Source organism: Vigna umbellata, chromosome 1, assembly GCF_029865625.1.
Source record: "Vigna umbellata cultivar VRB3 chromosome 1, Vumbellata_1.0, whole genome shotgun sequence".
Taxonomy (NCBI): domain Eukaryota; kingdom Viridiplantae; phylum Streptophyta; class Magnoliopsida; order Fabales; family Fabaceae; genus Vigna; species Vigna umbellata.
This window is the reverse complement of record NC_142165.1, coordinates 80624813-80685622: the sequence shown is the minus strand read 5'-3', so window position 1 is coordinate 80685622 and position 60810 is coordinate 80624813. Positions and strand designations below refer to the sequence as shown.

General features: G+C 33.2%; 2 protein-coding genes and 1 pseudogene across 4 annotated transcripts; 1 reads left to right on the top strand and 2 right to left on the bottom strand.

Moving 5' to 3' along the window:
• The first annotated feature begins 8539 nt into the window (after window positions 1-8539).
• On the top strand, window positions 8540-10584 carry LOC148206552 (uncharacterized; annotated as a pseudogene).
• Window positions 10585-13413: 2829 nt separating this feature from the next.
• Window positions 13414-18735, bottom strand: LOC124827723 (cold-regulated protein 27-like). Of its 2 annotated transcripts, XM_047300846.2 has the most exons (5): window positions 18418-18735; window positions 17244-17420; window positions 16911-17142; window positions 14102-14205; window positions 13414-14012 (listed from the first exon to the last, which is right to left on the bottom strand). In XM_047300846.2, the coding sequence occupies exons 1-5, from the start codon at window positions 18718-18720 to the stop codon at window positions 13848-13850; spliced, it is 981 nt and encodes a 326-aa protein (XP_047156802.1). In that variant the 5' UTR covers window positions 18721-18735; the 3' UTR covers window positions 13414-13847. The 2 variants fall into 2 exon arrangements, with proteins under 2 accessions (XP_047156802.1, XP_087960495.1); XM_088104369.1 differs by having other exon boundaries at window positions 13846-14205; window positions 17244-17414.
• Window positions 18736-43523: 24788 nt separating this feature from the next.
• On the bottom strand, window positions 43524-48334 carry LOC148206551 (uncharacterized). Of its 2 annotated transcripts, none has more exons than XM_088104367.1 (4): window positions 48017-48334; window positions 46843-47019; window positions 46510-46741; window positions 43524-43804 (listed from the first exon to the last, which is right to left on the bottom strand). In XM_088104367.1, the coding sequence occupies exons 1-4, from the start codon at window positions 48317-48319 to the stop codon at window positions 43656-43658; spliced, it is 861 nt and encodes a 286-aa protein (XP_087960493.1). In that variant the 5' UTR covers window positions 48320-48334; the 3' UTR covers window positions 43524-43655. The 2 variants fall into 2 exon arrangements, with proteins under 2 accessions (XP_087960493.1, XP_087960494.1); XM_088104368.1 differs by having other exon boundaries at window positions 46843-47013.
• Between the last annotated feature and the right edge of the window lie 12476 nt (window positions 48335-60810).

The window sequence follows — 60810 nt, the reverse complement described above, 5'->3', positions numbered from 1 at the left end:
TGTAACTAAGAATTACTGGAAAACGTGGTTTGTCTAGTTATCTTTGCCATTGTGTTGGTCTGTTATGTATGTATTAATATTAAAAACCAGAACTAGAGTAACAGGGTTAGTTGTCTTGGCGGTTGAAGGTTAGATTAAGCATCTTTTATGTAGTCAACTAATATTATGAAAGTAGAAGTCTTTTGTGCATCGTTGTTACTGGGTCTGTGCATGCTTAATGAATGTTGGAAGGTTCCTTTTGGACAAGTTGTAATATATTAGGCTTAGTAGTTAGACAAACGAGTTAAGAAAAGATTGAATAGGTTGCATGTTATAACTGGTACAAGATATGAGTTAAGCCTATTGCCTAGAGTTTGAACAAAATGTGTTTTTAGTCTAATAGAAACAGCCTTAGCATCAAAGACATTCCTTGAGCATGATGTGTCATCTGTATGTCTGATGCTTTTGCTGTAGTGAAATTTTGGTACTTGGTTGTTCATTGACGCTGGGTTATATTTTTAAAAGAAAAAAATAGAGGTTTGATGCTTAATTTAGTACTGTCAGATTATAGGACTTAAGTATATGGGCTGATCAGTATAGTAGTTGCTGGTTTTGAGTGTGATGCAATGATATGCTGCTGTGTGTACTGTGTTGAGTCTGTTTGAGTGATATAGCTTCTTGGAATCATGATTTTATGGTCCGCGTAAATACTGTTAAAATCCTATGCTTTGAGTCTGATTGAGTCATTGTATGTGCATAAGTTGGAAAAGAATAAAGAAATAAGAGAGATAAAATGAGAGTAGGAAAGGAAATTTACGTTTCCGCATAGATTAGGTGAGCATGCAATGAGTATATATATAAAGGTATGAGAGTTTAAAAAGAAAAACCCGTGGTCCCATCGAGTTCTATAATTGGTGTGAGAAGAGTAGTATATTAGATCCATGAAACTATCATTATTTGTTATTACCCTTCTCGTGAGTCTATTTCAATCCATAAATGACTAAGGTTGCAGCTTTTCTTTCATTTAGCATGCAGTGCAAATTGTTTTATGTCATTCACCCTATTTTCATTTAATATGATTTTTGTTTTATAAATATGGTGGAGAGGTTTATTTCAACTAATGACTTATTAATTTTTTATAAAACTTGCATTATTAAATGTGGTACATATTAGTGATTTTAATATTGGGCATTGAAATGGGGCCGCTTTGATAAAAGTTACGTACATATATGTATATATATAAATATATTATATTAGTGTTATATATATATATATATATATATATTATATATATATATATATAATATTATATTAGGAGTTACAGGAAAAGAAGAAAGAGATATATGGAGTTTTTTTTATAAGATAGAAAAGTAAATGGTTAGTATTTTATTTGAATGGGGTGTGGGTCCCTTGTTGGGGTTTAATATTTTATAAATATTGTTTTTAGCGTGTTTATAGTATGATTGAAATAAAATGGTAGTTGATCTTGTACTTACGAAATTGGTGAACAATGCATAATATGTATTAAATTGGGATGTGAATATATCGGTGATTGTTTTGGTTAATATATTGGAATGTGAATACATCGGTGATTGTTTTGATTAATACATATTATTGAGAATATGCATTAGATTGGGATGTGAATATATCAATGATTGTTTGGGTTAATTCATGATATTGAGAATGTTTATCCAACTGTGATGTGAGTGTGAAACTATGTTATTTCCTTGTATTGTCGTCACTCATGTGTGAGCTTTTCGTATTGCGTTACGATAAGGATGTTGAGTCTCGTATAGAGACAGATATTCGAGTGTCACTTCCTTTTGCGCAAGGAGGTGAATGTCTTGCCCGAAAGGCTTCTTTGAGAGGTCAGGGAGATAGGTCTGAAGTTACGATGGAGGACGACTCGAATCGTCCTGTTTTGCATAACAGGTTGGGACGAAAAAGTGCAAGGAAACGATATTGTTTTATAGATGGATTGGTGTGATATTGTTTAAGTGTTGAGATATGATACTATTACTTGGTATAGTCTGTGTTTAATGTTGTTTTACTGTATTATATTTTATGATGTTTTTAGTTGCTCATCCTTGCATGTTTGTGGTTGTGGTTTCCATCTACGATGATCGTACTTGTACAAGAGTAGATGTTTTTGCAGATAAGGCTGGATCGGGGTAGTTGTCGCGAGAGTTGGGATTTTTATCGGGATTGATTATTTATATTGTGTAAAAGTTTTAGACTTTTGTTATTTTTATGAAAAAGATATATTATAATATCTTCAGACAATGTTTATATTTACGATTTGCTTCCGCATTTTAATCGAACAAGGTTGATTATCTGAAATAAATGTTTATAGAAGAGTTTTTTTTAAAAAAAAATTACCTCATAACACCTCAAAAATCGGGATGTTACATAGGAGGTTGATAGAATTGATTAGCAAGCTTACTATATATCCTCCTCTAGGATAACAAGATTAACATCTCTAGAATTACTTCATATTATTTTTTTACTTAAGCGCAAAGTTTCATAATTTAAATAAAAAGTGGTAATGCTTGTCATCTAACAAAAGAGAAATTAGAACTGTGATCATATTTTCATTGGAATAAAGAAAGAAAAGGTTTGAAGAATTTGTGTAAAAATTCGAACAACTATAGGTCATTGGTAGAAACGAGAGAAAAAACAATCAATGAATAATAAAAAATAAGTAAATGAACCATTGAACCCTAAGATGCTATTAGAGAAAATTTATCGTATATAATTCCTGGTGCAACCTAATTGAAACAGTCATTATCTTGGAAGTATTATACACAATGACACATGAATCAAAATCTGAAGATGACAATGCAATGTATTAATCAATTTAGTGACAATGAAGTCAGGGAATTGTGTTCATATGTCTTTTTTTATTATTAACATATTGAAACGCTTAATTAGTAATATCAAGTCAGGGATCAATCAACAACACCAGAAGAACAAGTAAAGGAACACTTGTAGTCAATTAGAGGGTTTTGTTATGAAAATAGGTAGAAATACATCATTTATTACCAGAATAGGCAAATTCAATCCAAATTACGAAAATAGGAAAGTCGTGGGGGGCTCAAATGACTTCAATTGAAGAAGTCGTGCCCCCCCTGCACGACTTCACACTGTTCATGTGTTCAGTGTTGAAGTCGTGCACCCCAAAAATGACTTCTGGGTGCTGTAATCGATTACATTGTAATGGTAATCGATTACAGAGTGTGGTTATCGTGACACCCCTGCACGACTTCTATTGAGTAGGCCAAAGACGTACTGGTAATCGATTACGATACTTCTGTAATCGATTACCAGTGTGTTTTTGGTAGGTATTTGAAAATTTGGAAGTTAATTAAGTGTATTGATATCAATTTGTGTAAGCACACATTGTTGTTGATTACATTGTGATGTATTGTTATGTATTGGAAGAGTTTTATATTTTATGTAAATCATAAGACAAAATGGTAAGACAAAATCATAAGATAAAATCATAAATGAAATTTGTAGTATCTTATTGAATTAAAAATGCATTACAAAAGGAAGAAGCTTAAATTAAAAGAAAAGGACACTACAAATTCAAAGGCATCTAGGAAGATGATCCACCATGTGGACCAAAATGATGACGCAGATAGTCAATGTCGTGCTCCACATGCTCAACTCGAGCATCAATAGTATCGAAGCGGTCACCCATGTTCAGCTCCAATTGTTCAAATCTTGCATTCATGCTTTCATTAAGTGTATTGAAGCTGTCTCCAACAAATGTTCGGAGATCGTTTATCCCCCTCATGACGTCATCAAATGAACTAGTTTGTTGTTGAAGACGTGGTTGTGGTTGTAGTTGAGGAGGTGGTTGATTTTGATGTTGATGCGGAGGAGGAGAATTTCTGTGAACCCATCTGTTGTCAGCATTTTGGGTCAATCCAAATGATTGTATGACTCCTCCTGATATTGTGCAATGCCTACTAGGTGGGACAGATATTTCATCCTCCAGTGGAACTTCAAAATGTTCTAGGATGCGGGTGACCAAAGTTGGATATGGTAAAGGAGCACCTGGCCAAAGCCTTCTTCATCCTATGTCAGATGAGATGGGTCCAGTTTATCTGCTTTGCCGTCATTATTATTCACATTATCAGAAGATCTTCCTCGGTTGCCTGTGCAAAGTTAGAAACACGTGGAAACAAAACACAACATATAGCATAATGTAATACTCTAGCCTCAGCTGTCATATTGCCGGCTAGAATTCTAGTGGTAGGAGGATTGTGTGGCAAACAAATTAATTGTTTGGCAACGTCTATATTGTATTCATCGGCTCAATCCTCAAATAATTTTCCCTCAAACTTCAACCCAACAGAGGGAAGGTTGGCTATGGAAGCAAAAATGCTAGGTTTGATAATAATTTGCACATTGTTCACCTCAGTTTTCATTGTTCCATTTTCAGAAAATTTGAGGTTACTATGAAACACATATACCAAATCAAGATAATAACGCGCAACATCGCAGGAAATTTCATCCAACCCCAAATTTTTGAGCATGCCAAAAAATTCAAAACTATGACTTTCAAAATATTCCTCATCTAGGTATTTTGGCTCAATGATTTGACGGTCTTTATATAGCGAGAAATACCTTTGGACTAGTGCAGGAGTTGAAAATTGAAGATTTTGGTGTGGAGCAGTCGGTGACGGTGGTGGTGAGGGCGAGGGTGAGTTTTCTATGGGTGAAGGTTGACGGCGGCGACGTCCCCCAGCTGTAGAAGATGATCCCCTTAGTATTTGCCTCTTTGAAGATTCCGCCATTTCAAATTCCAATCGGTGCAAATTGAAGAGAATTGAAAGGGGAGTTGAAAAATGGTGTTTTGAAGTGAAAATTGTGGAAGAAAAGTTGATTTTTGAGGTTGGAGAGGAGGGGAAACCGTGGGGAGGCGCTGCTACTGGAGTGAGAGTGGTTTGAGTTCGTGAGGAGAGAGAAAAAGGTGAATATATAGGCTAGGGTTGGGCTGGTAATCGATTACGGGGTTTCTGTAATCCATTACCAGAGTGCACTGGTAATCGATTACACAAACCCTGTAATCGATTACCAGCGTCTCTAGTAATGGATTACAGCAAATCCTGTAATCCCTTACATGGTGTAACTGGTAATCGATTACAGGCTTTCTGTAATCGATTACCAGTGTGTGGAGGATCAAATTTTGATTTATTCTTTGCTTTAGTTTTGATTGAATGCATGATATTTTAAAATTGATTTATGTATAAAGTTGCTTTGACACGATGTGCAATAATAACGGCAAAGGATAACACTTTATAATGAAATAAAAAATCTTATTGATTAATTAAGATATTATAGACAAATTACATAATTATAAATCAAGATCGTAAGCAATCTATCTATGTCCTCCAGTCCCACACGTTGGTCTTCGTTGTTGTCGTTGACCTCGTCTTTGTTGTTGTTGTTGTTGTAGTGTGGGACTCTGCATGTGTTGGTCTTCATCCGTGGGATGACTTTCATTGGACTGTTGAAGGTTTTGGAAATCATATGTCGGTCGATACACGTTATGTGACGATGAAGCATGTTGGCATGAAGATGGTGAAGTCATTCTCGAGGTTCCAAAATAATTGGAAGGACCTCCGATAAAAGATGATGGACCTCCACTGAACGGTGTTGATGGTGGAAATGCGAAATAAGAGGTCTCAACCTCAGGATATGTTGATGTCGGTGGGATGTGTTGTTGGAATCTTGAATTCAGAAGTGGATGTTGATAGTTGACATGGTCAGAGGCAGACCTTTGTGGATCATGATACGGTGGTGATGCGCGGCATGCAGATGGCGTTTGGAACTGTTGTTCGTGGTCCATGTCATACTGCCAAACACAATGTGTGATATGAAGAATGCAACAGAATAAGACTTTCATAATTTAAATGGTGCGGATATTGTAGTACCTCTTCATAGGTTGAATCTTCTATGACAGCAATATAGCGGATTGTATGATTTATATACCATTGCATGTACTCGGATTCATCTCGCAAGTGACCATTTTTTTGGAAAGGAATATCGTTGAATACACGATTATGCCGGTCATTCCATAATGCAATCCACTATTCATGGTGTTCCTGCCAATTCCAATCAGCGCGTCCTCTCATATCTTGTTTATGTTTCTCATCTAGATTCATCGGTGGATAGGGTACATTTTGTCGAAATCCAAATTGACGCATGACACAGTCTGATTGTTGGTATTCTACAACAGAGAAACATATGAGAGGGACAACTGCCCGACAAGTCGGGGCCACTTCGACTGGAATGATTTGAGCAAGGAGATCACGTCTGTACGGTGTCCATATAAATTGAAGTATTGAAGATATTAAAGATAGTAGTAATTAAGCCAAATGTGAACATAATTTGTACAACAATATTAAGTTCAGAGGTGAAAAATACATGTCTAAGTGATAGGTCGTCTAACTTTTGACGGAATTGTTTCACAGTTGTCGTGTCATGGAATATTGACTGTCTTGTGCGACACCATCTTTTCACCAGTGGAAAAACTGCACCAGAAGATATGTCATCTTCTGTGACTTCAAGTAATTGTGGTGAAATACATGTTATTCGTTCCCATGCCCAGCATTGTAACAAGATCATGCACCCTCCGATATTCTCTTGGTCAGCAGCCCTAGTCCCATGATCAAGGGCACGATACAAGCAGGAAAGCACTGCGGATCCCCAGCTATACTGTAAAACAATCTGTAGGTCCACCAAAAGGGGAAGATACATCAAATGCACCATGCTTGCAGATGTATCTGGCATCAGGATGCTGCCAATTATCATCAACATATACGCTTTAGCGTATTGTTGAATAACCTGATCTGTAGCATCATGAGGCAAATGGCGAAACGTGTTATTCAACCAAGACAACTTAATTCTGTTGCCCCTAACATTGTTCTCAGGAGGAACATCTCCTAGTAGTTGATGACAAAAAACTGTCAGAGGACCACTATTGATGCCAGTGACAGCATGTCCTTCAATGGGAAGCCCCAATTGTAATACAACGTCTTCCAACGTTATAGTACTTTCACCAAGAGGCAAGTGGAAAGTATGAGTCTCAACTCTCCACCTCTCAACCAAAGAAGTCACTAACTGGTGATTTATTTCCATATTTGATGCTTTCAAAATATGGATAAACCCTGCTGCCTGTAGAATATTCATGATTCTTTCATCAAGTTCGTTAACATGCTTTGCTATCCAAATTGCATGTCTTCGAGGGCAAATAACTCGTTCATTGCCTTCCCAAATTGACTTGACAATGTGTTTATCTTGTAGACGTAGAAGGGACATATCAACGGGAAGTTGACGGGCATAAGCCATTTAGAATTTTCTGGGTGAAACTGGGATATCAAAGCAATGACAAAGGGTTAAGTGCTTTGGCTATTGGAACTCACAATTGAAAAGGGTATGCAATGGGAGAAATGAAATGACCCTCCACCAATTTAACTACAAGCATTGATGCCTATAGAAGGACAACTTGACGTGGTTTAGGACACATAAATTAGATTTCAAAGGAGGCCATGAGTGGTCTTCATGAAAGAATCTTCAAACCTGCAAAAGGAAGAGAGGCATGTGATTGAATAGGAGAACAATAGGACGAATCTTGAAGGTGAAATCTGCACCAAATTGAGGCATGCAAATGAATAGCAAAGTTGAATAACATTGCTAATGTTGGTGGTCAGAGGCTAAGGTGCAGAGTGCATGTGTAAAAGGTCAATTACACAGTCATCACACCTGCCACCTAATTTTAATGAATTCCAATAAATATTTATTGTTGGCATAAAATAAAATGTATTTAACATGGAGGAAAATATTTTCCATTATTTAAGCATTTTTGTAGACTTCAAATTTTTTTTTTAAATAGTCAAAATTGTTAGAAATAGGATTTAAATAAAAAAAAATTGAAAAAAAGAAAGTTGTGGGGAGGGGGCACGACTTCAATAGGTGAAGTCGTGCACCCCGTACATGACTTAAAGTCATGTACGGGGTGCACGACTTCACCTATTGAAGTCGTGCCCCCTCCCCACAACTTCCCTTTTTTCAATTTTTTTTTTCATTTAAATCCTATTTCTACAATTTTCCCTTTTCAGATTTTAATTATCTTAAAACTATATTATTTTTATACATCTAAATACTACATTATTTATTTCTTAACAAGAATAAAAAACAAATTATTTTGTCAACATCTATAACTAATACACAAAACGTGTCATGAAAAGCTTATGATATCAGACCATAGTGCAAATGACCTTTATACAGAATGAAATAAAACAAATACTATACATATCTTATAATTGTATGGAAGTCTATATACATATATGACAGTGCTATATTGTTCAGTGCTATATTAGACTGTAACACCCAGTTATCAGTTATCACAAGTAACCTTTCACATTTTAAACTTCTATATATATCTATATATCAGTCTTTAACCATTCCATCTTGGCATCCAAACTCCACTGCCAACTGCTCTCCTTCTACTCCAATCTTACATATTCTCCCAAACATCTATAACATTATGGCATCATGGAACTTTCCAGCATCTTCATCATCGCAATTCATCGACGAACAACCTTTGATATTAGATAACGTTGATGACTTCAGCACCGATGATGAATTAGACAACATACTTGAAGATGACAACAACGACGACCACATCACACAATCATCTCCACATGTCCTTCCAGAGTTGAATGAACGTATGTAGTTTCAGTCAAAGGACGAAACTATTGTTGCAATCAAACATTATCACATAACCAACGGTTACAAATACACCGTCATTGAATCGAAGCCCAACATTTATGTTATTCGTTGTGTGGAATATCACAACGGTTGTAAATGGCGTTTGAGGGCAGCTTATAGCAAAGTCCGTAAATATTGGGAAATCAAAAATATAGACGGACAACATTCGTGTTTCTCAACAATACTATCTGAAGATCATACAAATCTTGATAGTACTCACATTGCTGCGATCATATCAAATTCAATCCGGACAAACCCATCCATTCCAATCAAGAGTTTGATTGCAGATATTAAAGGTCGATTCGGATATTCTGTGTCATACAGAAAAGCTTGGATCGCTAAACAAAAGGCTCTTGCTATGGAGTTTGGAGAATGAGAGGACTCTTATAACCACATGCCGAGGTGGTTGCATGCCGTCAAGGAAGCAAACCCAGGTACAATTTTACAATGCACTGGTTCTCCAGTGGAAATTGATGGACAAACCGACAATAATTGCTATATTATGGAAAGAGTTTTCTGGTCTTTCGGTCCTTGCATACAAGGATTCAAATACTGTAAACCCATTCTCCAAGTTGATGGTATATTTCTAACGGGTAAATATCATGGAACATTGCTCACCGTCATAGCTCAAGATGGCAATAGAAATCTTTTCCCATTGGCCTTTGCCATTGTAGAAGGTGAGACAAAGGAGGCCTTGATATGGTTCTTTCAACTACTTCGAGAACATGTTTGCCATCAACAAAATATTTGCATCATCACTGATAGAGGAAAGGGCATCCTATCGGCCTTAAGATCAGAAGAAGTTGGTTGGGAACAAGATGGTTTGAACTCTGTTTATTGCATACGTCGTCTAGCATCCAACTTCAACAACAAATTCAAAAATCATGACCTCAAAAAACAATTCATCAATTTAGGTACTACTACAAACATTCTTAATACACTTTTACTTTTATAATTTTGTTAACATTATTCTTTAATTTATTTATTCATTACATCATTACAGCTTACGAGGTCAAGCAACCAACTGTGACGGCAAAACTTGTTGTACTCAGAAACCAATACCCACAACAAGTTGATTGGATAGATAAAATCCCGTTACAAAAATGGTCTCAGGCTTTTGATGGAGGGAGAAGATACGGATATATGACCACTAATCTTGCTGAGTGCACCAACTCCATTTTAAAGGGAGCACGTTCATTACCAATATGTACTCTCATCATAACAACATTTGAGAGGACACAATAATGGTTTGTTGAACAGGGATTAAAGGCGAACTGTATGCTACAAGCAGGACACCAATATCCTGAACAAATCGCTGACATCATTAGGAAAAACCAACAACAATCCGCATTTTGTCATCTTCATCGCTACAACCGTGAAAATTCTGAATTTGATGTTCAGGAAATTTCAACACCTCACCACTACCGCCCTGTTCCACTTTCCTATAAGGTCAGCCTAAATGAATGGTGGTGTTATTGTGGTCACTTCCAGGCTACTCGTCTCACATGTCATCATGTCATTGCTGTTTGTGCATTTTCGCATATCCCACTAACCCAAGTAATCGATCCAGTGTACAGTCTTAACAACATTTTCAAGGCATACGAAGTACAATTTCACCCAATCCAAAATCAAGATTATTGGTCTGCGTATACAGGTCCAAACTTCATACCAGATCCTAAAATGCGACGCAAGGCATCCGGAAGACCATCTACAAATAGGCTTCATAATGAAATGGATCAATCCAATCCAGATAAGCCAAAAAAATGCTCTTACTGCCGCAACGAAGGTCATCATAGGGGAAATTGTCCATTTCGTCATTAGTTTTTTCTTAATCTTACCCAATTGTAATCAAATCGATTTTTTTTATATTACTATTATTATTTGTTATTAATATTTATTTTCTCTTCTCGTATAACACAACCAATACATAAAATATGTTAATTGCAAAATCATTTTCAAAAACCAACTAAAAACACACTGGTAATCGATTACAACAACCTTGTAATCGCTTACCAGAGTGGTTCTTGAACCAAAAACACACTGGTAATCGATTACATAAGTGTCGTAATCGATTACCAGTACGTTTTCTACCTACTCATTTGAAGTCGTGTAGGGGGGTCACGATTTCAACAATCTGTAATCTATTACCAGTTCATTGTAATCGATTACAGCACTCAAAAGTCGTTTTTGGGGTGCACGACTTCAACACTGAACAAATGAACAGTGTGAAGTCGTGCAGGCGGGGCACGACTTCTTCATTTCAAGTCGTTTTAGCCCCCACGACTTCACTTTGGGTCAAAATTTGCCCATTTCGATAATATTGAAGGCAAATATGCCTAGTTTGGTGCAAAAACCCAATTAGAGAGATGAAATTATCAATTTATTCCTAACGGTTCTTAACAATGTAAAATTTTGAAACCAATAGAGTGCCTTAATTCAACTTGTATAGCTCTTTATGTAAATCTTCAACCATAATGAGATACGAATCGCATTGTTTCTATTCATCTTACTATTGCTATGTCCAATGATGCTTCACTTTGGCACATTAAACTAGGATATATTTCTGATTTTGATTTTGTTTTACAAGTTATTTCAAAATAATTTCCTTTATTTCTCACTATTTTAAGCACTTTTTCTATGTGATATTTGTCATATTGTTAAACATAAAAGCTATTACTAAACATATTCTAATAAAGATTTTGACATTCTTCATGGAGATATTTAGAACCATATTTAGTAATTTTTGTTTGGTGATAAATATTTTTTTACATTATGTGATTACTCTAAGTTTATTTGAGTAATTCAAGAAAAACAAATCTGAAACAAGATAATATTTGATATAATTTAATTCTAAACTGAAATATCTAAGAAGTGATAATAGAGTAAAATTTTTGTTAAATGATGTTTTCTTAGAAGAGAATATCTTTTTATTTTGATTCATGCATCATCTAATCATTCCATAAAGATGATCACTGGTTCACGTAGTTTGTACTATAAATTATGTGATAAATTTGATCTGAAAGTTCAAATTTTAAAGAAATTGTCATTGAATAGAAAAAAAGAAGTTAGGAATAAATAAAAAAGACAAAGTTATATAGAGGTCAACAAATACCTAGAAGAAAAAATAAAGTTAAAAAAAAACTAACTACAATAAAAGCGATTGTAATTGTTACAATCAAAACAAAAACTTAAGCGAAAAATATATTTAGTGATATCATTTCCATTATCCGTATTTACAGTTAGGTAAATTTTTCTTTCCAGTATAAAATCTGGCATCATGAATTGTTATTAATATAGCAAATCATCAATTAGTTTTCTAAAATCACTAACTTAGTCTTCTAAAATTTATTAAACAACCAAATTATAGTCTTAAAACACCAAAACATCACAATACAGATGGCTATGGAAGATCAAATCAATGACAATAAGTTTTAAAAGAAGCATCTGACATCAAATTAAACCTTTTAAAAACTATTTTAGTAACAAAACATTTGAAAAATTAAAACGATATGATAAAAAGATAAATTTAAAATTAAAGATATTTGATTGAAAAAAAAAAGGATAACTAGAAAGATAAAAATAAATGGACAAAATTAGACCAAAAAAATAGATTGAATTTCAGTCCTTTTAAAATTAGTTCCATATGGTTTTCCTCTTCCAAAAACTCCTTATTTAATTTACTCTTTCCTCTCTTATTCTTTCTTACTAAACATATCACTAAAGAAAACAATATATATAACATATTAACCAATCATTTGTGGATATAATTTTTTATTAAATAAATAAAAACTAATATAATAACACGTCATTTTGAATGAACAAATCAATATTTTATTATCATTATTATTCTAAAAGCTCCAACAATGAGATTATACTTCCCACCACGACATTACACTTCATTTTTAGATTAATTCAAATCAAGCTGATCGACTAATTTAAAACAAAGAGTCTCTCTCAAAGCCTAGATTTTATTTGCACAAATCACTTTCATTGCCACTTTTTCTTATACTATATTATTAGTGTAGAGTATCAATGCATTACACTATATAAATAAGATTGCTATCCTTGACTTTTTTTATGCAACAAGCAAATATGGTAAAGAATCTTCCAATTGTTCTGGTAGATAATGCTGCACTATAATTAACCTAAGAAAATAAGGATCGTAGTCGCGTTCCTATATTTTTTTTTATAGGAAGGGGTTTGATCTTTTATAAGTGCTATTTAAAATTTCTCTAAAATAAATTAAGAAATGGAATAAATTTTCTTATTTTAATCAAGTATTTATAATTTTTTTTATTTCATTTCTATATTATTGTACATGCATATATGAAAAGTAAATAAAAATTAAATGACTAATAACAATATAAATAACAGAAAGGTAATTAATATTATTTTAAATTTTTAAAATAACAGTTAAATAAAATTTTAAAAATGGTTAAAAAATCTGACCATTAGAAAAATCAGGAGGACTCGTTCACACGCTGCATTCACGTAGAAGATTTACAAGAAATCTAACCAAGTACTTCCAACCAGTCTAATTAAACAGAAAGCATTTTGATACGATGGACAATTTAATTGCACCACTGCCCAAAAACTGAGAAAAAATGTTATTAGCGAACCATAGTTCAACGCACATAAACAGATGCCAGATCCTAAATAATAAATCTCATTGCTAAGAAAAGAAAGTCATAATAATCATTGATAAAAATACAACTCCAACTTTATCTTTTCAACTACTTTAGGTACAATTATTGTAATGAAACATCATGAAGCTGCCTAAAGAAATGTAATACTAATTTTGGAATACCTAAACGGTTCGTTAACTATCCAAAAATTCTGACAAAAAATCATATAAAATCACAATTTTTACTTTGTCTAGGCAAGTTGCTATTAATAGTTTATCCGTTACACTATGTTACATCAAACACCCATGGATAACCTAACCAGCGCAAAATTCCACAAGAATAGAGTTGTTGTAACGTTTGATTTTCCTTTACAGAAGTCTCAACAAATTCTTGAAAGAGCACCATGCAAATTGTCAGTTCTCTCAATTTGTATCAGCATCCACTGTAAAAGCTGATGGTTCAATGTGTTGCATATTCTCTCAGCTCCCATAAGAAAGTACGGCAGATCAGACTTTGGGAAATGGACTCTGGGAGTTCTGATAGCAATTCATGTCCTCTATTTTCTGAGGTTCCATTACTACTAATTGAAACATCTGGTGTGTGAAGTTTTCCAAACGGCACACTCTGCAGGTTAAAGGAATTTGAAAAGATATGCAAGACAATCCAAGTTATTTAGGACCTTTATCAGACAAAGAATAAAGATTCCACTCTACTTGATCACTGCTTGAACCATCAGCTGCAGCTTTCTTCAACCTTTTCACCAAAGGCATGCAGCTTGACTTGGCTTCTTCATCCTTGAAGTTTTGATCGGTGACCTCTATTGAAAATACATAGAAAAATGGAATGATTGAATTAATCAAAGAAAAATTACAGAAGAATCTGTTGAACAATTTTATTCCATATAATGTAGTCTCACAAAAATTATCTAAAAGGATACTACGAAAAAACAAATATTTGCTCCTACTAAGTTAAAGTTCAAGACAGCTCTTATTTGATTCAAAATTCAAAATTTGATATGCTCTATTTTACAATATACTGTTCTTTAAGAACTACATGCATTGTATTACTAAACACTGATCGTTCTGTTCATGGATGAAGCAATAGCTCCGTGTTTAAGTTGGACAGATTACTAATTTACTTCTCACAAATGTTAACTAACAAGTACTTAATTAGAACAGCAGAACAGAAGCCGAGGTACTCAGTAAACCCATTGTACGTACGAGGAACAAAGGCTTTTGCAGAGAAGTACATAAATCATCCACACTAAATGTCGAACTCTCAGCATAGAAATAAACTACATCGTATATTATGAAGGCCCATAAATATACTGTCTCACTCATCCCCTACGCCACCCCCACCCCCACCCAAGGTTGGTTTGAAGTTTAAATTTGAGTATTTTACACACCACCAGGCTTCATTATTATTCCAAAAGAAATTACAAGGAACATCTCTTAATCCGAAATTACAAGGAACATCTCTTACAAGGAACATCTCTTAAGAACATGTTAAAAGGAATTACAAGCACCATCTGAAATTATTTCCATTTTCTTAAAAAATCGTAAATGCAATGTGGTTATGCAATTAAAAGTTAAAAAGAATATTGACTGCAGAACTTATTCACCGACAAGAACGTAACTGAGATACACAAATAACACAAAGTTATTCATATCATGCATAAACACAAATAGCACATAAAGTTATACATATCATGCATAAATATGAGAAATATGACATAGGTTTAATTGTAATTTATAGTTATTTCTATCTGTAAAACATGTTTCCTTTTTTATTCACACAAGGATATACAATGGGAAAAAAACATAAAGTACCATTATTGCTAGAGAAGTAAATAGATGAAGTCCACTGTCATCAATAGTGGTGTAAATTATTTCCACTGTTTGTTGTTTATTCAAAGTCTGTTTCATAAACAAACAAACACAAACTTAAAAGTTAAGGCTTGATTTAAGTGAGTCATGCTCAAGATTTATGGACTCGAATTAATACTAAGTTGTTCATATTTGTATGTATTACCTAATTATCTAAATAGTTGTACTCTTATTTAGTATTTACAAGGAAAGTCATAATTCTGTACATTATTAACTTATATATAACCCAATAAATCAAATTTTAGGCGGATAACTGTACTGTCCGACTTTGTCATGCTCAAATTGAACATGATCCTAGTTTTAGGCTCTTCGCCTTCAGTCTTGAGTTGAAGGGGCTGTGAACCGTCTGGTCTCATTTACTCTGTTATTTGACTTAGATAGGCAATAGGCCAACCCCAGACTTTTAGGCCTTACGTGTAGTCCTATGCTTGCAGTCAAGCTCAGATACTCAAAGACCCATGAAAGATAACTAACCACAAAAGGCACAGTATATGGCAGGTGCTGTTCTCTGCAATGTTAACATAGAGTGAGGTTTCCTAGTTGGCATTACCTTGCTTAACAAGGTTGATTACCAGAAAAAGAGGAAGTCTTTAGCAGTCATCTCATCCATAAATAATCCGAAGCATTTTGTAAGAAGGAATAGGTAAAAAAATACACTTTGAATGCTTCTGGCTTAAGAACATAATAACTTTAGCTACAACAGTAACAATGAACTTTCTTAAAAATATTTATACCATTTTCATCATCAAAAATTTATTTTCCAGATTCTAAGTCATTATTATGAATATAAATTTATATTTTTAAACAACTTTCCTTCACTTACTAACATGAAAGTATCTATTGATAATTGAATACTAATTAACGAATAAAATTATTTAAAGTTAAATCCAATTGAAAAGATAATCAAACCATGTACAAGTTAAACTATGTCTAGCTCAAGCTTTAGATTTTTTACTCTTAAATAATGTAGTTAAACTTCACTTATCTCTTATATTTTCATGAGTCAGTCCCGAACATAAGTGCTCAACTCAAATATTTAATATCCCATCATCAACAGCAGCATAAAGACATGTGGGTTGGCTAAATATTTTTCACCTAGTGCAGTCTACGAAGGGTAGACTTGTACAATATTACCCCTGCAAGGAGAGATATCATTTCCAGGATTTTAACCTATGACCTGCAGCCAGATCACAACTTTACCATTGTGTTAACTGCCAAGGAACACCCTTTAGCCGGAAACAAAATATTAACTTCATAACATAACTAGTAGTCTATAACCACAGATCCTGAACCAAGAGTACTATGAGCCGTCATTGATAAGTTTTTACAGCAAGTAAACTCAAAACTAATTCATGCGTCCTTTGTTATTTGGTACTTGGTACGAGACACATCATTTAGACCCCATAAAAACTGAGAAACTCCATGTTATGTGAACTTAAATAACTGACCAACATAATTTGATAATGTAACTGCTGATTGAACTATATGCAGGTATTTTGAGAGAGAAAGGAAACAATCTGTATTATATATGACAGCCATATACCGAAGGATCAAGAAATTATGGGGTGATAGAAAGTATCACATTCTAGCTTACAGGATGGCCAATGTGCATTAAAAGAAACAAAATTGAAGGTACCTGTAGTACTGAAAGCCAATTCTAATGTTGAACTTCCTCTTGCATGAATTTCCTGATCACAAAACAAGCCATGCTTGCAGTTAATAGGCTCTTCCAAACTACAGCCTCTATCCACAGATGCAAGTTCAAATTGACTTCCTGTAAGAATATGAGAATCAGCAGTGCTCTCAAACAAAGGTGAAATTCTTTCAAGGTTGATCCTCTTCTGGCAGGCATCTTGTAAAGCCAGGGTCTGAAAGCAACAAAAGATAATAAAGCATAATTGTGCAGGGAGATGTACAAAAATGAACATACATCCACACCACAGAGATGATGTTTGAATTTATGTCTGACCTGCTTAGGCATATTATGTGAATTTCGTAAAATTCTATACTGACATGCTTCATCTGTGCTATTTTTTATGCTCCAACGACGTAAACGCATAGAACGATGCAATTCATTCACAAATGAGGCTTCTAAAGAACGAATATATAGACTGTGCTGCTGATCCGTCCATCTAGTTGACTGATCCTGGAAAAAAAATGAGCTTAGTATGTCTTTGCCAACAAAATGAAGAGAAAATTTTCCATCTTCACTAGAAATCACGAACATGGAATACAATTTAAGATTGAGAATTTCAAACTATCATATTTATCAGCAAACAAATAGGCTTTTATAAATAGCCTTTGAAAATAAGAAATAAGTACCAAGCGATTTAAGTCCATGTAGGAACTAAATTAGTTGCTATACAACTACCAAATTTTTTTATTATAATTCCAATAACAAAGACTAGATAATCTGAAAACTAAGAGCCAATCAAAAGTATTTAAATGACGCTTCATCTGAATTAAATCTCTCATTATTTATAAGTTTTTCATTTAACTCCCTAAAGCTTGTTCAAGTATTTCACATCAGCTTCAACTGAATAAAAATAAGCTTTTTGTTGCACATACGAGCACACCCGTTGCTGCTACTGAAATCATATGCCAAACCACAGATGCTAAACGGTATAAACAATTTTGGACAAAAGGGTGAACAAGAACTATTTAAGAGGCCAAACATAAGAGATTGAAGAACAAAGTTGATTTCAAAGTGTCAGCATCCACTGTCAAACTCAAATCTTACAGAAGAGAAAACTGGCCGCAAATTTATAACACAAATATCAATTTCAGTTACTTGATGCTATTCATCATATCAGTACAATTACTCCCCTTCCTCCACTGGTTTCAGATTTCAGATATTCTCGACTAATTAATTGCAGAATTTAACCAACAAATATCAGATATAGCCAGTGAAAGCATGCGAAGCAAAATTGCGCGCTTAAACACCAAAAAACCAAAACGCGGACGCACTAAAAGGACCAATAATTCAAACGGCTAATTACAGGCACGTTCCCGTTCGAGATACGCTAAAAACCTCTAAGATCAACCCCTGAAGACAAGCTCCGACCACAAAATCGAGAAACAAAAGCGAAATAGAAAAATCCGTTACTATGTTGGCAAGAGGAATTGGAAAGGAGTGAAGTTACCAGAAGCGGAGCGGGCGCGGAATGAGACGAGAAGTCCTTGGACGTGTCCTCGACGGTGACAGCAGAGGAGTCAGAGGTGGAGCGAGTGAGGTACTCAGGCAATGGTTCCGGATCGGAGAAGAGCGGCGGCGAAAGGTGGCGAGGGAGATCCTGCGGTTCCATGAAGCGTGATCGGAGTTTCAGCGGAGAAGAAACCCTCTGTGTTCGGTTGAGGGGAAGAGAGGATGTATGCGGGGAAGGAAAAAGGTTCCACATGGCTTCGCTTTTACACGTGTCAGTACAGTCGTTGGTATGCCACGTCATCCGGCAGATAATATCTTGAGGTAACGTGAGCCAGATATTTTGAAGGGTCGTTGAAGAGAGAGTGGGGATTGGGCGCTTTCGTTGGCGCGTGCAACTCATGCCCTATTTTATGGTATCTGCGCATCCCATGCGCGTAACTTGTTTTCAATTCGTGATTCATGAAACTCAATTTTCACTTTTTCTATATATGGAAAAACTGGGTTATTATATAAGCATTTCTTCATATATAATTTCTATTTTGAATTTGTCACGAATAAGTTAAATTGAGACTGAGATAAAAACAATAATTAAAAGGAATACATGGCTAATAATAAGATCCAAAGATACAGTAATATTAAAGAATGACTGGTTGAAATGTTCTAGTCTAACTAATATTGGTATTTAGAATAAGTTTACCTTTCAATAAATTTATCATATATTAATAATAATAATATAATATAATAAATACAATCTAAATTATTTATACCCTAAATAACGCATAAAGATATTTTCATAAACATATTTTGAACTGTGGAATTGCTATAAAAGCATCCATGCTATCTGATCGATTATGAAAAAGAATGGACAAACTTTTTCTCTTCTCTATCTTTACTTTCTATTCATGAAAAAGACAGAAATAACTGTGATATGATTCACCCCAATTTTTTTATTTTCCAGTGAAGGGAGAAATAAATTTTCATTTTTCTGTTTCCTTTCTCGTGTCCCTTTGTTAAACCTGTTAATGATTGAAATTGGATTTCTCGGACCAATTATGTTTCGAGATTATATATATATATATATATATATATATATATATATATATATATATATATATATATATATATATATATATATATATATATATATATATATATATAACGGCTGATTGGTTAATTAATAGTAATATTTTTTTATCAGCAAATAATGGTGATATCACTAATGTTAACCAAGATTGATAATACCAAAAACACTTCGTTTTGACACTAATCAATCTTCTGATCAGTTAAATTAAATCATTAAATATAATAAAGTTATATTATTTTAGCGATAACAAAATGTTTCAAAAAAGTTAGAGTATAGTATAGGATCATAGTAACCTCAAAATGACAATACAGTTATGGTTTAGAAAAAAAGATACCAGGTTTCATTTTAGAAATATATATCATTTTTTCAAATTGTTGTTTTTTCATATTTTGTTTAAGTATGGACCAAGGGATTATCATATAAGGGTCATTTTGAACTTAGAGATTCTTTGAATAATTAGGTAAATGTTAAAAGGATAGAGTATTGATGAGGGTTAGGTTCTATGAAGTATTACAAGTAACAAAGAGCTTGATGAGTCAATAAGATTCTAGGAAATATTTTAAATAACAAGGTGCATGGTGTAAGTGATAATACTACTACAAAAAAAAGTTTTTAACGTCTATTATTTTCGGTATTTAACGTTTGACCAAGCTTTGACGTCATATTGGGAGACGTCAATTGGACGTCGATGATCCACTGGACACCAATTGACGTTGGATTCCACATGGACAGACGTCTCAATTAACATCGGACCTATGTTTAACGGACGTCCATCTTCGTTGAGCACGTCTCTACGTTGAGCTACAAAATTCAGGGGAAGCCACTAGAACGAAATTGATGTCGAACACTACTCTAACCGACATCCAACTTGTTTTTTTTCTTAAATAAATTTGTTTTTACAATAAAATCACACCTAAAAAACAGAAAATGATCATAGCACATCACAAAATAATATATTTTATGTGTTTCAAGGGATTATAGTACTAAACAATCTAAAACTTAAACTATCAAAACTTAAACTTAAACTTAAGCTAATTAATGTATTTAACAAAAATAAAATGGTTCCTAAAGGCATGGGCATGAGTCCTAAGTTCATCTCTGTAGAAGATAAGTTGTTCACTCTTGTCGTATCTTTTTAATTGTATCCTCTAATATAGAAGATGTATTCTTGAAGCACTGCAAAATCAAGTCAAATTCACTATGTTTGCATATGTTCAAAGCTAAATATGATTTGTAATGTATGGAAGGTAAGTATCATTACATCAATCTAGTCATCTGTAATGTCAGCTCGAATGATTGTTTTAATCCAAGACATGACATAGTAGCCACATTTCCATGAATCTAGTTGCTTGTTATACTAAAATGACAAACTAAATAGTCACACATGTAGATCATACAATAACATAGAAAATGAATAAGAACTATAAATGAGTTACAATATTTGGATACAGGATTTGAACTAGTTGACCTTGGGTTTACTCATAACTCTATTTACATTGAAAACATAGGGTGTTATTAATATAATTATATTCATCATAAAAATTTAAGGTTAACATGGATTTGAAACATTTGAAAAACACTTACCCTTGTAGCATGTTTTTCAAGTCATTTTTCATCCTCCTATGCAGGGAACAAAACCATAGAATTTGTCATTGTCTTGGAATGACGACCATTAATTTCCAATTTGCACAATAGTTTGATTCCTTCATTTTCCAAATCATCTAAAACTCAAGGGTCAACACCTTTCTTGCAAATGACATTAAAGAACAAACTCAAGCATGTCAGAATACCTCTAATAGAAGCAGGTAATATGCCTCGAATATCAATTGACAACAATTGTTTCATAGAAACAAGGTTACTAATATTTGAAGAATAACCTTGTGGAACCTTCACACTACTTAAAGACTTAATAAATTTTTTTTTTCTTTTTTAGAAAGAGTGTGACAGGTTGGGGTAAAAATGTGCATCTTCCAATTGATTGTGGATGTAACTCAGAATGGATTCCCATGTTAGTCAAATTTTGTCGTGCTTTTATTTCGTCTTTGGTCTTCCTTTAACGTTTCATAAAGTTTCGATGCACTGTCACAATTGTTTTTTCAATGCGCATCACATTTATACAATGTTGTACATCAAGTTTACACCAATATGGAAGATTAAAAAATATTGATTATTTCTTCCAAATGTTTTCTCAATGGTCTTATTTTGATGTTTTCCGAAGACAATGTCAATGTTTTTTACTTTCTTGTACACTTCTTCACCATTGCGGGATTTGGACACAACATTATCCTCAACACTTCCATTAAATACTTTTTTCAATCTACAGTACAAGTGATTTTGAGGAAGGAATTTTCAATGTCTTGTATATACCATTTTTTGACCATGCTTCAATTGAAGGTAACTAATGTTTTCTTACAAATGGGATATGCAAAATGACCTTTAACACTATAACCGCTCAAGTTTCCATATGATGGGAAATAATTTATAATGCAAAACAACATTGCACACAAACATAAAGTTTCTTGAATATTTGAATCGAAGACGTCGACACCTTCTTCCCACGACATTTTCAAATCATCGATTAAAGGTTTCAAATACAAATCAATGTCATTTTCAGATTGTCTAGGACTTGATATCATCATGAACAACATCACATATTTTCTCTTCATGCTTAACAAAGGAGAAAGATTGTATATCATCAACATAACTGATTATAAACTATGTTTGGTACTTAAGTTCCATAAGGATTCATATTATCAGTTACAAGTGCAAGTCTTATGTTTTTAGTCAATCTTACACTGTTCCTCCACAAAAAAACCCTCTACATATAAGATCATTAAAAATTTTCACAAATTAATAATTACGACTCTAACGATAGAGATTTGAAAAAACCTCACAAATTAATTTACTAAAGGTAAAAACATCTGCAAATTAGAAAATAAACCTCCATTAAATATCAAATTTTTTGTAATATATATATATATATATATATATATATATATATATATATATATATATATATATATATATATATATATATATATATATATATATACGCGCGCGCGCGCGGTTGCGCGTTTTCTCAATGGAAAGGACTGTTCTATCTTGAAGTGAGAAGAGTGGTATTTTTAAGAAATCAAAATTTGATCTACGCGTAGGAAATTATCTATTGTTTAAGTAAAAAAGTTAAACATTTATAGAATATAATAGCATTGAAGTGAGTGAGGGAAATTGAATAAGTAAACTCTCTTATGGTTGATACATATTTTCAAGTTGTTAGGTCTTTCTAATACATATTTTTTAAGTTGTTAGGTCTTTCAACCAAGACTGAAAAAGTAATTAAGATAATTTAAAGATAAAAGTTGATTGCGAAGTATATGCATTTTGGTAGATAAGATAGTAAGATAATAAATTAATTATAATAAATTGTTGTTTTGGTAATTATTCTAGTTGTTCAGATATTTTGTTATGTCTAGTCGGTTATAGATATATCTTCAAATATCTCAGTACATTATGCATTTATAAAATTCTACATTTTGATTACATATTATTTAAAAAATTTGATAAACTAATAAAACATAAGATGGATAACGTGTATTACGATTGTCGGAATTCATCTAGTAACATTAACAAGGATGACTTGTTCTCGAAATGCTATTATATAAGAATTTACCACTACAAATAAATTTATTAGTTTTCTTTATATATATATATATATATATATATATATATATATATATATATTTTGTAATTACGTTTTCGCTACACTCATATTTGCTTTCTTTTTAAATACAAAATATGTACATTCAATTATATATGTTTTCCTTATCGTTACTTTATGGTCCATGTTCTCTGTTTTCCTTACATAATCAAGTAATTTGTTTTGAAGTGGCAAAATTATAATTGTGATGTTATATTATTAAATTAATGAGAAAAGATAGTAATAATATAAGCTAAGATATTTTGAACTGAATAAAGGTGGAAGTGGGGTTACCTGGGTTGGATATGGTGGTGGGGATAGCAATGTCGCTATGTGAAGAGGGACAGTTTCTCTGAAACACAACTACTGGTTTCTTGGTTGTGTTGTGCTGTGTTGCTTTTTTTATAAAGTTGAGATACTTATGTAATTATATGATCCTAGGTAATAGATTTATTCAATGTAGTTAATGCCTTTTGCTTTTATTTGCCAATCGCAATTATACATTCCATATGAAACTTATATTGGTGAAAAAGGATAAACTTTTCTGTCTAAACAATTTTTTTTAATTTAAATATTTGTTTGTACTTTTACCAGCATTTGTAACCTTAAGAAGTTACCATATTTATGAGAACAAAATCGTCAATGTTTTTAAAATTTATTTAATTGTACGGCAGTAACATCCCAAAAATATAGCTTAAACTATATTAAGGAGTTAACATACAATAATATGATAGGACAGTTTAAGGATTTACAAAAATGAGTTTTAGATAATCTAAAATACTGAAATATTTAATACTTTACATTAAAACACAAAGTCTAATGCAAAATAAGATAACAGACCGAACGGTTCCAAAACTATAAGCTTAAACCGAACAGCTCTATAGAATAATACTAATCCTCCTGACCGAACGGTCCTACGCTTCAACTTCAATATTCTTTCCTTCCAGAGCTTCTTCTAATGAACTCGCTCTCCTTCTGCTTACATCCACAAGATGATCATTGCAACAAGAAGTATGACCAAACGGACAAACAAAGACAAGACAGGAGAGTAGGATAAGCTTGAGTAATTTAATTAATCATATTAATATAAACTAATTCATTCACAACCAAAACATACCATCATCATACATATACATCAAAGCAAATACCGAACACATAAAATACAATAACCAACCACTTTTACTCTGACTGTTCGGACTGTATGAATTATGTAGCTACAACGTTTTAGCACCCGGATGGTGTAGTAGCTGGGATGCCCTCAACAGCTGCCACCCGAGGTTAGTCCGTTATACCTCACCCAAGTTCACCTTATGGACTAAGACCTCCTGTCATTCTCACGCATGAGTTACTTTTCTCTACTTGAGAATGAGTAATCACAGAATATCAGGATAAACACCAGCTAAGCATAACCACATTCATACTTTACCATTTCAATAACCAATTACGAGATATTCCTCCCTAGAATACTCCTTCATATCCATACTATTCAATTCATGCCACACTTTAAATACCATCATACTTAGTCATCAATGCAGTAAAACTGAACAATAAAATATGATCCCATCCTTAAACAAAACCTAAAGAGATAGCATCATTCCTAAGAACGAGACCGAACGTTATACTCAGGCTAAACACTTTAGTTGAATCAAATACTTATTGTGAAACTGCACGTTTTTTCGCTACTCAAAAGTTATGACCGAACGGTCTTTACTAGACAGAACCCAAAGAATTGACTGAATACTATATAATACTTTATAATTAAGCATGACCGAATACTAAAAGCTTTTAACTAAAACCTAAGAGCTTAGACCGAACTCTACGAGCTTAGGTCGAACACTATTGAAGTATGTCGAACACTCTTAGTTTCAAATACAAGCACATAATTGGGTAATGTGATGAGACCGAGTGTTAGTACAAGACTGAGCACTACTACAAGACTGAGCACTACTGAACTTATACAAAATGAATAAAATAGATTCTATCATACAACTAAGAAACACTTATTTACAATTGAGGATAAATATAGTATTTAACACTTAAGTTATATTGGGTACCTTAACTAGGCTGATTACTAAGTAGAAATTGGAAACTATCCTTAGACCGAACACTTATTTACAAGTATACTAATAGAAAATTGATCGGTCATTAATTGAAATTCTGTACAGAAGAAGAATCCAGTCTAGACCGAATGCCCAATGGAAAACCGAACGGTCACGAATGACTCTCGGCGACAATTACAAAATTACGCAGAATGCTGCAGATTTAAGATCAAACCTTATTCCTACCCAATTCACATCATTTAATAATCATCAACAAATACAACAATTCAATATTCACTATCAACCAAATAACCAAACATAACATCATTCAAACAGGCAACCATTCAAAATCAGAGAATCATAATTAAGTTACAAGCTTCCCTTACCTCGAACCCAGAAGACTTGTATGCTTCTACAGTATTGCCTATACCACCAGTAACCTTTATAACCTCCTACAACTTCTGATCGGTGAAGATGAACCAATCATAAACCAAAGATAGAAGATAGATTCAGAGGGGGAGTTTGATGAATACATGCAAGCTGAACAGTGCTTGCATGTAACAGAAAATACATAAATCCTAAAAGGACGAAGGGGTTTAACTTACCAACGCCAAACAACAACTTGATCGGTTTAAAAGAGAGAGCTTGGCACCAAGAATATTTAGATGCTGCTTGGATGATGACCGAAGAAAAGAAAAGGTAAGAATTTGTAGAGAGAAGAAGAAGATTGTAGAGAGAAGGAGGAGAAAATGAAGAACTCAGAAGTTTTGGAGGAGAAGGTGCATGCAGGAAAAGTGGCACGAAAATCTGATAATTTGATTTATATACCACCGTCAAAAACCGATCGGCCACTCTGTTGCCCACACCTGTCTTCCACTTTCTGAATTTCAAAACCCTTGCACCTACACCTAGCTTCCACTAAAACAGAAATTTAAGGGTCCTGACAATGGCACTACGTATGTTGTCTTACGAGTTTCTTAAAATGAATAGAGATAAAAATAGGGAAAATAGGTGAAGATATTAGGAAAAAAAACTATTATATATATCATTTCTCATACTTCATTACAAAACAATTAGATTTATGATATATTTAAACAAATTTTTCCATAAGTATTTATAATAGAAAAAATAGAACTAATTTCTCCATTAACACTAAACGTGACTATACATATATTAATTTATAAAAACTTTATTAGGCCTTCACTAAATACATTACAAAAATTATAAAAGTTATAATTGTTTATGGATTTATTTAGGTCAAGATAACCCAATTATTTCACTACTCTTAATAAAACATAATTTTAAAATAGGTTAACTTTATGTCTTAAAAAAATGTTTACTATATTCAAATAAGTTAGAATCTATTATTTTTAACGAAAATCAAACTTAGACTACCAAAATCTAGTTTGGTATGAACTAATTTTCTCTTGTAATACAAAAAGAAAACAAAAAAATAAAAACATAATAAATATAGGTTTGTATAAAACTATTCTCGATAGACTTTTTTAACTAATCCAATCATATCAAGATTGATGAAATAAACTTGAAAATAATAAAATAATGAAGGAGGAGACATTAAAACAATGAGGGAACACCTGCAATATAATTCATCATTAAGTTTCTTCAATGACAATTATAAAGAAGCTGACATTTGAGAGGTATTTAGGACAATAGAATCAAATTTTCACACTTTTATTTCCAAACTTCAACACTATCAATGAAATGGAGGATGCTCTTATGAATGCTAGGATGCTTTTTAACCAACGGCAGTTTGTACTATGTAATCTATGTTTATATATTAATCTATGTTATCTAATGTAATTGGAGCTAGAATGTTTTATTTTCTTTTTCTTAATGACTTTTTTTTCTACTTAATATCACAAATCATAACTGGTGATTAAGAGGAGAGAGTTCAATCTTCTCTTTCGTCTCCAGACAATGCTTGAGTGGTTCAATTTTATCTTCGTTTGAGCCTCCAAACAAGTATTCGAGTGATCCGTTCCCAATAGAGATATTATTGTCTTGACATTTCTTTTAAAACACCAATTTTTTTGGTTTAGTAAAGATGACTTTAAATATATAAGATATGTTTAAGTATATAAGTTAGAAATTTATCTATTTAATTATTTATTTTTGAAGCTCACCGTCACTCAATTTTTTTTCTTCTAAATTATATTTTTCTTCTCTAATTTTCTTAGGGTATTCTTTATCCGTTTTAAGAATAAACTTCTCTTTCACTATTTACATAAGTTGTTTATTAGTAATTAAGTCCGTTTTATACTTAATGTAGATGTCATCGATATAATAAGTTGAACACTTTTAACATTAGTTGTGAAACAATCTAAAATGGAGCAATAGTAGAACGTGTTTCGTCATAACAAATATAGTACATGTCCATTAAAAGAATTAAAAAATATTGAAGGATACTTTCAAAATAGGTTGAACCTGTGAGTCAATCCAACCTACCACATATTTGTGTCCAGTTAGGTTGATTTTTTTTTTTGAAATTTTAATACAGGTCAACTTTGAATCCGATTCACCTGAATTGAACCTGTGGTGAGCCTAATTTTTCTAATAATTATTTTTTGTTGGATTAGACATTTTACAAAATATTGAAATAGAGACTTGTAGGAATTAGTATCGCGTAGCGGAATGTTTAAAGAGCGTGATAACGAACAATAACCAAGAGGGAAGAGGTGAATTGGATCTTCTAAAAACTTCGTTTTCCCTTTTTAAATTTTCTTTGAACAGAATAAATAGTTTTTAGTAACTTAGTTTTTATGAAAAAACAAATTTGAATCACTATAAAGCTACTAAAAATTTGGTTTAATGTCTCATTAGGTCCCTATTTTCGTTCAGAATCTCAAATAGGTCCTCGTCTTGTTCGGCGTCTCAATTGGGTCCTTATTTTTGTAAACTTGACTCAAATAAAGAATTTTCGTCAAATTGATCAAACGTCGTGAGTGAGGGTAGTACGTGGCATGGTGACAGTGTAGATTTAATGTACATGGCAGTAAAAACGTGGTTCAATTTTATTTTTTTAATTTTTGAATTAAAAAATGATGTGTACAGAGTGGTAATATAATTTCAGTAAGGGCAAAGTAGGGAAATCTAATTAAATGAAGTGTTGAAAACCCCATTCTTCTCTGCAATTTGGAACTCGAAATGAAATTGGGGGAAGTTGAGTTTTAGGGTTCGTGGGAAATTCTGTTCGAAACAATGTTGGTTCAAACAATAGGCATTTCTAGAACTGTGGGAAAGCGATGAGAAGCCTGAAAGTGTGGAGTGTTCTAAGAACTTGTAGTGTCTGGTAGTGCATTGTGCTTTGATGTTGATTAATGTTGTTGGAGAATTTTATATATTTATTTCAAACAATAGGCAAAGGTAGTATGTTTTGAAGAAAGACGAAAACTCCCAGAACCATGCTTCCAAAAATCCATAAATTACATATATGTGTGATTATTATCCACACAAAAATGCTAAGAATAGACAATGTTGGTTCAACCAATATTCCGTTTATCAAAAGAAAACAAGACAAAATTAGACAATAAGGATCAATCCATTAACGTATGCTTCTTTCTAGTGAAAGGCTTGAACTTTAGTTGTTCTTCCTTTTGGGATTTCTCTTGACTTTTGTTTCCTGGAGAAAACTAAAAACAAAGAAAAATTGGTTAGATGGACTTCTAAAGAGAAAATGCATACAAAAATCATGTAAACAAATTATAGATTTTTTTTGCCATTTCTGTCTATCAATAAAATTGTTACTTCTGAGAACTACCTTAGGTGTTGCTTGAAAGCTAGGCGTAGTATTTGAGTTCTCATCAGACAACTACCTAGATGTTCAACTTAACCTAAGCTAAACAACCAAGTATTTGAGTTCTCATTAGAACTTATAACAAATCCTCAAATGAATTTTCTACAAGCTACAATTTGATGTCGAGGTTGCACCCAACTCAAATTGAATGTGCAAATTAAGTGCAGTATACTAGGCAATGACTCCTAGGTCATCTCTCTAGGGCCAATTTTTGTTCCATCAAAGGATCGAACACGTAGTGGGGGGGGGGGGGTTTAGCAGATTTACAAATTGAATTAACTAAACAATTAACATAAATTAAATATTGACTAAAAACAAGTCGGTCCCTAGTTCGATTGCAATGCTTCCTATCCTTAATTAACAATAAATCACACGCTCCTCTCACCCATAATCCAACACGAATTAATCAACTAAGTGAAAATTAATCTGATTTTCAAACAACGAATTAACATTAAATGTCCAATGATTGAAAATGTCAAGGTAAATAGAAAATATGGCATACTTGCTACATAGACATTTGCTCTACCTTGTGTAGGACAACTACTACAAGCGTTCATCTGTCCTACCTTATAAGAATAAAAAGTGAATGTTAGAGAGAAGAATATATAAGAAGGATGATTCGCTCATCAAAAGCATTGCCAATTGAAAAGTCAAATCTGCATTTGATAAAACTCTGAAAAGGTATGTTTGTTATGACAAAAAGAACTCCATCCTATGACAAACACCTACACCGATAATCATAAGAGATCAAATCCCAAGACAAGCTTCGTCAAACAATCATATTACCAAATCTCAAGACAAGCATTGTTTAAACGATTATCTTCATCAATGATGTATAAATAGAAGAAATCAACAAAAGAAGAAGAAGACGATGATGAACAGAAGAATATGAAGATATAACATCATCAGAATTGAGAAAGGAAATCTCTTTGAACTATAAAAGTCAAAACTCCTTGATCAAGGATATAGAAAAACAAAGTTCAAGAAAAAGAATACTCTCAAGCTTCATCAGAATATACGCTTAACTTTGTAAGAAGAAAAGAGAAAACGAGGCCTTCTAAGGAGTGGACAAGTATCCACAAATCCTCTCCAATAAGGGGAGGACATGTGGCCAATCACAAAGCTCGATCCTCTCCAGTCCTAGAGTGTCATGTGGCCTACTAAAGATAAATCTTCTCTAATGGAAGCATGACATATGACACATACTTTCCACATGGTTTGGGTGTCTAGCTTAAGAAAAAACTCTATACTAATTAGGCCTTAATACAAGCCTTAAACAAACCTATCTATTTGGTCAAAATACATGGCTTAAAGAAATCTACCCTACTCTTCAACCTCTATGATGGCCTGAGAGAAAGAGCTTTCTTCACCTTGCATAGATGACTCTAGGTTCTTCATGAAAGTGTTTGGGCCATGGCTAAGGGTATGTCATCATCACATCCCTATTCAAAAGGATTTGTCCTCAAATCTTTAAGTTATGAAAACATCCTTTTGGGAGATAATTGGCTTTCTTCCCCTAGGGCAAATACCCTTCTACAAAAAAATAAGAGACAAGGTAAGTGGTATTAGAACAATCATCCAAAGCATATAGCTCCCAAGGATCATATACCTTTGATCAAATGAAGGATCAAGGTAATGGAGTTTAAGAACATTTCCTTTTAAGCTCTTATTTGCCTTGTGTTGAATGTGTGTGTTTTTTAAATGACTTCCCATTTCAACACAAGGTTTTATTTGGTCTGTCTTTCCATGCTTCTTGAGGAAGATAATCAGAAGACCTCTTTTGTTTTTGTATACAAGCCTTTGGCCCTTAACATATTGACTCTTTTGTTGGGGCACTCTTTTGAAGGGTAATTTGGATTCACTCGAGCAAATATATGGAAAGTCCAGTTTTGAGTTTCTTTCTATGTTGTTTTTTTATCGTTAGTTTCAAGTTGCATAGCATTAGTTTTTCAATTTCTTGGTTTCTATTTGGTTAAGTGATTCTTGTGTGCATATTATTTTCCTTTTAATTTCTGTTTTAAATTTCTCTTAGTTCAATAGCTTACCTTGCATTAGCATTGTGGTTGATTCACTTCCTTTGCATGTAGATGATACCAAATTAGGTTTTGTTTTTGTTTGGTCTATATAAGTGGTCATAAACATCATCCCATATTCATATTTCTACCCTATTACATTAGTCCAAGTTAAATTACATGCTTCACTTGCACTTCATTATTTTAAGGACCAAGATTACCATCAAACCAGAAAATTGCACATTAAAAATTGCCTCAATATGGGTTTCAATTCTGATTTTCGTTTATAACTCTATTTCGTGTGATTAAGCATAATATCTTCATGCATAAGCATTTGGAAATGGCAAAACCCAAAAACAGAATTAGTTAATGCTTTCATATATAAATGTTGTAATCCATACTTTCAAAGTTGAATATCAGAAATACAAAGGTTTATACAGTACCTTGTGAGAGGTGTGCTTCTCTTTGCTCTCTCAACATTCATCACCATCATCATTTGTCCACTGCGTGGTGTGTGAGAAGTGCCTGATGTACAGAAGCTTTTCCTCGGCTTATCTCTAGAAGCACTGTGGTGTGTGTAATGTTTTCTCTCTCTTTCTCTCATGTCCTTATCCTTTATCCTACAGTGAGTGGTTTTCCTCTTTTGCCCTCACGCTTTAATATGATATCAAGAGCTTAGGTTCAATAGATCTTGTTGTGTGAGTGTGAGTGTGATTGGAGACTGTAATTGTGTGTATCCAGAAGAAGAAAAAGAAGGTTCTTTGGAGTGTGTGAATCCTTAAAGGTGAAAAAGGAAATCAAAGAAACTTCAAGATTCAAGCAAGAAAGAGATGACAAGTGTTGGAGGGATACAAGGGCCTTTACCAATGTTTGATGAGAAGTTCTTTGATGACTAGCGCATCAAGATGAGTGTCATTTTTGGCTTCCAGTATGTTTCAGAAGTAATAGAAGATGGGCTGCCTGCGTTGGGTGCAAAAGCCACTGAAGAGGAGAAAAGAAAATATAAGATACAGGTGAAACTAGACAACAAAGCCAAATTTATGTTGTATCAATGTGTCAGCCCAAAGATCTTTAACAAGATCTCCAAGGCTGCTACTGTGAAAGAAGTGTGGGACATTCTACTGAAGACATATGGTGATGGAGAGAAGAACAAGAAGGTAAAACTGTAGGCATTGAGGAGGCAGTTTGAAGTTCTGATCATGGAAGAAAGTGAAACCATGGCAGAATACTTTAACAAGGTTTGAGTTGGTGAATAAAATGATGGCATGTAAGGATGGAATTTCTGATGAATACATTGTTGATAAAATTCTAAGAATCTTAACACCCAGATTTGATCATGTGGTGGTGGCTATTGAAGAAGCCTGTAATCTGGAGAATATGGAGATTAAGGAGTTGTTGCACTCATTAGAAACTCATGAGTATCGCATCAATGAGCATAAGTAGTGCCAAGAACATGCCCTACAAGTTAGATCTCAATACAAAGGCAATAAAGGCAGCAAAAAGCATAAAGATTCATTGGAACAACAAGGAGAAGGTTCCAATGAATCAGTGAAAGGTAAAAATCAAAAGCCTGAAGGTGAATGGAAGTTTGACAAGAAAAAGGTCAAATGTTATAACTGCTAGAAGCTTGGTCATTATGCTAAAGAGTGCTGGAAGGGAGAAGGGGCAAAGAATAAACCCAAGAAGAGGGCTAATCTGGCCAAGGAGGAAGAATTAGACTCTGAAGTTGTGATATTGATGGCTAGTACTCAGGAAGAACAGTCAGAAAACACAGTGTGGTATCTGGACTCTGGTTGTTCCACCCACATGACTGGGAGGAAGGACTGGTTTATGCAAATGCAGGAGGTTATGCAACGGAAAATCATATTTGCAGATGACAGAAGTCTTAATGCAGAGGGCTCTTGCATGGTGGTTTTGAGAGATGAAGATGGGAAATAGGTCATAATTGAAGAGGTATTGTATGCACTAGGTTTGAAGATAAATCTGTTGAGTTTGGGGCAGCTGCTGCAGAAAGGCTATGTGATGAAAATGGAGAAAATTGTCTCAATATTTTCAATCAGAATAGAAAAATTGTTGTGCAGGGTCAACTATCACAGAACAAAACATTCAGGGTGGTGATGAATGTAGTAAAACACTAGTGTTTTTCTGCATAAAAAAACAGGGAGGAATGGTTGTGGCATCTCAGGTTTGGGCATTTGAATTTAAGGGATTTATCCAGTTAAGCCAAAAGAGTATGGTGAGTGGCTTACCAAAGGTGGAAATCTCAAAAACAGTATGCAAAGAATGTCTCCAATGCAAGCAAACCAGGGGCAGTTTCCAGAAGGTTTTACCCAGAAGTCAGTAGAGAAATTAAGGGTGGTTTATTCAGATGTTTATGGTCCTATGCAAGTAGAAAGACCTGGGGACAGTAGATATTTTCTACTATTTATTGATGATTGGACCAGGAAATGTTGGGCTTACTTAATTAGGATAAAGGGGGAGGTGTTGCAAGTGTTTCAAAAATTTAAAAGCCTTGTAAGAGACAATGTGGGAATAAGGTTAAGGTGTTGAGGACAGATGGAGGAGGAGAGTATACATCCACTAAGTTCAAAGTTTTTTGTGAAAAGGAAGGGATAATACATGAAGTTACCCCTCCCTATACACCACAGCACAATGAGGCAACAGAGAGGAAGAACAGAACCATATTAAATATGGTTAGGTGTATGCTGAAAAGTAAAGGGCTGCCTAATTTTCTATAGGGAGAGGCTGTGTTGACAACCACCTATATACTGATTTGTCTCCAACAAAGAGACTATATGGTATGACACCTGAAGAAGCTTGGACAAGGGTAAAACCAGATGTCAAGAATTTGAAAATATTTGGCTCAACATGCTATAAACATGTGTCTGACCATTTGAGAAAGAAGCTAGATGATAAAGGAGTGTCATTGATTTTGGTGGGTTACAATGCTACTGGAGCTTACAAGTTGTATGATCCTATATCAGGAACAGCCTGAATCAGTAGGGATGTTGTTGTGGATGAAGCTGTAGTGTGGCAGTGGGAAACAGTTGAGCAAGGATCATCAACCATTGTTTTGGAAGATGCAACTGCTGCAGTTGAGACAGAAAGGTGCAGAAGAGATGACAACAGTAGAAGGTCATCAAGAGTTACACAACTTCCAGCACATCTAAGAGACTATGACTTGTCTTATGATGCTACACTTACATCAGAAGGTCATTTCGTTCATTATGCTTTAATAACATAAGATGAACCAGTTGAATTTGATCAAGCAGTAAGAGATAAGAGGTGGTATAAGGCAATGTAGGAAGAAATTGACTCTATAGAGAGAAATCAAACATGGGAATTGGTTGATCTACCTTCTAACAAGAAGACTATAGCATTGAAGTGGATTTATAAGTCAAAAATAAACCCATAAGGTGTTGTTGTAAGGCACAAGGCCAGGCTGGTTGCTAAAGATTTTCTATATAAGGCTGAAGTGGATTATGGAGAAGTGTTTGCTCCTGTAGCCAGGGTTGAGACAATCAGGTTGGTGGTGTCTCTGGGCACTAAGTTTCATTGGTCATTACATCAATTAGATGTGAAGTCTGCCTTCCTAAATGGAAGACTGGAGGAGGAGGTATATGTTGTACAACCGTAGGGGTTTGAGGTTAAAGGACAGCTGAGCAAGGTGTACAAGCTGAGGAAGGCTCTCTATGGGCTTAAACAGGCTCCAAGAGCTTGGAACCAGGGGATTGATAGGTTCATAAACAGTATTGGGTTTGATAAGTGTATTTCAGAACACGGGTTGTATGTGCAGTGCTGCCAACACAATGGCATATCAAAAGAGCTAATTATATGTATGTATGTTGATGACCTATTAGTCACTAGGAGTTGTGAGGAACTAATTTCATATTTCAAGGCTCAGATGTTGAGGGAATTTGAAATGAGTAACTTGGAAGACTTAGCTACTTTCTTGGTATTGAATTTACTGAGACTGAGTATGGAATTGTGATGCAATAGTCCAGGTATGTTCTAGACCTATTGAAGAAGTTTGAAATGATGGATTGTAATGTTGCTAACAACCCAGCAGAAGTGGGGCTGAGACTTGAAAAGGAGTTAGAGGAGGAAGCTGTAGATCCAACAGCTTACAGAAGGATGGTTGGGAGCTTAAGATATCTCTGTAACACTAGACCTGACTTGAGTTACAGTGTTGGAGTGATAAGTAGGTACATGGAATGTCCTATAATATCACATTTGAATGCTGCCAAACATATTCTAAGGTATTTACATGGTACACACTCTTATGGGATTCTACTAGAAAGAGGAGAGGCTGGAGAAGAAGTTCAAATCACTTCTTACTCAGATGCGGATTGGTGTGGTGATAAAGTGGACAAAAGAAGTACCGCAGGGTACATTTTCTTCATTGAAGGATCTCTTATTTCCTGGAGCTCAAGAAAAGAGCCAGTGGTTGCTCCGTCATCATGCGAGGCAGAATACATAGCTGCTTGTGAAGCTACGTGTCAGGCAGCTTGGTTGGGGTCTTTGATGGAAGGGTTGAAAATGGAGCTAGCTGGAAGAGTCAGGCTGCTTGTAGACAACAAGTTAGCCATAGACCTTGCTAAACACCCTACATCGCATGGAAGGAGCAAGCATATCGAGACCAGGTTCCACTATATCAAGAAGCAGGTTAGTAGCGGGAAGCTTGAAGTGGTACACTGCAGATCCGAGGATCAACTTGCAAATATACTCACTAAAGCTCTTAAAGGTGAACGCTTTCAATCACTCAGAAAGCAGATAAGAGTAGTACGAACGGAGATCGGTGAAATTCGTTCTAGAAGGAGGTCGAAAATCTAGGGTTTTCGTCGGAGAGAAGAAGATTGCTCAAAAAAGGGGTTTTTTTTCGATTTTAATTGGTGAAAAACGCTTTTGTGCTTGAAAGAAAGTGTTTTTACTGATTTTAATCGGTTGAAAAAGCTCATATCAGAGAAGGAGGAGTTTTCACTGATTCAATTAGTGAAAAGGGAGGTTTTCTTCAGAAAAATCATGTTTTTCGTTCAATTAAGTTTTTTGTTTAGGAGGAGTGTTGTGATAAACAAAAACCAAAAACAGAATCAGTTAATGCTTTCATATATAAATGTTGTAATTCATACTTTCAAAATTGAATATCAGAAATACAGAGGTTTATACAGTACCTTTGGAGAGGTGTGCTTCTCTTAGCGCTCTCAACGTTCATCACCGTCATCATTTGTCCAGTGCATGGTGTGTGAGAAGTGCTTGATGTACAGAAGTTTTTCTCTGGCTTCTCTCTAGAAGCATCTATGGTGTGTGTAGTGTTTTCTCTCTCTTTCTCTCATGTCCTTATCTTTTATCCGGGTTAAATATGTTTTTAGTCCCTAAATTATTGACCGCTTTTGGTTTTCGTCCCTCTTTCAAAGTAAGGTACAATTTGGTCCTCATTCTTTTCGAAACGTTTGTTTTAGTCCTCAGAACTTTGGTTTTAGTCCTCATTTTGTTGCTAAATGGGGACCAAATTTTTAAACGGTGTTAGTTTTCGAGGACTTAAACGAACGTTTTCGAAAAGAATGAGGACCAAATTGTACCTTACTTTGAAAGAGGGACGAAAACCAGAAACGACCAATAGTTTAGGGACTAAAAACATATTTAACCCCTTTTATCCTGCAATGTGAGTGGTTTTCCTCTTTTACCCTCACGTTTTCATATGATAAACTTCCATTTGATTTTTAATGACTAATAAGACTTTATCCTTAATAAATTAAAAAAACTTACAAGACTTCGCTCATTTACATATCGTTCAAGACGTTAATATTCTTGTAAGAACATTATTTAATATAAAATATAGATTGATAAAATAAAGTAAAAATTATATATAATAAAAATTTCTTTTATAAACGTATACAAGGATAATAATATATAAAATATTGCGTAAATGTTTTATGTAAAGTTGAGGTCCATAGATTTTTTATCCGATCATAAGTTTTTGAAGTTTATTAGCTGGATATCAATTCCCCTTATAGAATCATGGTGGTGGTTAAGTAATTGACTAAATTTTATACATAATGAAAAAAAAAAACATGGTTTGGTGAAGATGAATTATATTATTTTCACTATTGTCAAAATGTTAACAGCAATGTATTTCTTTGTATGAGTTAGTTTTCAACCTAGTTCACTTAGAATCCGGCTTATCCCATAGTCATACTGAGTCGGATTAGCTCATCAACCTACCTAATTTAATTTAATTATTTTTTATTTTTTATTTCAATATTATTAGTTAACATTTTTTTATTATATTGTAGATGAGATGAAAGAAAAGATATTTCAAGAGAGAAAAATATTATAGATTTATTTATTCAAGACTCTAATATTATAAATAGACAAATGAAACAAAAATTAATATTAAAAATTTATTTGTTCACCTTTTGTGTTGTTTTTTTTATTACGATTGTATGATTTCTTTTTAATTGTCTTTGGAATTTAACATCATTTTAGAGTGAAATATATTTAGATTTGAATTAAAAAAAATTATAATTTTTTTATTTTAAAAAAGAACTTATAATTAAGTGAGCCACCAACCCATTTAACTCACCAACCTGTGGTGGTTAAACTAGATTCGAATTTTTTTAACTAACTAATAAGTAAATCAGATTGAATTAACTCACTAAATGACCAACCCATAATGAACCGAACTGAGTTACCCATTTTCACAATTCTAATTTTCAAGATACAATGAACGTAACCATGAAGGCATAAGTTGTTTAAGGTGACTGTATGTATATAAATGTGATAAGAAGTATGATACGATATTTTGCTATTATTAGTTGGAACATAAACGTGCACCAAAGGTACAAAGTGCAGGTCCACAGCAGTAAGCATGAGAAATGTTGTTGAATTTCCTTGTGCATTTTGGACGGTTCCGTGGCACTTTACAGAAGATTCTTATTTCAAGTATTTTTTTTTTCCACTAAGAGAGCATGCACCACCAACACCATCACCATTTCCTTCTACTATTCACCAATAGACTCTCTTTATTCCTCATCTCTGCAACAAACCCATTATCTTCCACCACCACACTCTCTCTCCTCTGTCTTTGTCCTTCCTTTCAAACACTTCAGTATTAAATAATAATTTTCCAAAAATATACCATGACACAATTTAAATTATAATATGTAAATAAACTGTGTTCAGTTTCTGATAAAACTGATGGGTACGATTCGATTTTAAAGTGACTGATTTTTTCTTCGCTAAAAGACATAATTTCAAAAAGATTTGACGGAGTGAGTGTTCAAGATTCCATCTTCACATGCTGTTATCTTTCTAGAGACAAAAACTCATAATTAAAAGCACTTAAAGTGCCATAAATAACATTTTTTGATGAAAGATTCTTATATGACAATATAAATGAACTCAAACGATTATCTCCATCAAATTCTCCATGCAATTGTTTACTTTAACTCAATGTCCTACATAAACTAGCAAGGTAAAAACCAAAGTTCAAAATATATGATGAATGAACTTCCAAATCTCTTTACTCGTTTCTTACATCATATAATGGCTCTACGGAAAAATAGTATCAACAAAAACGATTTATTATGATGAGTGTAGTTGAGTTGTTATAAATTGAATAATGATATTTTTGCAATAAAAATTAAATTTATTATGATGGATGTAAGTGGACATATCATAATAAGTTGACTAATGATATTCTATGAAATAAATTTATTTTGTAATTTGTTTTTTTTACTAGTGAAAAGAGATTTTTTATGTCATTGATTGTGCATGTTTAACAAGTCACCATAGTAAAAGAATGTGAGGTGACAAAATTGCAATATCAGTAAACGTTTTAACGATTGTTGGCTAAATAACCATCGTTAAAAGTGGGTCGGACAAGAAATAATAAAGATTATATAAAGAACTATCATTAAAATGTTGAGACAAGACAAACTCGTCTATAGCATCCTTGGTTTTGAAATTTAAACTAAAAACAAGTCAAAACACTAAACGATAGTTATGAACACTAGGTCTAAAATAAAAGGTGTCCACACAACAAGTCTAACACTTCTAATTCACTAATGACCAACTAGAAATTAATAAGGATCCTATAAGAAACGTCTATAAATGACTTCCAAAGAAGTGACTAACTCATAGAAAAACAGTTAGACCTAACCCAAATACAACATCAAAATGACCAACTAAAGATGCTTAACTAGAGGAATAGGATGGGCAGAAACATAAATACTAGGAACAAAATCTCCAATCATCCAACAACATAGAAAAGCCTTAAGGTTATAAGAAACGCAAAACAACTAAGTCAAAACTTCTAGACGCAACACTAAACAACTTACAAGTCAAAGCATCTATGAGAGTTATGTTAAACGCATAAGCTTTACTATATAACTAATGGTAATAAGTTGAACTCTTAAAAAGTGAAAAGGTGTCTAGACAATGTCTTTGACCAAACAATCTAAAAGCCTCAATCAATAATTCAAAAACATGTAAAAGAAAAAACTTGTTAAACACTTTAGAAAGCGTTTACAAAAGTCTAGACAATTATACTTTCTCAGTATGTCGCAACTTGACAAAAGTGTCAAACAACGAAGGCATAACTAGGAAGCCTCAAACGATGAAATGGAAAACATCGTGCTAAACATGTCAATTAGGAATAACTACAAAACCTGAGAAAGCCAAACGAACTTTCACTATGAAATGAGTCTAATACACCAAAAGAACAAAACCTACTTCCAGACACATAATAAACGACATTCACACTAAAACGTAATCTTGAAACAATAAGTAAATGCTAACTAAGAAAAGGCCTCTTATCGGCTAAACGATATCACATACCAAACATACTCTCAGTCCACGATGAAAATCTCATATTTAGCAATTCCACTAGTTAACACAAACAATCAAATCTTGAGAAAACATAAAACCTTGATTATTCTGAACAAGCATTAAATGTCATTTAATGCTCAACGTTTAAAACCAACAAGGTAAATAGGAAAAAGGACATATTTATTGTATAGACATCTACTCTACCTTGTGTAGGAAACTACTACAAGCATTCATCTGCTATATATCTTGAGAGTCAGAAATGAACGTTAGGAAAAGAAGAAGATGTAAGCAGAATGTTTCATTCATCAAAATTCGTACCAAATGAACAATTAAATATACTTTTGATATTGTTATGAAAAACATGTATACTTTGACGAAAAGACGCAATGTTAAACAACTATCAAGTCAAAAGTGTCTAAGAGAGTTGAAGTTAAATATGTAAATCTTATCATACCTAAAAGGTATTTAGTTTAGCTCTCAGGAAAACAAAACATGTCAAGAAGTTGTCATTAACAAAACACACTAAAGAAATAAAACTTAAAACACCCAAGAGAAACTTAAACTAAGCTAATCGTGGTTTTTTCTGAAGACAAAATCACAAGAAGCATTTAGTTTGCCTAAACAATACCATGAGCTAAAACGTTACTTCGTCAGACGATGAAGTGTTTAATTAATGCTTGGTATCTAACCTCAACTCCATAAACCAAAACATAGGGTATGACTTCTTGTATAATTGTATGAAACTTTCTCCCAATGAAGTTTTTATGAACAACAATTGAGTTCTACTTCTTATCTACCACGAAGGTCATCTCAATTGAGAAATATGAATACACATTGCTTGCATAGATGAAACATAAGTGGTTTCACAATGCACCAAAAACTGAGTAGGGTATGACTTTTTGTACAATTTTATGAAACTTTCATCTAATAAAGGTTTTATGAAGAATCAATGGGTTTTACTTCTTATCTATCATGAAGGTCATCATAGTTGTCAAATATCAACCCAAACTGATTGCATAAGGTCACTAATTTGCGGGGAAAAATAGACATGAAATAGAAGTGGTTTGTACAAACATTAAACATAGTCATTTACCTTCTTTTGTGCATGTGTAGTGTTTCAATCCACAACTTGTATAAAGCCTATTCAGTCACAAACAATGAACCACAAATCAACAACATATAACATCACTAAAAAAACAACTTTTGCATACCTATTTATTGTACAAAAACAATGAAAGCACAAAACCACTTAAACTAAAATTGTTCAACTCTTCACCATATAGCAACCTCTTTAAGCTATGTTAGGCCAAAGCATGAAAAGATGTTATGGTGATGATGAAGGTGCAGAAGCTATGGAGAATAAAGGGTAAGGCTCGTGATCTTTGGTGTTTTTATTGGTGATGGGGTGGGATGGAGGTGTTTGATGGTTCTCTTGAGAGGTTGGGCCAACTGTATAGAAAGGTGATTAGAAGATACCACATGAGATGCTCTAGTCTTGACTTGTGACAAGATATGGTTGCACAAATATTTTGGCAGCATAACATTATAATTCTCAAAGTGGGTTTACAAGGGGGGAGACACCTCTATTTATAAATGAAGGTATCTCCAAAGTATACCAAAACCCTAACGTGTTATCATGCACCAAAACCTAAAAATTCTATCTTAGTGAAGGAGAGCTTGACATGTGGCACTCTAACTTTTAGAAATACTCTTCACTCTTAGAATACCATGTGGAAAGCCCCTTTAGCAAAAGTTTTCCACTAGGAAAATAACACATAACCACTATTTTTGTAAAACAACTCTGTACTAAGAGCTTGTCATGTGAAAGCCACTTTAGCAAAACTTTCTCATTAGGAAAATGATACATGGACACTATCTTTGTAAGAAAACTCTTCACTAAGAGCTTGTCATGTGGAAAACCAATTTAGAAAAAGTTCTCCAATAGGAAAACGACACATGGCCACTACCTTTGTAAGAAAAATTTTTACTAAGAGTTTGTCATGTGGTCACCATGTCTCATGTGGAACACCCTCAACCAAGCTAGGTTTACAAAACTAATCACCCAAGATTAGCTTAAGCTATGTGAAAATATTGTCCTACAACTTAAGCAAGATTGTTCAAAAACCCTACATTACTTGATCCTTAATACAAGGTCTAAATACTCCTAATCTACTAGAAGTGTTCCATGATGGCCAAGGAGAAAGAATTTTACTTCACCTTGCATAGATGATTCTAGCTCTTCTTGAATGTGTTTGGATCATGGTTAGGGGGTATGTCATCATCACTCTGTTTCAAACTTTATTCAACTACGATACATGAAAATGAACATGTCCATTAATCATTCACCAATACATCATTATAATGTAGATAATGAAATGACCAAGTATATCACAATCTCGATAGCAATCCTAAACCAACCCTAAAAAATGAAACTTTTTTTATTTAACCTTAACCATAACATAAATAAATGAATTATATATATCTTACTTGCAAAAGGTCAAATGGACTTCACAGCACGACCACTATCTAATCAATGAAATGAATCCATATCAAACAGTGGACGGAGATCAACCACGATGAGTTCCTGCCAAGACAAGGAACCCACAACAAAACAATGGAATCACACCGTGAGCAAGGAAATGGAAGACTGAACACGAGCAAGAAAATAGAATAGAAGGCCCACTCAAACAATAGAAGCCACTACGTGCCAATACTAGATTTTTTGCAATAGAAGTTCATCATGTATCATGTATCAAGTACATTTTAAATTTTCGAAACCACGATCGTCAAAAATAAAGAAATAATTGAAAATTAATTTTAAAAAAACCACACAGATCGTAAAAAATGACATAAAAATATGTGTGTTATCCTTTTCTTATTTTTTTTTAAATCCTATAATATTATAACCCATGCATAATAAGAAGGTTTAAATGTTTACTCCGTCCTCATGTTAAGAGGTGAATTTCTGTTTAGTATCCGGTTTTAAAAATGAAGACATTGGGTCTCTATGTTACGAAAAGTTTATGAATAAGGTCATGTCCGTTAAGTTGACAACAACATCGTTAAGTCCATGCTGATGTGGCCGTACTTTTTTTCTTCTCTCTTCTGGTTGTCCAGCTTTTTCTCTCTCTTGTTTAGCTTTGTCTTTGATAATTTGTTGAATTTGTTCTTTCTTTGTGGACCTTATTCATATATTTTTTATAACATAGGGACCCAATGTCTTCATTTTTAAAATCGAGTACTAAACAGAAATTCACCTCTTAACATGTGGACGAAATAAGCATTTAATCCTAATACGAAGGGTGTATGAAAAGGTGTGGAGGAAAAGGTGAAAGGTGAAGAAAGATGGGACGAATGAGAATGCGACAAGTATAGAGAGAGTGGTTTCACAACATGTGAGCAAATCCCACGAATCTGCAGTCCTCAGGTCGTGCTTACAATACTTTTCTTCTTTTTGTACACTCACATTTAAGTACTTCTGCTCTTCATCTTCTTCACTATTTTACCTATCTTTAGGCATATTCACTATTTTACCTATCTTTAAGCATATTCTCGATCATATGTTTCTTGGCACCCCATGACAATAAAATAATTATCCGTACACATATCACTTTNTGGACTGTGGAGTTCTGATAGCAATTCATGTCCTCTATTTTCTGAGGTTCCATTACTACTAATTGAAACATCTGGTGTGTGAAGTTTTCCAAACGGCACACTCTGCAGGTTAAAGGAATTTGAAAAGATATGCAAGACAATCCAAGTTATTTAGGACCTTTATCAGACAAAGAATAAAGATTCCACTCTACTTGATCACTGCTTGAACCATCAGCTGCAGCTTTCTTCAACCTTTTCACCAAAGGCATGCAGCTTGACTTGGCTTCTTCATCCTTGAAGTTTTGATCGGTGACCTCTATTGAAAATACATAGAAAAATGGAATGATTGAATTAATCAAAGAAAAATTACAGAAGAATCTGTTGAACAATTTTATTCCATATAATGTAGTCTCACAAAAATTATCTAAAAGGATACTACGAAAAAACAAATATTTGCTCCTACTAAGTTAAAGTTCAAGACAGCTCTTATTTGATTCAAAATTCAAAATTTGATATGCTCTATTTTACAATATACTGTTCTTTAAGAACTACATGCATTGTATTACTAAACACTGATCGTTCTGTTCATGGATGAAGCAATAGCTCCGTGTTTAAGTTGGACAGATTACTAATTTACTTCTCACAAATGTTAACTAACAAGTACTTAATTAGAACAGCAGAACAGAAGCCGAGGTACTCAGTAAACCCATTGTACGTACGAGGAACAAAGGCTTTTGCAGAGAAGTACATAAATCATCCACACTAAATGTCGAACTCTCAGCATAGAAATAAACTACATCGTATATTATGAAGGCCCATAAATATACTGTCTCACTCATCCCCTACGCCACCCCCACCCCCACCCAAGGTTGGTTTGAAGTTTAAATTTGAGTATTTTACACACCACCAGGCTTCATTATTATTCCAAAAGAAATTACAAGGAACATCTCTTAATCCGAAATTACAAGGAACATCTCTTACAAGGAACATCTCTTAAGAACATGTTAAAAGGAATTACAAGCACCATCTGAAATTATTTCCATTTTCTTAAAAAATCGTAAATGCAATGTGGTTATGCAATTAAAAGTTAAAAAGAATATTGACTGCAGAACTTATTCACCGACAAGAACGTAACTGAGATACACAAATAACACAAAGTTATTCATATCATGCATAAACACAAATAGCACATAAAGTTATACATATCATGCATAAATATGAGAAATATGACATAGGTTTAATTGTAATTTATAGTTATTTCTATCTGTAAAACATGTTTCCTTTTTTATTCACACAAGGATATACAATGGGAAAAAAACATAAAGTACCATTATTGCTAGAGAAGTAAATAGATGAAGTCCACTGTCATCAATAGTGGTGTAAATTATTTCCACTGTTTGTTGTTTATTCAAAGTCTGTTTCATAAACAAACAAACACAAACTTAAAAGTTAAGGCTTGATTTAAGTGAGTCATGCTCAAGATTTATGGACTCGAATTAATACTAAGTTGTTCATATTTGTATGTATTACCTAATTATCTAAATAGTTGTACTCTTATTTAGTATTTACAAGGAAAGTCATAATTCTGTACATTATTAACTTATATATAACCCAATAAATCAAATTTTAGGCGGATAACTGTACTGTCCGACTTTGTCATGCTCAAATTGAACATGATCCTAGTTTTAGGCTCTTCGCCTTCAGTCTTGAGTTGAAGGGGCTGTGAACCGTCTGGTCTCATTTACTCTGTTATTTGACTTAGATAGGCAATAGGCCAACCCCAGACTTTTAGGCCTTACGTGTAGTCCTATGCTTGCAGTCAAGCTCAGATACTCAAAGACCCATGAAAGATAACTAACCACAAAAGGCACAGTATATGGCAGGTGCTGTTCTCTGCAATGTTAACATAGAGTGAGGTTTCCTAGTTGGCATTACCTTGCTTAACAAGGTTGATTACCAGAAAAAGAGGAAGTCTTTAGCAGTCATCTCATCCATAAATAATCCGAAGCATTTTGTAAGAAGGAATAGGTAAAAAAATACACTTTGAATGCTTCTGGCTTAAGAACATAATAACTTTAGCTACAACAGTAACAATGAACTTTCTTAAAAATATTTATACCATTTTCATCATCAAAAATTTATTTTCCAGATTCTAAGTCATTATTATGAATATAAATTTATATTTTTAAACAACTTTCCTTCACTTACTAACATGAAAGTATCTATTGATAATTGAATACTAATTAACGAATAAAATTATTTAAAGTTAAATCCAATTGAAAAGATAATCAAACCATGTACAAGTTAAACTATGTCTAGCTCAAGCTTTAGATTTTTTACTCTTAAATAATGTAGTTAAACTTCACTTATCTCTTATATTTTCATGAGTCAGTCCCGAACATAAGTGCTCAACTCAAATATTTAATATCCCATCATCAACAGCAGCATAAAGACATGTGGGTTGGCTAAATATTTTTCACCTAGTGCAGTCTACGAAGGGTAGACTTGTACAATATTACCCCTGCAAGGAGAGATATCATTTCCAGGATTTTAACCTATGACCTGCAGCCAGATCACAACTTTACCATTGTGTTAACTGCCAAGGAACACCCTTTAGCCGGAAACAAAATATTAACTTCATAACATAACTAGTAGTCTATAACCACAGATCCTGAACCAAGAGTACTATGAGCCGTCATTGATAAGTTTTTACAGCAAGTAAACTCAAAACTAATTCATGCGTCCTTTGTTATTTGGTACTTGGTACGAGACACATCATTTAGACCCCATAAAAACTGAGAAACTCCATGTTATGTGAACTTAAATAACTGACCAACATAATTTGATAATGTAACTGCTGATTGAACTATATGCAGGTATTTTGAGAGAGAAAGGAAACAATCTGTATTATATATGACAGCCATATACCGAAGGATCAAGAAATTATGGGGTGATAGAAAGTATCACATTCTAGCTTACAGGATGGCCAATGTGCATTAAAAGAAACAAAATTGAAGGTACCTGTAGTACTGAAAGCCAATTCTAATGTTGAACTTCCTCTTGCATGAATTTCCTGATCACAAAACAAGCCATGCTTGCAGTTAATAGGCTCTTCCAAACTACAGCCTCTATCCACAGATGCAAGTTCAAATTGACTTCCTGTAAGAATATGAGAATCAGCAGTGCTCTCAAACAAAGGTGAAATTCTTTCAAGGTTGATCCTCTTCTGGCAGGCATCTTGTAAAGCCAGGGTCTGAAAGCAACAAAAGATAATAAAGCATAATTGTGCAGGGAGATGTACAAAAATGAACATACATCCACACCACAGAGATGATGTTTGAATTTATGTCTGACCTGCTTAGGCATATTATGTGAATTTCGTAAAATTCTATACTGACATGCTTCATCTGTGCTATTTTTTATGCTCCAACGACGTAAACGCATAGAACGATGCAATTCATTCACAAATGAGGCTTCTAAAGAACGAATATATAGACTGTGCTGCTGATCCGTCCATCTAGTTGACTGATCCTGGAAAAAAAATGAGCTTAGTATGTCTTTGCCAACAAAATGAAGAGAAAATTTTCCATCTTCACTAGAAATCACGAACATGGAATACAATTTAAGATTGAGAATTTCAAACTATCATATTTATCAGCAAACAAATAGGCTTTTATAAATAGCCTTTGAAAATAAGAAATAAGTACCAAGCGATTTAAGTCCATGTAGGAACTAAATTAGTTGCTATACAACTACCAAATTTTTTTATTATAATTCCAATAACAAAGACTAGATAATCTGAAAACTAAGAGCCAATCAAAAGTATTTAAATGACGCTTCATCTGAATTAAATCTCTCATTATTTATAAGTTTTTCATTTAACTCCCTAAAGCTTGTTCAAGTATTTCACATCAGCTTCAACTGAATAAAAATAAGCTTTTTGTTGCACATACGAGCACACCCGTTGCTGCTACTGAAATCATATGCCAAACCACAGATGCTAAACGGTATAAACAATTTTGGACAAAAGGGTGAACAAGAACTATTTAAGAGGCCAAACATAAGAGATTGAAGAACAAAGTTGATTTCAAAGTGTCAGCATCCACTGTCAAACTCAAATCTTACAGAAGAGAAAACTGGCCGCAAATTTATAACACAAATATCAATTTCAGTTACTTGATGCTATTCATCATATCAGTACAATTACTCCCCTTCCTCCACTGGTTTCAGATTTCAGATATTCTCGACTAATTAATTGCAGAATTTAACCAACAAATATCAGATATAGCCAGTGAAAGCATGCGAAGCAAAATTGCGCGCTTAAACACCAAAAAACCAAAACGCGGACGCACTAAAAGGACCAATAATTCAAACGGCTAATTACAGGCACGTTCCCGTTCGAGATACGCTAAAAACCTCTAAGATCAACCCCTGAAGACAAGCTCCGACCACAAAATCGAGAAACAAAAGCGAAATAGAAAAATCCGTTACTATGTTGGCAAGAGGAATTGGAAAGGAGTGAAGTTACCAGAAGCGGAGCGGGCGCGGAATGAGACGAGAAGTCCTTGGACGTGTCCTCGACGGTGACAGCAGAGGAGTCAGAGGTGGAGCGAGTGAGGTACTCAGGCAATGGTTCCGGATCGGAGAAGAGCGGCGGCGAAAGGTGGCGAGGGAGATCCTGCGGTTCCATGAAGCGTGATCGGAGTTTCAGCGGAGAAGAAACCCTCTGTGTTCGGTTGAGGGGAAGAGAGGATGTATGCGGGGAAGGAAAAAGGTTCCACATGGCTTCGCTTTTACACGTGTCAGTACAGTCGTTGGTATGCCACGTCATCCGGCAGATAATATCTTGAGGTAACGTGAGCCAGATATTTTGAAGGGTCGTTGAAGAGAGAGTGGGGATTGGGCGCTTTCGTTGGCGCGTGCAACTCATGCCCTATTTTATGGTATCTGCGCATCCCATGCGCGTAACTTGTTTTCAATTCGTGATTCATGAAACTCAATTTTCACTTTTTCTATATATGGAAAAACTGGGTTATTATATAAGCATTTCTTCATATATAATTTCTATTTTGAATTTGTCACGAATAAGTTAAATTGAGACTGAGATAAAAACAATAATTAAAAGGAATACATGGCTAATAATAAGATCCAAAGATACAGTAATATTAAAGAATGACTGGTTGAAATGTTCTAGTCTAACTAATATTGGTATTTAGAATAAGTTTACCTTTCAATAAATTTATCATATATTAATAATAATATAATATAATAAATACAATCTAAATTATTTATACCCTAAATAACGCATAAAGATATTTTCATAAACATATTTTGAACTGTGGAATTGCTATAAAAGCATCCATGCTATCTGATCGATTATGAAAAAGAATGGACAAACTTTTTCTCTTCTCTATCTTTACTTTCTATTCATGAAAAAGACAGAAATAACTGTGATATGATTCACCCCAATTTTTTTATTTTCCAGTGAAGGGAGAAATAAATTTTCATTTTTCTGTTTCCTTTCTCGTGTCCCTTTGTTAAACCTGTTAATGATTGAAATTGGATTTCTCGGACCAATTATGTTTCGAGATTATATATATATATATATATATATATATATATATATATATATATATATATATATATATTATATATATATATATAACGGCTGATTGGTTAATTAATAGTAATATTTTTTTATCAGCAAATAATGGTGATATCACTAATGTTAACCAAGATTGATAATACCAAAAACACTTCGTTTTGACACTAATCAATCTTCTGATCAGTTAAATTAAATCATTAAATATAATAAAGTTATATTATTTTAGCGATAACAAAATGTTTCAAAAAAGTTAGAGTATAGTATAGGATCATAGTAACCTCAAAATGACAATACAGTTATGGTTTAGAAAAAAAGATACCAGGTTTCATTTTAGAAATATATATCATTTTTTCAAATTGTTGTTTTTTCATATTTTGTTTAAGTATGGACCAAGGGATTATCATATAAGGGTCATTTTGAACTTAGAGATTCTTTGAATAATTAGGTAAATGTTAAAAGGATAGAGTATTGATGAGGGTTAGGTTCTATGAAGTATTACAAGTAACAAAGAGCTTGATGAGTCAATAAGATTCTAGGAAATATTTTAAATAACAAGGTGCATGGTGTAAGTGATAATACTACTACAAAAAAAAGTTTTTAACGTCTATTATTTTCGGTATTTAACGTTTGACCAAGCTTTGACGTCATATTGGGAGACGTCAATTGGACGTCGATGATCCACTGGACACCAATTGACGTTGGATTCCACATGGACAGACGTCTCAATTAACATCGGACCTATGTTTAACGGACGTCCATCTTCGTTGAGCACGTCTCTACGTTGAGCTACAAAATTCAGGGGAAGCCACTAGAACGAAATTGATGTCGAACACTACTCTAACCGACATCCAACTTGTTTTTTTTCTTAAATAAATTTGTTTTTACAATAAAATCACACCTAAAAAACAGAAAATGATCATAGCACATCACAAAATAATATATTTTATGTGTTTCAAGGGATTATAGTACTAAACAATCTAAAACTTAAACTATCAAAACTTAAACTTAAACTTAAGCTAATTAATGTATTTAACAAAAATAAAATGGTTCCTAAAGGCATGGGCATGAGTCCTAAGTTCATCTCTGTAGAAGATAAGTTGTTCACTCTTGTCGTATCTTTTTAATTGTATCCTCTAATATAGAAGATGTATTCTTGAAGCACTGCAAAATCAAGTCAAATTCACTATGTTTGCATATGTTCAAAGCTAAATATGATTTGTAATGTATGGAAGGTAAGTATCATTACATCAATCTAGTCATCTGTAATGTCAGCTCGAATGATTGTTTTAATCCAAGACATGACATAGTAGCCACATTTCCATGAATCTAGTTGCTTGTTATACTAAAATGACAAACTAAATAGTCACACATGTAGATCATACAATAACATAGAAAATGAATAAGAACTATAAATGAGTTACAATATTTGGATACAGGATTTGAACTAGTTGACCTTGGGTTTACTCATAACTCTATTTACATTGAAAACATAGGGTGTTATTAATATAATTATATTCATCATAAAAATTTAAGGTTAACATGGATTTGAAACATTTGAAAAACACTTACCCTTGTAGCATGTTTTTCAAGTCATTTTTCATCCTCCTATGCAGGGAACAAAACCATAGAATTTGTCATTGTCTTGGAATGACGACCATTAATTTCCAATTTGCACAATAGTTTGATTCCTTCATTTTCCAAATCATCTAAAACTCAAGGGTCAACACCTTTCTTGCAAATGACATTAAAGAACAAACTCAAGCATGTCAGAATACCTCTAATAGAAGCAGGTAATATGCCTCGAATATCAATTGACAACAATTGTTTCATAGAAACAAGGTTACTAATATTTGAAGAATAACCTTGTGGAACCTTCACACTACTTAAAGACTTAATAAATTTTTTTTTTCTTTTTTAGAAAGAGTGTGACAGGTTGGGGTAAAAATGTGCATCTTCCAATTGATTGTGGATGTAACTCAGAATGGATTCCCATGTTAGTCAAATTTTGTCGTGCTTTTATTTCGTCTTTGGTCTTCCTTTAACGTTTCATAAAGTTTCGATGCACTGTCACAATTGTTTTTTCAATGCGCATCACATTTATACAATGTTGTACATCAAGTTTACACCAATATGGAAGATTAAAAAATATTGATTATTTCTTCCAAATGTTTTCTCAATGGTCTTATTTTGATGTTTTCCGAAGACAATGTCAATGTTTTTTACTTTCTTGTACACTTCTTCACCATTGCGGGATTTGGACACAACATTATCCTCAACACTTCCATTAAATACTTTTTTCAATCTACAGTACAAGTGATTTTGAGGAAGGAATTTTCAATGTCTTGTATATACCATTTTTTGACCATGCTTCAATTGAAGGTAACTAATGTTTTCTTACAAATGGGATATGCAAAATGACCTTTAACACTATAACCGCTCAAGTTTCCATATGATGGGAAATAATTTATAATGCAAAACAACATTGCACACAAACATAAAGTTTCTTGAATATTTGAATCGAAGACGTCGACACCTTCTTCCCACGACATTTTCAAATCATCGATTAAAGGTTTCAAATACAAATCAATGTCATTTTCAGATTGTCTAGGACTTGATATCATCATGAACAACATCACATATTTTCTCTTCATGCTTAACAAAGGAGAAAGATTGTATATCATCAACATAACTGATTATAAACTATGTTTGGTACTTAAGTTCCATAAGGATTCATATTATCAGTTACAAGTGCAAGTCTTATGTTTTTAGTCAATCTTACACTGTTCCTCCACAAAAAAACCCTCTACATATAAGATCATTAAAAATTTTCACAAATTAATAATTACGACTCTAACGATAGAGATTTGAAAAAACCTCACAAATTAATTTACTAAAGGTAAAAACATCTGCAAATTAGAAAATAAACCTCCATTAAATATCAAATTTTTTGTAATATATATATATATATATATATATATATATATATATATATACGCGCGCGCGCGCGGTTGCGCGTTTTCTCAATGGAAAGGACTGTTCTATCTTGAAGTGAGAAGAGTGGTATTTTTAAGAAATCAAAATTTGATCTACGCGTAGGAAATTATCTATTGTTTAAGTAAAAAAGTTAAACATTTATAGAATATAATAGCATTGAAGTGAGTGAGGGAAATTGAATAAGTAAACTCTCTTATGGTTGATACATATTTTCAAGTTGTTAGGTCTTTCTAATACATATTTTTTAAGTTGTTAGGTCTTTCAACCAAGACTGAAAAAGTAATTAAGATAATTTAAAGATAAAAGTTGATTGCGAAGTATATGCATTTTGGTAGATAAGATAGTAAGATAATAAATTAATTATAATAAATTGTTGTTTTGGTAATTATTCTAGTTGTTCAGATATTTTGTTATGTCTAGTCGGTTATAGATATATCTTCAAATATCTCAGTACATTATGCATTTATAAAATTCTACATTTTGATTACATATTATTTAAAAAATTTGATAAACTAATAAAACATAAGATGGATAACGTGTATTACGATTGTCGGAATTCATCTAGTAACATTAACAAGGATGACTTGTTCTCGAAATGCTATTATATAAGAATTTACCACTACAAATAAATTTATTAGTTTATTATATATATATATATATATATATATATTTTGTAATTACGTTTTCGCTACACTCATATTTGCTTTCTTTTTAAATACAAAATATGTACATTCAATTATATATGTTTTCCTTATCGTTACTTTATGGTCCATGTTCTCTGTTTTCCTTACATAATCAAGTAATTTGTTTTGAAGTGGCAAAATTATAATTGTGATGTTATATTATTAAATTAATGAGAAAAGATAGTAATAATATAAGCTAAGATATTTTGAACTGAATAAAGGTGGAAGTGGGGTTACCTGGGTTGGATATGGTGGTGGGGATAGCAATGTCGCTATGTGAAGAGGGACAGTTTCTCTGAAACACAACTACTGGTTTCTTGGTTGTGTTGTGCTGTGTTGCTTTTTTTATAAAGTTGAGATACTTATGTAATTATATGATCCTAGGTAATAGATTTATTCAATGTAGTTAATGCCTTTTGCTTTTATTTGCCAATCGCAATTATACATTCCATATGAAACTTATATTGGTGAAAAAGGATAAACTTTTCTGTCTAAACAATTTTTTTTAATTTAAATATTTGTTTGTACTTTTACCAGCATTTGTAACCTTAAGAAGTTACCATATTTATGAGAACAAAATCGTCAATGTTTTTAAAATTTATTTAATTGTACGGCAGTAACATCCCAAAAATATAGCTTAAACTATATTAAGGAGTTAACATACAATAATATGATAGGACAGTTTAAGGATTTACAAAAATGAGTTTTAGATAATCTAAAATACTGAAATATTTAATACTTTACATTAAAACACAAAGTCTAATGCAAAATAAGATAACAGACCGAACGGTTCCAAAACTATAAGCTTAAACCGAACAGCTCTATAGAATAATACTAATCCTCCTGACCGAACGGTCCTACGCTTCAACTTCAATATTCTTTCCTTCCAGAGCTTCTTCTAATGAACTCGCTCTCCTTCTGCTTACATCCACAAGATGATCATTGCAACAAGAAGTATGACCAAACGGACAAACAAAGACAAGACAGGAGAGTAGGATAAGCTTGAGTAATTTAATTAATCATATTAATATAAACTAATTCATTCACAACCAAAACATACCATCATCATACATATACATCAAAGCAAATACCGAACACATAAAATACAATAACCAACCACTTTTACTCTGACTGTTCGGACTGTATGAATTATGTAGCTACAACGTTTTAGCACCCGGATGGTGTAGTAGCTGGGATGCCCTCAACAGCTGCCACCCGAGGTTAGTCCGTTATACCTCACCCAAGTTCACCTTATGGACTAAGACCTCCTGTCATTCTCACGCATGAGTTACTTTTCTCTACTTGAGAATGAGTAATCACAGAATATCAGGATAAACACCAGCTAAGCATAACCACATTCATACTTTACCATTTCAATAACCAATTACGAGATATTCCTCCCTAGAATACTCCTTCATATCCATACTATTCAATTCATGCCACACTTTAAATACCATCATACTTAGTCATCAATGCAGTAAAACTGAACAATAAAATATGATCCCATCCTTAAACAAAACCTAAAGAGATAGCATCATTCCTAAGAACGAGACCGAACGTTATACTCAGGCTAAACACTTTAGTTGAATCAAATACTTATTGTGAAACTGCACGTTTTTTCGCTACTCAAAAGTTATGACCGAACGGTCTTTACTAGACAGAACCCAAAGAATTGACTGAATACTATATAATACTTTATAATTAAGCATGACCGAATACTAAAAGCTTTTAACTAAAACCTAAGAGCTTAGACCGAACTCTACGAGCTTAGGTCGAACACTATTGAAGTATGTCGAACACTCTTAGTTTCAAATACAAGCACATAATTGGGTAATGTGATGAGACCGAGTGTTAGTACAAGACTGAGCACTACTACAAGACTGAGCACTACTGAACTTATACAAAATGAATAAAATAGATTCTATCATACAACTAAGAAACACTTATTTACAATTGAGGATAAATATAGTATTTAACACTTAAGTTATATTGGGTACCTTAACTAGGCTGATTACTAAGTAGAAATTGGAAACTATCCTTAGACCGAACACTTATTTACAAGTATACTAATAGAAAATTGATCGGTCATTAATTGAAATTCTGTACAGAAGAAGAATCCAGTCTAGACCGAATGCCCAATGGAAAACCGAACGGTCACGAATGACTCTCGGCGACAATTACAAAATTACGCAGAATGCTGCAGATTTAAGATCAAACCTTATTCCTACCCAATTCACATCATTTAATAATCATCAACAAATACAACAATTCAATATTCACTATCAACCAAATAACCAAACATAACATCATTCAAACAGGCAACCATTCAAAATCAGAGAATCATAATTAAGTTACAAGCTTCCCTTACCTCGAACCCAGAAGACTTGTATGCTTCTACAGTATTGCCTATACCACCAGTAACCTTTATAACCTCCTACAACTTCTGATCGGTGAAGATGAACCAATCATAAACCAAAGATAGAAGATAGATTCAGAGGGGGAGTTTGATGAATACATGCAAGCTGAACAGTGCTTGCATGTAACAGAAAATACATAAATCCTAAAAGGACGAAGGGGTTTAACTTACCAACGCCAAACAACAACTTGATCGGTTTAAAAGAGAGAGCTTGGCACCAAGAATATTTAGATGCTGCTTGGATGATGACCGAAGAAAAGAAAAGGTAAGAATTTGTAGAGAGAAGAAGAAGATTGTAGAGAGAAGGAGGAGAAAATGAAGAACTCAGAAGTTTTGGAGGAGAAGGTGCATGCAGGAAAAGTGGCACGAAAATCTGATAATTTGATTTATATACCACCGTCAAAAACCGATCGGCCACTCTGTTGCCCACACCTGTCTTCCACTTTCTGAATTTCAAAACCCTTGCACCTACACCTAGCTTCCACTAAAACAGAAATTTAAGGGTCCTGACAATGGCACTACGTATGTTGTCTTACGAGTTTCTTAAAATGAATAGAGATAAAAATAGGGAAAATAGGTGAAGATATTAGGAAAAAAAACTATTATATATATCATTTCTCATACTTCATTACAAAACAATTAGATTTATGATATATTTAAACAAATTTTTCCATAAGTATTTATAATAGAAAAAATAGAACTAATTTCTCCATTAACACTAAACGTGACTATACATATATTAATTTATAAAAACTTTATTAGGCCTTCACTAAATACATTACAAAAATTATAAAAGTTATAATTGTTTATGGATTTATTTAGGTCAAGATAACCCAATTATTTCACTACTCTTAATAAAACATAATTTTAAAATAGGTTAACTTTATGTCTTAAAAAAATGTTTACTATATTCAAATAAGTTAGAATCTATTATTTTTAACGAAAATCAAACTTAGACTACCAAAATCTAGTTTGGTATGAACTAATTTTCTCTTGTAATACAAAAAGAAAACAAAAAAATAAAAACATAATAAATATAGGTTTGTATAAAACTATTCTCGATAGACTTTTTTAACTAATCCAATCATATCAAGATTGATGAAATAAACTTGAAAATAATAAAATAATGAAGGAGGAGACATTAAAACAATGAGGGAACACCTGCAATATAATTCATCATTAAGTTTCTTCAATGACAATTATAAAGAAGCTGACATTTGAGAGGTATTTAGGACAATAGAATCAAATTTTCACACTTTTATTTCCAAACTTCAACACTATCAATGAAATGGAGGATGCTCTTATGAATGCTAGGATGCTTTTTAACCAACGGCAGTTTGTACTATGTAATCTATGTTTATATATTAATCTATGTTATCTAATGTAATTGGAGCTAGAATGTTTTATTTTCTTTTTCTTAATGACTTTTTTTTCTACTTAATATCACAAATCATAACTGGTGATTAAGAGGAGAGAGTTCAATCTTCTCTTTCGTCTCCAGACAATGCTTGAGTGGTTCAATTTTATCTTCGTTTGAGCCTCCAAACAAGTATTCGAGTGATCCGTTCCCAATAGAGATATTATTGTCTTGACATTTCTTTTAAAACACCAATTTTTTTGGTTTAGTAAAGATGACTTTAAATATATAAGATATGTTTAAGTATATAAGTTAGAAATTTATCTATTTAATTATTTATTTTTGAAGCTCACCGTCACTCAATTTTTTTTCTTCTAAATTATATTTTTCTTCTCTAATTTTCTTAGGGTATTCTTTATCCGTTTTAAGAATAAACTTCTCTTTCACTATTTACATAAGTTGTTTATTAGTAATTAAGTCCGTTTTATACTTAATGTAGATGTCATCGATATAATAAGTTGAACACTTTTAACATTAGTTGTGAAACAATCTAAAATGGAGCAATAGTAGAACGTGTTTCGTCATAACAAATATAGTACATGTCCATTAAAAGAATTAAAAAATATTGAAGGATACTTTCAAAATAGGTTGAACCTGTGAGTCAATCCAACCTACCACATATTTGTGTCCAGTTAGGTTGATTTTTTTTTTGAAATTTTAATACAGGTCAACTTTGAATCCGATTCACCTGAATTGAACCTGTGGTGAGCCTAATTTTTCTAATAATTATTTTTTGTTGGATTAGACATTTTACAAAATATTGAAATAGAGACTTGTAGGAATTAGTATCGCGTAGCGGAATGTTTAAAGAGCGTGATAACGAACAATAACCAAGAGGGAAGAGGTGAATTGGATCTTCTAAAAACTTCGTTTTCCCTTTTTAAATTTTCTTTGAACAGAATAAATAGTTTTTAGTAACTTAGTTTTTATGAAAAAACAAATTTGAATCACTATAAAGCTACTAAAAATTTGGTTTAATGTCTCATTAGGTCCCTATTTTCGTTCAGAATCTCAAATAGGTCCTCGTCTTGTTCGGCGTCTCAATTGGGTCCTTATTTTTGTAAACTTGACTCAAATAAAGAATTTTCGTCAAATTGATCAAACGTCGTGAGTGAGGGTAGTACGTGGCATGGTGACAGTGTAGATTTAATGTACATGGCAGTAAAAACGTGGTTCAATTTTATTTTTTTAATTTTTGAATTAAAAAATGATGTGTACAGAGTGGTAATATAATTTCAGTAAGGGCAAAGTAGGGAAATCTAATTAAATGAAGTGTTGAAAACCCCATTCTTCTCTGCAATTTGGAACTCGAAATGAAATTGGGGGAAGTTGAGTTTTAGGGTTCGTGGGAAATTCTGTTCGAAACAATGTTGGTTCAAACAATAGGCATTTCTAGAACTGTGGGAAAGCGATGAGAAGCCTGAAAGTGTGGAGTGTTCTAAGAACTTGTAGTGTCTGGTAGTGCATTGTGCTTTGATGTTGATTAATGTTGTTGGAGAATTTTATATATTTATTTCAAACAATAGGCAAAGGTAGTATGTTTTGAAGAAAGACGAAAACTCCCAGAACCATGCTTCCAAAAATCCATAAATTACATATATGTGTGATTATTATCCACACAAAAATGCTAAGAATAGACAATGTTGGTTCAACCAATATTCCGTTTATCAAAAGAAAACAAGACAAAATTAGACAATAAGGATCAATCCATTAACGTATGCTTCTTTCTAGTGAAAGGCTTGAACTTTAGTTGTTCTTCCTTTTGGGATTTCTCTTGACTTTTGTTTCCTGGAGAAAACTAAAAACAAAGAAAAATTGGTTAGATGGACTTCTAAAGAGAAAATGCATACAAAAATCATGTAAACAAATTATAGATTTTTTTTGCCATTTCTGTCTATCAATAAAATTGTTACTTCTGAGAACTACCTTAGGTGTTGCTTGAAAGCTAGGCGTAGTATTTGAGTTCTCATCAGACAACTACCTAGATGTTCAACTTAACCTAAGCTAAACAACCAAGTATTTGAGTTCTCATTAGAACTTATAACAAATCCTCAAATGAATTTTCTACAAGCTACAATTTGATGTCGAGGTTGCACCCAACTCAAATTGAATGTGCAAATTAAGTGCAGTATACTAGGCAATGACTCCTAGGTCATCTCTCTAGGGCCAATTTTTGTTCCATCAAAGGATCGAACACGTAGGGGGGGGGGGGTTTAGCAGATTTACAAATTGAATTAACTAAACAATTAACATAAATTAAATATTGACTAAAAACAAGTCGGTCCCTAGTTCGATTGCAATGCTTCCTATCCTTAATTAACAATAAATCACACGCTCCTCTCACCCATAATCCAACACGAATTAATCAACTAAGTGAAAATTAATCTGATTTTCAAACAACGAATTAACATTAAATGTCCAATGATTGAAAATGTCAAGGTAAATAGAAAATATGGCATACTTGCTACATAGACATTTGCTCTACCTTGTGTAGGACAACTACTACAAGCGTTCATCTGTCCTACCTTATAAGAATAAAAAGTGAATGTTAGAGAGAAGAATATATAAGAAGGATGATTCGCTCATCAAAAGCATTGCCAATTGAAAAGTCAAATCTGCATTTGATAAAACTCTGAAAAGGTATGTTTGTTATGACAAAAAGAACTCCATCCTATGACAAACACCTACACCGATAATCATAAGAGATCAAATCCCAAGACAAGCTTCGTCAAACAATCATATTACCAAATCTCAAGACAAGCATTGTTTAAACGATTATCTTCATCAATGATGTATAAATAGAAGAAATCAACAAAAGAAGAAGAAGACGATGATGAACAGAAGAATATGAAGATATAACATCATCAGAATTGAGAAAGGAAATCTCTTTGAACTATAAAAGTCAAAACTCCTTGATCAAGGATATAGAAAAACAAAGTTCAAGAAAAAGAATACTCTCAAGCTTCATCAGAATATACGCTTAACTTTGTAAGAAGAAAAGAGAAAACGAGGCCTTCTAAGGAGTGGACAAGTATCCACAAATCCTCTCCAATAAGGGGAGGACATGTGGCCAATCACAAAGCTCGATCCTCTCCAGTCCTAGAGTGTCATGTGGCCTACTAAAGATAAATCTTCTCTAATGGAAGCATGACATATGACACATACTTTCCACATGGTTTGGGTGTCTAGCTTAAGAAAAAACTCTATACTAATTAGGCCTTAATACAAGCCTTAAACAAACCTATCTATTTGGTCAAAATACATGGCTTAAAGAAATCTACCCTACTCTTCAACCTCTATGATGGCCTGAGAGAAAGAGCTTTCTTCACCTTGCATAGATGACTCTAGGTTCTTCATGAAAGTGTTTGGGCCATGGCTAAGGGTATGTCATCATCACATCCCTATTCAAAAGGATTTGTCCTCAAATCTTTAAGTTATGAAAACATCCTTTTGGGAGATAATTGGCTTTCTTCCCCTAGGGCAAATACCCTTCTACAAAAAAATAAGAGACAAGGTAAGTGGTATTAGAACAATCATCCAAAGCATATAGCTCCCAAGGATCATATACCTTTGATCAAATGAAGGATCAAGGTAATGGAGTTTAAGAACATTTCCTTTTAAGCTCTTATTTGCCTTGTGTTGAATGTGTGTGTTTTTTAAATGACTTCCCATTTCAACACAAGGTTTTATTTGGTCTGTCTTTCCATGCTTCTTGAGGAAGATAATCAGAAGACCTCTTTTGTTTTTGTATACAAGCCTTTGGCCCTTAACATATTGACTCTTTTGTTGGGGCACTCTTTTGAAGGGTAATTTGGATTCACTCGAGCAAATATATGGAAAGTCCAGTTTTGAGTTTCTTTCTATGTTGTTTTTTTATCGTTAGTTTCAAGTTGCATAGCATTAGTTTTTCAATTTCTTGGTTTCTATTTGGTTAAGTGATTCTTGTGTGCATATTATTTTCCTTTTAATTTCTGTTTTAAATTTCTCTTAGTTCAATAGCTTACCTTGCATTAGCATTGTGGTTGATTCACTTCCTTTGCATGTAGATGATACCAAATTAGGTTTTGTTTTTGTTTGGTCTATATAAGTGGTCATAAACATCATCCCATATTCATATTTCTACCCTATTACATTAGTCCAAGTTAAATTACATGCTTCACTTGCACTTCATTATTTTAAGGACCAAGATTACCATCAAACCAGAAAA

Excerpts from the sequence above, each read along its gene's own strand:
- LOC124827723 (XM_047300846.2), bottom strand. The coding sequence starts at position 18,720 with ATGACGTGGCATACCAACGACTGTACTGACACGTGTAAAAGCGAAGCC. Across the intron at positions 17,143-17,243 it reads CACATAATATGCCTAAGCAG|ACCCTGGCTTTACAAGATGC; the intron begins GTCAGACATAAA and ends TGTTGCTTTCAG. Across the intron at positions 14,206-16,910 it reads ATTGGCTTTCAGTACTACAG|AGGTCACCGATCAAAACTTC; the intron begins GTACCTTCAATT and ends TATTTTCAATAG.
- LOC148206551 (XM_088104367.1), bottom strand. The coding sequence starts at position 48,319 with ATGACGTGGCATACCAACGACTGTACTGACACGTGTAAAAGCGAAGCC. Across the intron at positions 47,020-48,016 it reads CCGCGCCCGCTCCGCTTCTG|GATCAGTCAACTAGATGGAC; the intron begins GTAACTTCACTC and ends TTTTTTTTCCAG. Across the intron at positions 46,742-46,842 it reads CACATAATATGCCTAAGCAG|ACCCTGGCTTTACAAGATGC; the intron begins GTCAGACATAAA and ends TGTTGCTTTCAG.